Raw genomic sequence first — 58,268 nt, forward strand, 5'->3', positions numbered from 1 at the left:
AGTTGACTGTGTTGTTTAAAGTTGAAATGAGCTGATAGTTGAACTGATGAGATGATAATTGTGTTGTTTAAAGTTGAAATGAGTTGTTGTGTTGTTAAAATGTGTTTTTAAATAGTGTTGATGAGTTGTTGTGCTGATAAACTGTGTTGTTAAAGTTGTGAGTGGACTGTGTTGTTCAAGTTGAAAGTTGATTAAGATGATGAGTTTAAAATTGTGTTGATCGTGCTGTGATGATGAGTTGTTGATCACTAGGACTAGATGAGATGTTTTCGAAGTTGCTCATCCCATTGTGTGGATTGAGATAGTTATGGTGCTCTAAGAGCCCAATTTGTTGAAAAACCCTCCTTGGAAATTTGTCCCTTGGAGTGGGTGATGTGTTGTTCTCTTTTAAGACTTAATTGATCCCGTGTGTGGGCAAGGTCGAGGCACACATGTATAAAGCGACCACGGTATAGGGGTCAGGTTGAGCTATACCGATTACAAGTGACCAATTTGAGTAAAGTACAAAGTTGGGAAGTTAGTTCCTAATTGAGTATTGGAGGGTTGTAGTATTTGGAGGATAGTCAGTAGGCTAATCCCATAGATGACTTAGTTAAGCTAGCTAATGTCGTGGTAGGCCTAAACCCATCTATCCTATTGTTGAGATTTCTGTTGAAATTAACTTTTGTTCTTATCATAAATCGTTTTGACTCTGACAACGGACTCAAACACGACAAGTATACCGGTCGTTCAAGTAGTAAATTTAAATCGTATCCACAAGGACTAGTAGGTAAAATAAGCATTTAATGACTATTTGTGACTAAAGAATAATTCTAATTTTCATAGGTTGTCATGCAATTCAAATAAAGGTTATGACTATTGGAATTTCAAACCTATGATAAACTTTGTGTGTGTGGAAGGGATAAGAAATGGTATTGTGATTTTGTAAGATTGTGGGGTCAGATATTACCGAACTTCACACTGATGAATCTTTGTTCTCTTGTTACATTCATTGCCTAGTCAATCCATAATTTTACTCAAACCTAATCCCTTAGAGCAAGAGCCTAGGTGCAAATAATGAATATCAATTCCTTGAGTATCCAATACATACACCTGAATTACGGGTTAGGGTTTAAGACTACTAATGGGCCAAGCTCCATTCCTAGATACATTTCCCACTAGGTATTTGTTTCAGAGCTAGTTCAAAAGGCCATTTTCCAATACCTAATGGACTCTATATCAAGCAAAGGAGAATCAATCCAAAGCAAGCATTAAGAATAGAAACATACACAACAATGAATGAAACAACATATATATATCATTAATAACGTGAAGATTACATAAGAGTTTCGTTGGTTACATCTAACCCCACAAAATAATGGATAGAACCGCTCAAAACAATGAGGGTAAAACAAAAATAGAGATGGAAGAGAGATGGAAGAACCGAAGGAAAGACCCACACACGAACGGTCCCAAGCACCGGGAATCCCTTCCACAGCTCCTAGAAGTCGCCCAATGTGTGAATGAGGGAAAAATCCTCGAAGACTTGATCAAATACGACCTGGGTGAGTCAGGTTAGGGTTACCATGCCCGGCGCATTATGCTTTGCGCCTGACATAGGGCCTTCTAGAGAGTTTAGTTACTCTCTGTCTCAAGACACGCACAACGCAATTACTCTCAAGCCAGGCGTGATGTCTTCTAGAGATTTTAGGTTGCTCTCTGTCTCGATCATGCCCGGTGCATCTACTCTTGCGCCTGGCTCAATTCTGAATTGTAGAGAGTGTGGCTCTTTGTTTTGCTCCAGCTTGGCGCGGGTAGTCTTGCGCCCGGGGCAAGTCTCTTCTCCTACTACTTATCTCCTTTAATTTGCAATCCAATAGGTCTTCAACTTTCAACTCTTCACTCAATACCTGCACAAAAATGAGGAGTATCAGGGTATTGTTAGATGAGTTTTGGGTTAGCTATATCTGTACAAAAATTGAATCAAAAAGAGAACAATTATATTGCAAGAGTGCATGGGGTGAGTGGAATTGTTCAATAATTCCTATATAAAAATATTTATAAATGAGACTTAACACCTATCCTGACATAGTACTATACTTCCTTGCTTAAGTGGAAAAGTTTGAGAAACCGTTATCGTGTTGTGGATTTTTATCCAAATTTGATGTTTACCTAGCAAGCCCAAAAAGGTTCTGTATTGTCGGTTTGGTAGGACCTAGCCACTTAGACTGCTCACCCTGTGTTGTAAGAGATCTCCGAGTTGTAATGCGTGACGACGCATAAGTTGTTGATGAGTTGATTTTGTGTTGATGTAAGTTGTATATATGTTGTTGTGTTGTGAAGTTGTGGTTGAGTTGTGTGTTGTATGTTGAATTGTTGAGATGATAATAGTGTTGTTGTGTTGTAAGTAGCTTATATATATGTTGATTCTTTTCACTAGCTTACCCTTGCATGTTTTCATGTGGTGTGGATTACGATGATCATACTATGTATGGGAGCAAGACAATGATAAGCTGTTGTGAGCGGTTAGAGGCCACTTGGTGGTAGGAGCTGGAGTAGGTGATCTTTTTGTAGGCTACCTTGGAGTAACATTTTGTTGGCATTATATATATTTATTTGGCTTATTGAGCCTTTATGGTTGGATAGATATATATTTTTTCTTATTATACTATTTAGTATATATATATTCTAGTGGTCTGTAGTGTTATTCTGCAATGTGACGGCCATGACGGATCGTTACAAGATACGAGACTTCAAATTAGTGTTATATGCATAAGTAAAATAAAATCTAGAGATACATTGCATGACATGAATTACTACTATCTTGATATGTGTTTTGAATTACAAATTTCATATTGCTATATATGTTTACTTGTGTGTGCGTTATTCAACCTTAATTTGTTTCATATCAAGAACATGTAATGAAACATATCTTACTCCTTATTTTTATTTAATTGTTTATTAAGCTCTAAGAGACTATACTCTTTTAAGAACCTCCCCTTTTAAAATAAACTCTACTATATAATTAATTAAAATACCATTCATTATTCAAATAACCTAGAATTAATATTAAAATTATATTAGATCTATTTTTGTGAAATTTTACAAGCCACTCCAAAATGCTAATATAGAACATCTTTAATTTTAATTAGTCCTTTAATGTTTTTAATTATTTAAGCTTTTATATAAATTTTTAGAAATAAAACAAATTTGTTTCTTTTGTTGATTTTATTACCCTTAAATTTTCATTTTCTACTCAATTCTTTTATAAATTTAATCAATTAAGCTGTTTTAAATCTACTTTTACTCCAAACTCTTTAATGAAAACATCAAATTTATAAATAAAAAAACATTTTTCTCTTCAAACTTTATTATCATTCTTATTACACACTTAAAAATTTTATAAATTAAAGAATCGACTAATTTTTTAACTTTTGAGCGTTTCAAATTTGACATTAATTATTAATTATTTCTTAAATATTTAAAATGAAAGTACAATTTTAGAAGATTAGATAGAAAATATACGATAAAAATAAAATTGTTTCTAATTTTTAAAACAATTAATGGATCCTAATTAACTAAAAATACACTATATATTAAAATCGTATCTAATTTAAATTGAAGCCGGTAAAAACAATTTTATGTCGTCATCTAATAATAATTTATTAATTTCTATAATAATTATATTAAAAATCATATAAATTATATTTTTTGATTGATTTACTATATAAAAAATTTTACATTGTCATTACAAGACTAATCCCTTAAATATGAAGTATTCTTTTCAAAACCTTTAAACATAGAGTTAATTACTTATACACTGCCAGTGTAACTGTAAAATTTTTTTTACACTGACAATCAATTATATCTTTTAATTATGTCATGTCACTGTTAAAAGTAAATGTGTTTATAGTAACATGACACAATTAAAAGATATAATTGATTATCGATGTAAAAAAGACTTTACACTAATAATGTATAGATGATTAACCTCTTAAACATATACATACAATGATTTATAAATAAAATTAGTTACTTAAATTAGTCTTTAGAATAAAAACATGCTGTTTTTCATAAAATAAAATGAACCTAAGAGGAATAGGGGATAAATATTGGCACCACGTTAAATTCCTATCGATGTATCCTAGGACGGTGCAAAAAGGTTGAGTGTGATTTGGGTTCCGAAACATTGTATTGAACCACCACTATTAATGAATGCATGAACATGTGTCCATATTACATCATCACTCGTGTAGGGACATATACATGACTTCAAGACGAAATTTCTTTAAATAAAAGCAATTCCACTATTTATTTTGAAGTGAATACCATAGTTTTAAGATACTCCTTTCTCAATCGATAAACCTCGTATTAAAAGAAAAAAAATAAGTTATAAATAAATAAGTGTTAGATTAGTTTTTTAATATAGTATTAATTATTTTTTCTATTTATGTTTTTTATAATATTTTTAAAAAGTAATTATTGTGTTGTATTATTTTTAGATATTTAATCATTTTTATCTTATAATAAACGTTGTCTAAAATTATTTTACATAGATAAAAAATTAATAATAAATAAAAAGAATAATAATAGTTTTATAAAATTAATTTTAATATTAATTTTATTTATTAAAAATAAAATAATCACTTTCTAAAAAATATTATAAAAAATATAAATAAAAATAATTAATATTATATTAAAAAGTTAATATAATACTTATTTTATGAATTATTTTTTCTAAAATGCAACATTTATTATAGGACAATAGGAATACTTAATTTAAAGAATAATACTATATACAATAAAAATTATATAATTATTTGTGTAACATCACTTTTTGAGAGATACTTCCTCTAGACATATATATATATAAGAAAAGAAAACTAATTGTACAATCACTTTTGGAGAGAGATATTCCTTCTCTACCTATATATAAGAAAAAAAATTAATTTCACAATATTAAAAATTTAGTTAAATACATTTAATTTTGATAATTTTATATAAAATATATATTATATTTACTAAAAACATATATAATAATAACTTTTCACAATGAATTATTCATGTAATCAATAATTAAAATAATTCAATTTTCTCAAATTTTTTTCAACAACAAACACTTCAACTCTCTTGATTATAATTTTTTATTTTTATTTTTTTTCGAAATACATAACTGAAGAATCTCACTTGAACACAACTTTCACCGAAACATGTTGGGAAAGCGACAGAACCAGCTAGCCAGCCAGGAATGTTCGAAAGCCAAGTTCCCAACGTGTGCTTTGGTCGGTGTTTTCAACCGTTCAGTCAACCCCACTTAACGTCCATTACAAAACCGCTTCAATACCACGACCAACCGAATCTCCCCACGCCGTTACCGTTTCTCTCCCGTCAAATTCCACCACCCTTGACCCCGTCCATTTTCTTCCCCTATATATACTCCATTTGAACGCTCCTCCTTCTCAATTTGCGGTTTTTCAACCTACCCTTTTTCCACGTTACCTTCATTTTCCTTCAAAACCATAGTCCCACATAGAAAATCATAACATTTGCCAACTTTGCACACGAAATTCTCCAAGGTTTAGCTCGCCACGTGTCTTGATTCAAAGTCTTTTCTAATGGTAGGTGTTGAATTTGATTATTCATCTTGGAGGTAATGCTAAGTGCTAACTACACCAATGCTTTTCATTTTCCTCGTTAATTTGTGGTTTCTTCTGAAACCGTATTATTAATCAGTCTATGTATCTGTTTATCTGTATCCCTTTTGTGTCTTTGTTTGCGCTGAATAGATGTACGGAACTGATTCTTACTCCTTGGTGATTTGAGGGTGTTGCTTTTTGAAATAAGATATAGTATTTTGCATGTTGTAACGTCATACCTGCTGCTCAAAATTGCAAATTTTGGGTCTGAGTTAAAGTTTTGGACTTTGATTTGATTGAAGTTTTATACTTGAGTAAATGGTTTTGGTGGGGTGGATTATAGGACTTTTGAATTAGGACGGAGATTCTTTTTCTGGGTTCCGACTTCCGACCAAAATTTCTTCATTTTTTTGGCATGAAAGAGTTGCATATGCTGTTTGTTTCCATGAACTCAGCATCAGGGAGTGGGGCAACTGCACAATAACATCCACAGTAAATAATAAGGTTTAACTTTTGATTACACGGTTCATTGGCTGCCCTCGGTTTCAAAGCAAAGATTTGGGTCTGCAATGAGGAATTGCGAGTTACATGGTATTGTTATTGTTGTTGTTGCTGCTGCTGCTGTTACTATTGTTATTGTATGCTTTGTTTCTCTTGCTATTTGAAATTTGTTTTGTTTGTGATGTCTGTGTCTTTCTCCCTGTGTGTTTAGTAAATTAGTATATGAGCAGATTTCCTCTTGATGTGAAGAAAATTTATGAAGGAATGTTTTTCTTTGTGGTTGTTCATATTCAAATCACTTGAGAGGGGTTTTGGAATTGCATCCTTTAGAATAAATGCTGATGAAGTCCAATATTCTGTTGCTGTTTGTATCTTTTGAGTTACACCACTTGTATGCAGTTATGCACAATTTTTCCTATTTTATATAGATGATAATTTGTTGATGAGACTGAGAGCACTACCACACTACAACATTGGCGCTCGAAGAATCATTTTGATCACTTTCCCATCTAGTTTTGGCTCCAAATTCATGTTTGTTTTGTTTGATATCGGAAATACTTTTCCTCTTCAACCTGCTAAACCAGTTTCCAAATTTCTGTTATATTTTTTCCTGTGAGCCAAGAGAGTAGCGGTGAATTCAACCTACAAAATACCAAAATTATAGCCTTTTTTTTGTTAATCAGCTTATATTTTTTAGTGTATTGAACTTCATTTATTTCTTGTGTGTATGTGTGAGTTTGATGATTTATGTATGTTGTGTTTCTTTCAGCTTCTCCACTCGTTAGACTAGTAGATGATCGTTGATGTGAACAATCATTTATGTTATTGTGGTGTTATGTAAATATTGACAGACTGTTTCTCTGTTTTTCAAGGTTTATCTGCTATTATTGAAAGTGTTGGGATCCAAGTCCCAAGCAGAAGTTTTCCAAGGCAGCTGCTTTTAGCTGATGCCATCATCATAGTATGGACTTGAACCAGTTTTTAAGTTTCAGTGTGACTAATTCAGCAGGAATCCCTTGTACACCATCTTATCAGCCTATTTCGCCAATACCAAACCGGTTGCTTGGATCCTTGAAAGTTGACATAGGAAACTCACCTAATTCAGCCCTTTCTTCTCATTTTGATTCTGATACACTTTCTTCTGCATTAAGTGACAGCCAGGAACAGCACACCCCCGGGGAAATTCACTCAGGTATCAACTCTCATAACTCTTTGCTGGAAAGCAATCATTATTTGCACAGGCCGGTCTCTTCTGTAGACCATCTCCAAGACGATTTGCATCTATCTACTAGATGCTTTCTATCACAGGATGCAAGTTATGACCATGAAACAAGACATGCGTTGCTGGAATTAGAAACTGCTTTGATGGCACCTGATGGTGAAGATCAATTCACCACACCAAGCGCTTCTTTTGGTGTTACCAGCAGGCCGACAACCTCTGGCCAAAGAAATAGGTCCTGGAGCCATGAGGGCCAGTCAAGTGATGATGCACATATAGAGAAGCGTCACAAATCAATGGAGGAAGTATCTCTACAAGGACTCCCATCAATCAATTTGAAACAATTGCTGATTGTTTGTGCCAAAGCCTTGTCGGAAAACAACATGAAAGATTTTGATCATTTGATAGAAAAGGCTAGAAGTGTTGTGTCTATAAGTGGGGAACCAATCCAGCGCCTTGGTGCTTATTTGGTAGAAGGGCTAGTTGCAAGGAAGGAGGCATCAGGAAATAACATCTACCATGCCCTTAGGTGCAGAGAGCCTGAGGGAAAAGACTTACTCTCTTACATGCAGATACTGTATGAAATCTGTCCCTACTTAAAATTTGGTTACATGGCTGCCAATGGAGCTATTGCTGAAGCTTGTAGGAATGAGGACCGCATTCACATCATAGACTTTCAGATTGGTCAGGGAATTCAATGGATGACACTTCTTCAAGCTCTTGCAGCAAGACCTGGTGGACCTCCTCATATGCGGATCACAGGGATTGATGATCCTTTCTCTAAATATGTTCGTGGTGATGGATTGGAAGCTGTTGAGAAAAGCTTAGCTGCAATCTCTCAGAGATTTAACATCCCAGTTGAGTTCCATGGTGTGCCTGTATTAGCTCCAGATGTGACAAAGGACATGCTTGATGTTAGGCCTGGTGAGGCTTTGGCTGTGAACTTCCCTTTGCAACTCCATCACACGGCTGATGAGAGTGTTGATATGAGTAATCCAAGGGATGGACTTCTGAGATTGGTGAAATCACTGTCTCCCAAGGTAACTACATTGGTAGAGCAAGAGTCAAACACAAATACCACTCCTTTCTTCATCAGGTTTATAGAAACCTTGGATTACTACTTGGCAATATTTGAGTCCATTGATGTGTCTCTTCCTAGAAAGAGCAAGGAGAGGATTAATGTGGAGCAACATTGTCTGGCTCGGGATATTGTCAACATTATTGCTTGTGAAGGGAAGGAAAGGGTAGAGAGACATGAGCTGTTAGGAAAGTGGAAGTCTAGGTTGACAATGGCTGGTTTTTGTCAATATCCTTTGAGTTCTTATGTGAATTCTGTCATAAGAAGCCTGCTGAAGTGCTATTCAGAACATTATGATCTTGTAGAGAAGGATGGGGCCATGTTGTTGGGATGGAAGGAGAGAAAATTGATTTCAGCTTCAGCTTGGCATTGATTATGTGCAGACAGGAAATAATTTAGCGGTAGAAATATGTTGCTGACTGAGTTTTATGTTGATTTCCAGGGCCATGCGTCCTTATCATTGTTTTAGAGGCCACTGTTTTATAAATTTGTTTATGGAGTTTTATGTCATAGTGATGCAGATTACTGTATACCAATTCTTTTATAAATAAAAAATTTAGACATGTACAGTGTTTTGGTCTACAAATATTGTACTTGTACTTGAAACTTATACTTCGTCTCCAATATAAATTAAATGAATTCACAACAAGTTTATTGACAGCTTGCTACATTCTTATCTGAAATAATTTGTTGCATTACCTTTTTTTCTCGGTTGCATAATAGCTGATAATGTCTGGCAATTGGGTTAAATTTAAAAAGTATGGTCATTTTTCATGTTGGGGCATGGTTGGTTTTCCAAGTTGCTGTCTGGGCACTAGGATGGTTGTTGTATATACTGATTTTGCTTTTGAGATATGTCATTACCAATAGAATTAGTCATACGTAACTACAATTACACACTGATCATTTGATATATTTTACATTCAGAAATACAAAATAAGTACATGGAAGCAGCGGATCCTTGCCAAGATGTCACATGGTTATTACTCTGGAAGTAACCAATTTTGTGGTGGTGAAGAGGTTGGTTGACCATGGAAGTTCGGCCAATATCCTTGACATGGAAACAGAGGAGACTCTGTCGAATTTCCAGGTAAACAAAGGGAATCATAGATTAGAGAGGATATGCATAAGAGTGTTATGGATGTGGAGAAAGATATTAGATGACTATAGCAGTACATGTGAGTTCGTTCATAAGACTCAAATGAATAGAAAGATATTGAGTAGATGTTGTGAGGTGTCTCTCATTGTTTGGAACAACAAGGTTCATTTGATTGTAATTCATATGAGAGTGATAGATGCTCACTCACCTTATTTTATTTTTTTAACTCACTAGCTACCTCAAGGGATGATTCACTTTGATGATGGAGATGAATTGGAGACAATGGATAACATAGGTTTCTTCCTTCAACATATGCATCTCAAAGGTATAGTGAAATTCAGTTTGTGAGGTTGGCCAATGATGTCTTTGGTAATTACAGGATGGCGTGTGAAATTATTGTCTTTTAATTACAATAAAAAAGGTACTCTCTGACTCCATAAAAAAAATTTAAATAAGTTGGTAGTTATTATTTTTTACAATGTAATGATTATTTTATATATACATTCTTTTCTTATTTTATCTTTATATATTTTGATAAAAAAAAGTAGAATACAAATATAAGGATATAATTATCTTTGAAAAAAATGGAATTAAAAAGAAATTCTTCTTTATACATTGTTATGGATTTATATATTATTATAGATATTACAAACATACTTATTTAAAAATGAAAGTTGATCTAGAATACAATTATCGGAATAGATGTAAGTAAATCCATGTAAGACTAAAATATCATTTGTATTACGATATAGTGGTCTGAATCTAACTATAAGTCCCCATTTTACATTCACTATTTTATTTCACAAAATACATTATTTTTGTCTAACTTTATTTGAAACATATATTACAATTTATAATAGAATGTTAGCATTTATTTATTATTACGGTCAAATCTTAGCTTATATTTTTATTCTTTATTAGCGTTGTTTTAGTTAAAAATGTCTCAATTTCATCCTTATTTTTAAAAAAATTACAAATTTTGGTTCATGTCAATAGTTAATGCCTTTTCTTTCTCAATTTCTTTTTTCTCCCTTAAATTTCTAGGTAAATTTAGATTATAATTTTTTTGGTAATTTTTCTTTTCTATTGTATTTTTGTTATTTTTAAAGCATCTTCATTTTCAATGTTTCAATATTAATATGATTGTATGAATAGATTTTCTCCTTCATTTTATTTTTTGGTATTTTTTTCTTCTCCTTTCAATTTTGTTATTTTAAAAACATTTTCTTTTTTATTCTTTTAGAACTCAAAATTAGGTGGAGTGAGTAAGTCTTTTATTATCCAATTAGAAGATGAAATTGTTTCCCTTTGTATTTGATTACTCACGTGTTTTATACTGTGAACTTTAGTTTTATTTTCAATATTATTATGCTATTTTAAAAGTATACATTTTTAGAGTTTATGTTTGATATGTTATGTCGAGTTTGCTTTTACATATATATTCTAAGTTTTATTTTGTTATTTTAAAAATCATTTTTAATATGTTAAGATGAAATCTATAACAAGGTGCATGTCTACTAAATTCAATACTCAATACAAATGATATCTATAACTACATCTTTTGTCGAAATTCATTTATAATATCGTTTCACTACAAGAACACTAATTTTTCATATCTATTTTAAATTACAAATACACATTATGTTTCCAATAAAATTCAAGACTTTAATTATAACCTAACTTTTTCATTTTTTCAAACTTCGGATTCACTTCCTCTTCATCCTTTCAATTTCAACCAAGTCTTTTCTAAAAAATTTACCTTCATACTAATTTTGGTTGTAAGTGATTTTTTTGTCCCATAATTTATTTTTCTACTGAATTGTAAGTCAAATAGTAAAATGCTGAATTATTAGTTGATGTTCTGAACTGTTCATTTTCATAAACATTTGATTTCATAATCATGCATGGTGCATTGTTACTACAATTTTTTTTTACATAACCTATTGCTTTTATTTTTAGGAAAACATGTTGCTACAATTTGGATTTTCAAAAAGAAAACAATTTTGGGATACAAGTTCTTTTTATTAGTTGCATCTGTTTTGTTAAATATTTTTCGCTAAATAGTAATCTTTAAAAATAGGCAAAGGCTTAATTTAATAACATTTGTCGTATTCTCATCTTTCCCATTATTTTGTAGACAAACTTCTAAAAATTCATGCATAAGTGCATAAAATTTGGTGCTTGCACTTTTAAAATTTTGCATTCTTTAATTTAATACTCTAATGAAGTTCATATTATATGATATTTGATTAAATCAGTAAACACATTTGAATATATTCATATTAATTTATTTTAGTCGATAAAGATCTAAACTATTGTGTTAGGATATATAACTTACACTCATTGATAATTCATTGAATAATCATTTGCAAATGGATAACTCATGAAATTAAGTCATTTAGAACACAAAACTAATAAATTATCGTTTGAGTCATTTAGTAGTTACAAAAAATGAATCAAAATTGTAGTTAAAAAAATTATTAAATTTGATCTCCATTTTAATCGTTTTTATTTTACATGGGTTAATGTTTTTCTTTATATACAAAATTATGTACTATTTACTCCTTTACAAATAATTTTAAATTATTATTATTTTCTTTGAATTTAAATCTCTTTGTTCAATAATTTTATGAATAAATTTTTAAAAGAAAAAAATAATTAAAGATGCACCAATTGTGCATCACCCATTCATATGCACGAGTTACTTACTACTTAACAATGTAAAAAGTATTCTCTAACTCTGTAAAAAAGTATTTTTTTTTTAAATAAGTTAATAGTTACTATTTTTTAAAATGTAATTATTATTTTGTATATATATTTTCTTATTTTATCTTTAGATATTTTGGTTAAATATAATTGTCTTTGAAAAATGGAATACCAAAAGAATTTTTTTTTTATATATTGTTATATATATTACAAGCATACTTAACTATTTTATGATATTATTATATTATTAGATGATTTTGAATTATTATTATTATTATTATTATAATATTTGATGAGATTGTTTCTCTTATTTATGATGAGACTATAACTTTGAATTTGGTTTGATTGTTTTATCAAATTAAAAACTCTTTTAAAATTTTGAAACAAAAGAAATAATATAAGCTATAGAATAGAAATTTTAACAATAATCTTTTATAACAAATTAAAAATATTTTTTAATTATTGAAAATTAAAATTACTTTTAATTTTACATTTAAAGTTATGATAGGCATTATATAAAATTATTATTATTAAAAATTATTTATTAACAAATAAATATTAAAATATTTATGGAACATGAAAAAACAAATAAATAAAACCACACGCCCTTTTGATAGATTTATATATTTGTCTCTGTCATTAATTATTTGTCTTAGTTTAACATGATGTATTTGTGCTTAATTATACAAGTGTCATGTTAGATAGTCATTTTATTAAGTCCTTAGAGTATATCGTTCTAGGGATGGTAAAATGGGTCGTGGCCCGCGGGTCGGCCCGCGGGCCCGCCAAAAATTGACGGGCCAGGCCCATCATTTCAGCCCGTTAACCCGCCAAGCCCGCCCCTCCAAACTCGCCAACCCGGCGAGCCAAATAGCGGGCTGGCCCATCCCAACCCGTCAAGCTCGCATAGGTAATTTATTGATTTAGTGATTGGGCTAGTATAAATAATAGGCTTAATATAAAAAAAAAAATCAGGCCCAATAGAGCCCATTTGCAGCCACCAAAGAGCCAAAACCTAAACCAATTTCAGCCAACAGCCAAAACGTAAATGAATTCCATTCCAGCCGCAGCCACCGAAGAGCATACCAGTCCTCTTGGTACTTATGCTTATGGTAACAAGCAATGGTTCCTTTTTTTATAATTTTTTTTTCCATTTTTTTATTTAAACAAAATATATATTTTTTTCCATTTTTTTTTAAATATTTTTTGCGTATACGGGCTGGCCCGCCGGCTCGCCAACCCATCCTTAGGCGGGGCGGGCCAACATTTTCAGCCCGTTTTTCATTGGCGGGCCAGCTTGGCCCGGCCCGTTTTTGGCGGGTCATTAGCGAGGCGGGTCAAAACGGGGCGGGCTGGCCCGTTTTGCCACCCCTATATCGTTCTGGTACAACATGTCACTTCAAGCATGTAAATCGGGTTCGATCGGGAGAATTAACCTCTGGAACACTTATCATAGAAATTTTTTTCACTTTAATTCCTTAACTATTATTATAGTTTTATAATGTAGTACTAATATATTACTTCTTTTTTATTTAGAAGAAGAATCTACTTATTTCAACAGTAGGTGTAGTTATATTTACTTTACTTAATAATTTATACTCCAAATTAAATTTTAATAATTTAACCATTTAATTACAAATTTTTAATGCATAAATTAAGTTTAAAAAATTTTAAATTTATAAAACATATGATGTTTTGTTTTATAAATTTAAATTGACAGATAATTATAATAATATTTTATATGTTAATTTAAATAAATATATGTAAAGAACTATTATATGATTTTTAAAATTTTTTAAAATTTGTAGATTTGATTTGTTTATTAAGAATTTATAATTCAACGGTTAAATTAATAAAAAATTTAATGTAGAACATGAATTATTAAGTTAAGTAAGTCTAACTAGACTTACTCTTGTAGTAAGTAGGGACGAAAATCACCTATCCCCTATTCATGTCCCATTTCCTGTCCCATCAATCAACAAAAATCATGTCAATTATAAAACCACATCATTCTAATTTAAGTTAGAATAAAAAACTAACGGAGTTATTAACTTCGTCTGTTTTATTTTGATTCATATCGTTAGTCGCAGAAAGAAAAAACGATCCAAAAAGAAAAGGGTAGTAATTGCAGGCAAAATTGAACGATTATCGAGGTGGGTAGTAATTGCAGGCAGGAACAACAACATCTCTTCCTTCACTCTTACCACTAAACCTCTCGTTGTTTTTCTTGTTGAGATGTTTCATATTATCACTTTCCTTTTCTTGGTGCTTTAATTCATATTATTACTTTGATTATTTTTTTAATTTGTGATTTTCTTGAATTATGATTTCTTTTTTAGGTTTGAATATTATTTTTGTTTGTATACAAATGAGGGGCGCACATGGGTTCCACAATGTAATGGGTGATAAGAATTACAAAGCCTAAAAGTGTGGGATTTTCAATTTTCAGGTGTTAATGTTTGAATCTGTTTGCAGAAGAATGTAACAGAACATGAGAATCAGTTACATTTTTAACTTTGTTAGTTTTTTATTCTAACTTAAATTAGAATAATGTGACTATATAATTGACATGGCTTTTGTTGATTGGTGGGACAGGAAATGGGACACGAATAGGGGACAAGTGATTTTTGTCTAGTAAGTAGATCTCCTCTTTTATTTAAACTTAATATTATGTAGAAAATATTTTTTGTATTGCATCATTTCTAGCAAAAAAAAAATAATCATAAGGTTAATTTAGTTAAATTATTATTCTTTTTCATATATTTATTAGCTTTTCTTTATCTATATAAAATAATCTAAGATGACACTTGACGGAGATGTATATCCTAAAGATATTCATTAACATTTTTCTTAAGTGAGTATTCACACTCGATTATTCCAACATAATATTTAAATCAAAAGAAATCGGGTTAGTGAAATTCATGAGCATAAATGTTTCAAAAGAATAAAAATATTAATTAAATGAATATTCATCAAGATGATGTTAGGGTTATTTTTTTGTCATTGTTTGAGAGGGATATATTTATCAAGAAAAGGGTTATTATATTGTTGTATACATGTGAACTATTTCAAAAGAATGAAGTTTCACATTGTCTAGAACTAGTAAAGCATAAGTGCTTATATACTAAAATGTGTCCTACACTTTCAAGAGGTAGGTAATAGGTGGTGGGCTTGTATGCATGAAAATGGACCTTATAGGTCTGTTGTAGTGTAAATCCTTTAGTTTGCCCCCTTGCACCTACTTTTATTGGATTTGAAAATATTAAATTACTTTTATTTATTTTTATTTAAAATAAGGCTTATTTGATTTAGGACCAATTTTTCGGTTATGTCTTTGGTTATTGACTTGCTTATTAAACCTAATCTATTTTTTTTTAATTATCTATTACTTATTTTGTTGTTGTCCAAGTTTTCACAAAATAAAATATTTTATTTTAAATAGTCATGTTTTGATAAGAATTTTTAGATTTTTCTCATTATTTTTCACATGATTTTTGAGCAGCTCTCGAGCTCTCTTACCTATAAATAGAGGCCTTTGCCTCATTGGTTTCACACACCTTTCATTCTTGTGTTTTCTTTTCTCTCTTTGGGTTCTTTGTCAAGATTAGTTCCTAACTAGTTCTACTCGTCATTTCTTAACTGAGACGTCCCTATTGTATCATAGGAGCTTTCATATATATCGCAAATAAGTTCTTAAGGTCAATGGCATCACATGTCTCAGACAATTTTCTAACATTTTTTTACAATGTTTCAAGTAGTCCTATTAGTGATGTCCATCATATTTCCCAACAATCTTAAGGACATATTATGGCTAACACTAGTACTACAACTACTCCCGCTATTGTTTGGGTCTAACAATGGCCACCATCACATATGCCACAACCTTTCCAAATGTCTTCAATGTTGAGATCTTCGTTGACCAAAACTTTTGTCGAGAGCATATTTGTTCCATACTAGAAATGCACGAAGTTGCTTATTCTCTTACTACTCCAAAGCTAGACTCCATTGTCTCTTCTGACTCTACTTCTAAAATGGAAGATTGGTCCCAAGCCAATAAGTTTTGTCATTATATTATTGGAAATGCACTATCTAACAATTCGTTCAATGTGTACTACTCATATAAGGAATCTAAAGACATATGAGACTATATGACAATGAAGTACACCATTGAGAGATGCTATTAGTCGATGCTTCATTATTGGCAACTATTATTATTGGGAGATGTCTAAAGAGAAGGACATCAAAGGTGCAAAAAATGAATGCCACAAGCTGATCATTGAAAAATTGATAGAAACTTGGACCAGTTACAAACAATAACTAAAGGATAGACATAAACAAATGTCACTCATAAATCTAATCACCCATATCATAAAAGGATGCCAACCATAAGGAGTGTGCTACAATAAGGTAAGAAAAGGTATAATCAAAGACCTAATCAAAAGATTAAAAAATTCAAACCTAAGAATACAGTTTTAAAGTTTATGTTTGATATGTTATGTCAAGTTTGCTTTTACATATATGTTTTGAGTTTTATTTTGTTCTTTTAAAATTTATTTTTAATATGTTAAGATGAAATCTATAACAAGGTGTATGTCTACTAAATTCAATATTCAATGCAAATGATATTTATAACAACATCTTTTGTCAAATTTCATTCATAATACTGTTTCACTAGTAGAGCACTAATTTGAAGGTTAATATCTATTTTAAATTTCAAATACACATTTATGCTTTCAATAAAATTTATGAATTTAACTATAGCTTAACTTTTTTTTTTTTTTTCAAACTTTGGGTTTAAATGATCTTCATACTTTCAAATTCAACCAAGTCTTTTCTAAATTTTCTCCTTCATACTAATTTTGGTTGTAAGTGATTTTGTCCACTTTGGGTTTACTCTTTCATAGTTTTTTTTTTGTTATCACCCAAAAAAACCCTAACCAATGGGGTGTATGTATGTTTTATAAACCTTTATTTCTCCTCTTGTTCTATCGATGTGGGACTTTATTTGTATCTTAACAATCTTTTCCTCAAACAAAAACTTAACTTCCCATCAGTAGAATTTTTCATTATATTGATTTTTTGTTATTGTTGTTTGTTTGTATGGGTTAATTGTTGTTACTGAATCCAACTAGCGACTCTAATATAAAGTTAAAAGATTATGTTTTTTTATCATTATTTGAGAGGGATATATTTATCAAGAAGGGGTTTATTATATATTGTTTTTATCTATTATTTGCACAATGGTAAGATATTGTCCACTTTGAATTTATAACCTTATGATTTTACATTTGGAGAATGTATGTGATTTATAAATCTTTATTTATTCTCTTGTTCTATCGATGTAAGACTTTATTTGTATCTCAACATTGGAAAAAACAATATGTACCTGTAAATATTCACAAATAAAACCCATTATGAATTCTAAATGGATAACTTAATGAGTACCTACTTAATAATAGGGCAGGGATGAATGATAAGATATATGTATCTATGGGTACTCACATTTAAAAATATCAAAAATACTTTTAATTATATATAAAATAATATGATTTAATTGATTGTTACTGTAACATCTCAAATTTTCTACTAATATAATAATTTAATTATTATTTATTTTTATATTTATTAGAGTTATTTTCTTATAATTATTGTAATTAATAAAAGGTTTTTATAAAATATTTTAGAAGCTTTTAATAATTATGATTATTTTAATTAAATAATAAATATTTGTGAAATTTGTTTTGTATATATTTATTAGAGAGATATGTATTTTTATGATATTTTCTTGTAATAGGTATTTGGAGAAAAATATGTATTTTTATTATAATCGTTTATTGTATATATATTTTTATTTTAATTATAATAGTGTTGGAAGAAATATATTTATTTTATATATTATATATTTGTTAATTATTAATTATTGTATTTTGTTATAATTATTTGGGTTGGGAGAAATATGTTTATTTGATATATTATTTATGTATAAGTTTAAATATTTGAGGGAAAGAAAAAGAGAACTATGGTTAAAGTATTTTTACTAAAGGGTTAAGTACAGGTTAAGTTTTTAGAAAGGGAGTTATGTAGTTCTTTTATTTTTACGCTTATCATTTTTCATATTACGCATATGCTTTGAAGAACTGAAAAAAGAACCAGAGCTCGTAGGAGAACACTTAGAAGATCCACGTCCTTCATCAATCATTCATTGAGGTAAGGGGGAGTGAATGGTCTCGCTCTAGGTGTAAGATATATGTTGGGGAGTGAGATTAACCCCCAATCCCTTCTCTATTGCTTGTAAGATGTATGTTGCATTATGTGCTTTTTTGTCTTCTATATAATTTTTTGTTATTCTATTTTGATGTTATGTAGTTGTACGTATATGTCTTTAATTTTGTGATTGAACTTGTACTTGTCATGTTTTGATTGCTTGTGGGTTCCTGTAAAAATCCTAAATGGTTATTGTGAGAGTAGTTAATAAGGGTATGTAATTAGAGTATAAAATTGACATTGGATTTGAGTAATTGATAATATAATAAAGTAGCATTAAGCTTTAATAATGATTTTACTGATTGGTTTGGAGTTTTGGGGTTTTGAGTTCGTATTATGCGACTTTCGCATAGTCCGTAGGTCTTCTAAGAACTGATATTGTGATAGGCATCAAATGGGCCATGTCGAGCACCATTTGATGTTGTCCCTTTGAGTTTTGGCACTAGATGTGACCTCAGTCACACCAGGTGCAAGTCTGATAGAGAGGTTGTGGTCCTCTCTACGCTGGGCGCAATAATCACCATACTAGGCACTGTACTATTAGAATAAGGTTTTATGATATTCATAAGAATCGTAACCCTAGATGTTAGCATTTAAATGTCGTTGGAATCCCTTAAAAATGAGGTCTAGAACTCAAGTTATGATCAAGTTAGTAAGTAAAGGTCAAGTTGTTAAATTTAGGCTAAAACATTGCGCTTTTGTATTTTTTTTAAAATAGTATATGGCATAATTAGCTCAAGTCAACATAGAAGTTGGAGATAATTATCTTAACTTTATAATAAAATTAAGATTAACTTAATATCATATATATAGCTCTAGATAAGGCATATGGATCACACAATGTCTTAGAAGATTAAGTAGTAGAAATGTAGTTTGTGAATGAGAATGATGAATAATTATGCCTTTAATTGTTTGATCTTCTGAATTGTTTGAGTTACTTATATCAATGTTTAGGAAGGATAAATTATAATAGAAAACAATTGTTAGTAAGTTATGATATAAGTTGATTGTTAATGACTTGAAGTGTTTTGATGATAAAGATGTTTAAGAACTTAATATGTGATGTTGATAATTAAGGTTGTTAGACTAGTTAAGCTATTGGTTTGAAAACTTAGTGACTATGGTCAAGGTGTTAACATTTGATTAGACGATCTCATAATAATTCTATTTTGAGGTGTATCGAATGATGTTATGTAATTGTTGTGTTTGAACTATAAACATGTGTAATCACTGTACTACCTAATGTTAATAATTGGTTGTGGTGTGTGAGTATGCTATTGATACATATATTGTGAGCTATGTATGAATTGATTTGTGTTTTGACATTGATATAATTGATGTATATAGATCATGTGAGGGTCAAATGATGATAAGTCTAAGTGAGGCTTAGTTAGGATTTGATATGATAAGACGTGTGATATGTGAATTAATGAAATCATGTGAAATGTTATGCATAGATTTTGTTTAACATGCATCATATGCATAAAAGTATTTTTAAGGGTACGATATGAAATACACCGTCAGAAAAGGTCCCTTGTGTAAAAGCTTGTGAATCAACCCTTAGGGATAGCTTGGTTTAGAAGTCTCAATCTCACTCATTGTGTGCATGAGATATATCTTGTGTGACTTAGCTATCCTAACCAAATCTTGGTAGTATGCCCTCCTAGTGAGAGTGCATAGAAGGTGTGACCCGACATGTACTCTAAGGTTACTCTGCATGTACTATTATCGACAATGCACAAGTGTAATGTGTGATGTTTTTACTGATGCCACATGCATAATAATATATAGTCCGTGTCCATTGCATATGCATATCAATATTATGTTTTATTTAATTATTATGTCATAAAAGAGTAGAATGAGTTATTGTTACCAATTTGTTCATGTTGTGTAAATATGTATATCTGGTTTGTGCTTAGTTGTTCGATTGCATCTTACGCCGTGAGCCAGAGTGAGATGTTTTCTCACTCTCCTTACTTGTGTTTATCACTATTGTATGTTGTTGCAGGTGATTTACATGATGAGGTTGAACATGTTGACGATGAAACCTAGTCTTTAAAGTTGGATTTATACTCTGATAAGATGTAATATTGAGATTTAATTTTGTTAAAATGTGATGATGAAACCTAGTCTTTTGTTTGTTAAAATGTGATACTCTCTATATTAAATATTTAGAATTAATTTTTATAAAAATTTTCCTATAATTTTATTTATTCACATATTATAGTATATGAAATAGAGAATGTCACATTTACTATGAATATGAATATCATAATTAATTATATTTAGTACAAATACATTTTACAAAATTTATTTTTAATATAAATATATGTTTTAATATTATTTATTTTTAATTTTATTTTGTTTCTTATCTTTTTATTTAAAACCTTTTATTTAAAAAAACATAAATACCATAAATACTCACAAATATATAAAAAAAAAATCATAAATACCCAATAAATAAAAACATACATTAAATAAGACAAATGCCAGATAGCTACTATCCACACACATTTGCCAAACTTCTTTAGGACCAAGGGGGGACCATGCCCACGTATATACAAACACTTTCTCTCCATTTTTTTTTTAAAATGTAAATGGTGTTTTTAGGCTGAAAATATTTATGCGTATAATCTCTCTGTTCTTACTACTGCTTTTATCAATGGTGTTTAGATTGAAATTATTTAATTTTATAAGCATATTTCAATTCTTTGAAAATATAACTTAAGCCTAGACAAAAACTGCCACCATTCGACACGAAAGATTACTTTATTTATAGCGCAATAAAAAAAGTTGCAATTATTTATTGAATTAATCACCTATATTATGAGTGTAAATTTCTTTTATACCGGTAATTAATTATATCTTTTAATTGTGTCATGTTACTATAAACATATTTACTTTTAACAGTGACATGATATAATTAAAAAATATAATTAATTACCAGTATAAAAAAACTTTACACTGACAATGTATAGGTGACTAACTCTTATTTCTTACAAACGAAAAACACAAACAAAGAGGAAAGCCTACACCCTCGGGAACAAAGACATGGATTCATCTGCCCTTATAAGAGGGTCTAAACCAATAGGCATAATCTCTATAACAATTAGCATTCATTTTGGACATAAAATTCGTACATTGATTTCCTTTCTTGCATGCTTATGACAAAACACAGGTTCATCTCACACCAGATTTAATAGCATTTAAAGAAAGTTGCAATTAACAAACTTTTTTTTATTTATTATTATTATTATTATAGTTGCTTCTAATAAGATTTCTATAATAATTTTAAATACTATTTATATTATTTATTTCTCAATTATTTTAGGTATAAAATTTTAATATTTTTGAGTACTCTAATTTGTATTAATAACTATGTATCTTGCATATTTTTCACACAAATGTTTTATAGAAAAATTTATATTTTTTTATTCGGTTTAATAACTATGTATCTTGCATAATTTATAAAATTCATCATAACAAAAAATCTTAATTACCCCTTTTTTCCTTATGAATTAAAATAAATTTCTAGAACAGGAAGGATCATTGTTCCACATGAGTGTTTCTAGTTATTTTAGCAATTTTTCTTCAATGAAAATGTTTATAGGAATTTTTATTAACATCTTATTTATTTATTTATTTTGACAACGTCTTATCTATTTTAACATATCATTTTTGTTATTTCCAAAATTAAATTTCAATAACTTTTTAAAACATAATTGATAGTTAAAAATAATATTATATCACAGTATAATTTTTATAGTATAATTTAAATTATTAAAATATTCATTTATTATAAATTTGAATTACAATATAATTTATATATTAAAAATATTTATTATTATAATTTATTTACATGAAATAAAAATATATCTTATGTATTGTCTAAATTAAAATACTAGTTATTAATAAAATAGAATTTTTTTTAATATTATAAAATAACTAATTAAAATTTTAATATTTGAATGGTATTATTAAATATTAAAAATTATTCACAAAAATAATATTAAGATCATTACACTTAATTTATACATTATAATTTTAATTAATTGTTGGCCCCTCTAAATTTTATAGTCAAGCTCCTATATCCACATCTACCCATGCCATTATTAAAGGAAACACACTTTTAATTACATCATATGTTTGCTAAATGATTTTTTCAAACGTGTGGCCAAGAGTAAAACTTCTGAGGTGAAACTCATCCACTATAAATAGGCACGTTTGAATTATGCATCAAAATGACATGGTACATTATATGTTGTGAATGAGACGAATTAAAGAGGAAAATAAACTAAGAAAATGACAACCATTGTCATGTTGATCACAAGTTTCACTATCATTTTTCATAGGTGATAAGAAAATCTTTAAGAAAAGGGTTAACATGAGCTGTTTGAACTGAAGGAGGGTAACCTCGTACCTAAAGAGAGAAAAAGAAAATCCTATGATTCATATAAATTATATTTAATGTCAAATAGATATTGCTCCACCAAGGTAAATTTGTCTTGAAGAAAGGATATATATTTACCGTCAATTTAATTTTACTTATATTTTATCTTATCTTTTTTTTTTTTAAAAAAAAATTATATTGATCGATATACCGTTACATACTTGTTTTAGAGACAAATTTACTTTAAAGTAATATAAATTAAAATTTTTACTTAAAAAAAAACTAATAAGTAATGATAGTATTTAATTAAAAATTGACTTCTTTAATTTATTAATTAAAAAGATAATATAATATATATAACAAAGATTATGATCTGTTCACTCTATAATATCAAATTAGTAAAATGACATATTTGATAATATTTTATATAATGTAAATTTAGCTAATTTGATAATTATATTTGATGATATTACATTTATGATCATATATATTAAATTTCAAGTGATTTAAACTCTTTTAGAGATGATATTTATTAATTAATTTTATATTTATATGTATTTTGAATATCATTTTATATATTAAAATGAAGTGATATGAGATAAACTAATAAATAGACTTAAAATTATATACAATTATGTATATTTGATCTAATTAATAATATCATCATAAATAATAATTGAAATAATTAAATTTAAATTTTATAAAAAAAAATATTCACAATATGATTTCATTAATTTGCCAACATAGAGTCCACATATATATCCTCACTCATGTAACAAATATGTGTGTACGTTTCCAAATCGTGTGGCCTGGAGTTCTGATGTGAGACACCTCATCCACTGCTATCACATGAGATAGTGGTCTACATCAAAACTGATAAGTTTGGATCAAATTTTCATGCTACGTTATATAGATCACAAGGGTCACTATCGGTTTGTAAAAGTGATAAGAAAAATAGCTGTGGAAAGAGTCAATTTGAGAAGTTTCAAGGAGGAGGTTAACCATGGCTCGTACCTAAAGTCAGAAAAAGAAAATATTCTTTTGCTATATATGCAAGAGAAATGAAAAACCAAATAAATGAAAAACCCATTTATAAATAAAAGAAATAAGATGGTTAAAACATGTTTCCTTGTTAGAAGTAATTTGTGTACGAGCAAAAATCAATAGCTAACCATCAATCTTTCTTACATATATTAATAGGTAAAACACTAACACATATCCCAAAATATTTAGAACACTTATAATAAAACAAAATTAGCCAGTGCATGTTACGTAAGGTCAAATCATTAGGACAATATCCACGTGAGGACCCCAGAGTGAGCAGGGTTGGTTGTGTAAAAATTCACCACTAGCTCCTGTGATCATAACAAGTAGTTATCAACATCTTTGATGGTTTTATTTACTTGTTAATGATAATTTTGTTTTTTAAAAACTAATGATCACCTCATAAAATACATTACTTTACTACGTGTAAAACAAAAAATATTACTTCCCTGTTATATTTATCTTTCTCAACAAAAAAAATAAAGGTGCCTCATGTATTTTTATCTTTCATTATTCACACCACTGATTTTAGTCCCTTTCCTACGTGTTTCTTCTATCACTACACAATTTGTTGTCTTTTTTTTTTCTTCCATGAATAGAAATCCGAATTTCCCTGAACATCTCAAATCTATTGAGGAAAAACATTAGTCTAAACCCTATAAATTAATTGAGAGCAAAGCTTGACAACAGCATCCAATTTATCTTATACTATAGAAAGCCAATGTCTAAAGTAGCATCAGTTCCCGTCTTCGCCCAGGATGCCAAACCCAACTCTAACATCACTCGACACACTGCAACTTTTCATCCTTCCATTTGGGGAGATTATTTCCTTTCATATGTTCCTACTTTTTCGGTAAGTGCATACCATTACCTTACAACTCAACTAACATTCATTTACACATAATATCCATACATATCTCGTATTGTAAGATGATATCATAATTTATATTATATTTATCATTTATTTAAGCATAGAGTTAAATAATGTTAGACATAAGAGAGTTTATTGAAAAAAAATGAAATCTTACATTAACTAGAAATAAAACTAAAATAAAGTATATAATTATGGACAACCACGCTTATCTTACAATTTAATTTTGTAAGTTTGAGTTAGACTTAATCTCTCATTCTAAGAAATAATAAAATAAGAAAGTTAAATAAAATAATTCTATGTAATTTTATATTCAACAGTGATTTGTACCTCTCCCATGCTTCACATAATGGCTCATCTGCACCTTGAGCAAAAGTAGCAATAGCAGTTCTAGCTTTAGTGTTCTTGGACGTGGGAAAGAACCTGGCTAAGAATTTAGTCTCCACATCCCTCTAAGTAGTTAGGCTTTGGTTTGGCTGAGAATGAAGTCAAGCCTTAGCCTTCCCATTCAGAGAGAATGGAAACAACCTCATGAACAATGCCTCTTCATCAGCCCCTGAAACTCCAACTGAACCACACAACTCATAGAAAGTGTAGAGATGAGTATGTGGGTCTTCATGATCCAGGCCAAAAAATTGATGAGAGCTAATAAGCTGTAGGAGTGCAGGCTTCATTTCTGCTAGTCTGTCATTCATTGTGGGCCTCACAATGCTAGAGAATTCCCTCGGGCTAGTGTAGGTGAAAGCATCACCTATAGTGCGCCTCCGGTTTGGATTTTCATTGTGAGCACCACCTTCACCTCCACCTTCCATAATGAACTCAGGAATAGTAGAGACAAAAACTTCAAGAATCTGAGTGGTTGGTTGGCCAACTCCTGTTGCTATTATTCCTCCTTCTCCTCCTATTGCTATTATTCCTCCTTGTCGTGCGTTCAATCTCAGGATCGTTCAACAACGGCTCAGAAGAAGTAGTACCTCTGGTTCGAATGGTACCTTGCATGCAAGAGAAAATAAAAGACTAGAGTGCACAAGTCAGCTCAAAGAATTCATTAGCTAAATTTGAAACTAACAATAACAGTAAAGGAACAAGTCACAAATAGCTATAAATACTACATTGCCTTACTAATCCCCGGCAACGGTGCCAAAAACTTGTTGAAATTTCCGTTGAAACTACTTTTATTATCATTGTAAATCATTTTAATTATATCAACGGAATCAAACACGGCAAGTATACCAGCCGTTCAAGTAGTAAATTATATCGTATCCACAAGGACTAATAGGTAAAATAAGCATTTATTGACTATTCGTGACTAAAGAATAATTCCAATTTCATAATTTGTCATGCATAGTTGAATTAAAGATTATGACTATTGGAATGTTAAACTATAAAAGTATTTGTTTTGTGTGTGGAGAAGGGTAGAAATGGTATTATGGTTTTGTGAGATTGTGGGGTCAGATATCACCAAACTACACACTGATGAATCTTTAATCTCTTGTTACATTCATTGATTAGTCAACCCATAAGTTTACTCAAACCTAATCCCTTAGAGCAAGAGCCTAGGTGCAAGTAGTAAATATCAATTCCTTGAGTATCCAATACCTACACCCGCATTACAGGTTAGGGTTTAAGACTACTAATGGGCCAAACTTCATTCCTAGATACATTTCCCACTAGACATTTGTTTCAGAGCTAGTTTCAATGGTTATTTTCCAATACCCAATGGAACCTATATCAAGCAAAGGAGGATCAATCCAAAGCAAGTATTAAGAATAGAAACATACGCAACAATGAATGAAACAACACATATATATATCATTAAAAACGTAAAGATTACATAAGTATTTCGTTGGTTACATCTAACCCCACAAAATAATGGGTAAAACCGCTCAAAACAATGAGGGTGAAACAAAAATAGAGATGGAAGAGAGAATGAAGAACCGAAGGAAAGACCCACACACGAATGGTCCCAAGCTCCGGGAATCCCTTCCTCAGCTCCTAGAATGCGTCCAATGTGTGAATGAGGTGAAAGACCTCGAAGATTTGCTGAAATACGAGCTTGGGGAGTCAGATTAGGGTTACACGCCTGGCGCATTAGTCTTTGCACCCGGCGCAGGGCCTTCCAGAGAGTTTAGTTACTGTCTGCCTCAAGAGACGCCCAGCAAAATTAGTTTTAAGCTGGCGCTATGTCTTCCAGAGAGTTTGAGTTGCTCTCTGTTTCGATCACGCCCAGCGCGGGTAGTCTTGCGCCCGGCGCAGTTACTCTTCTCTTGCTCATTAGCTCCTTTAATTTCCAATTCAATGGGTCTTCAACTTTCAACTCTTCCCTCGATACCTGCACGAAAAATGAGGTGTATCAAAGTATTGTTAGATGAAATTGGGTTAACTATATCTGCACAAAAATTGAATCAAAAAGAGGACAATTATCTTGCAATGGTGCATAAGATGAGTGAAATTGTTCAATAACTCTTGTCCAAAAAGAAGTATAATTTAGACTTAACACATATCATTTTTGTTATTTCCAAAATTAAATTTCAATAACTTTTTAAAACATAATTGATAGTTAAAAATAATATTATATCACAGTATAATTTTTTATAGTATAATTTAAATTATTAAAATATTCATTTATTATAAATTTGAATTACAATATAATTTATATATTAAAAATATTTATTATTATAATTTAGTTACATGAAATAAAAATATATCTTATGTATTGTCTAAATTAAAATACTAGTTATTAATAAAATAGAAAAAATATTTTAATATTATAAAATAACTAATTAAAATTTTAATATTTGAATGGTATTATTAAATATTAAAAATTATTCACAAAAATAATATTAAAATCATTACACTTAATTTATACGTTATAATTTTAATTAATTGTTGGCCCCTCTAAATTTTATTGTCAAGCTCCTATATCCACATCTACCCATGCCATTATTAAAGGAAACACATTTTAATTACATCATATGTTTGCTAAATGATTTTTTCAAACGTGTGGCCAAGAGTAAAACTTCTGAGGTGAAACTCATCCACTATAAATAGGCACGTTTGAATTATGCATCAAAATGACATGCTACATTATATGTTGTGAATGAGACGAATTAAAGAGGAAAATAAACTAAGAAAATGACAACCATTGTAAATTACAATATGATTTCATTAATTTGCCAACATAGACCCTACATATCCTCACTTATGTAACAAATATGTGTGTGCGTTTCCAAATCGTGTGGCCTGGAGTTCTGATGTGAGACACCTCATCCACTGCTATCACATGAGATAGTGGTCTACATCAAAACTGATAAGTTTGGATCAAATTTTCATGCTACGTTATATAGATCACAAGGGTCACTATCGGTTTGTAAAAGTGATAAGAAAAATAGCTGTGGAAAGAGTCAATTTGAGAAGTTTCAAGGAGGTGGTTAACCATGGCTCGTACCTAAAGTCAGAAAAAGAAAATATTCTTTTGCTATATATGCAAGAGAAATGAAAAACCAAATAAATGAAAAACCCATTTATAAATAAAAGAAATAAGATGGTTAAAACATGTTTCCTTGTTAGAAGTAATTTGTGTACGAGCAAAAATTAATAGCTAACCATCAATCTTTCTTACATATATTAATAGGTAAAACACTAACACATATCCCAAAATATTTAGAACACTTATAATAAAACAAAATTAGCCAGTGCATGTTACGTAAGGTCAAATCATTAGGACAATATCCACGTGAGGACCCCAGAGTGAGCAGGGTTGGTTGTGTAAAAATTCACCACTAGCTCCTGTGATCATAACAAGTAGTTATCAACATCTTTGATGGTTTTATTTACTTGTTAATGATAATTTTGTTTTTTAAAAACTAATGATCACCTCATAAAATACATTACTTTACTACGTGTAAAACAAAAAATATTACTTCCCTGTTATATTTATCTTTCTCAACAAAAAAAAATAAAGGTGCCTCATGTATTTTTATCTTTCATTATTCACACCACTGATTTTAGTCCCTTTCCTACGTGTTTCTTCTATCACTACACAATTTGTTTCTTCTATTGAGGAAAAACATTAGTCTAAACCCTATAAATTAATTGAGAGCAAAGCTTGACAACAGCATCCAATTTATCTTATACTATAGAAAGCCAATGTCTAAAGTAGCATCAGTTCCCGTCTTCGCCCAGGATGCCAAACCCAACTCTAACATCACTCGACACACTGCAACTTTTCATCCTTCCATTTGGGGAGATTATTTCCTTTCATATGTTCCTACTTTTTCGGTAAGTGCATACCATTACCTTACAACTCAACTAACATTCATTTACACATAATATCCATACATATCTCGTATTGTAAGATGATATCATAATTTATATTATATTCATCATTTATTTAGGCATAAAGTCAAATAGTATTAGACATAAGAGAGTTTATCGAAAAAAAATTCAAGTCTTACATTAATTAGAGAAAAATTAAGATAAAGTATATAATTATGGACAGCCACCCTTATTTTACAATCTAATTTTATAAGTTTGAGTTGTTGAGCTTACTCTTTCATTCTAAGAAATAATAAAATAGAAAAGTTAAATAAAATAAGTTTATATAAATTTATTTAATTATTTTTATCTTCTTATTTTGTTTTCTTAAGAAAAAATTTGGATTCATTTACTTTTTTTATAGTAAAAAAGAGAATATTTATAACATATATAAAGACGATAATCTGATTTGATATATATTATTCAAATCTAAAACATTAAAGTTTGATGACCAAACACATTAATAGAAATTTTTCTTTTGAAAGAAAAGGGAAAGCCTCGAAAGAACACTATAGAACCCCGAGGAAATACATCAATAGTTACACAAACCAAATTGACATTAGAAACAAAGGTCTACTATACAAAACAAAGAGTTTTTAGCAACATTTGTAAAATGTTACTTAATTATGTATAAATATTACTAATTTGTTTTGGCAACATATTATCAAATGTGTTGTATATAGTTTATGTTGCTAAAGATTTTTAATAATATTTTTACATAATCAGACAATATTTTTCAAATATTACCAAAGTAGTATTTTTGTAAGATTTTAACGATCGATGTTACTAAGTTTTTGTTAACTTTATAAATGATAATTAATTTTAATTTAAACATTACTATCAATTATTATATTTTTATGTCTCCTAAACTCCTAGGAGTTTTTTTAAGAGAAGATTAAAGATATTCTTAATTAGTCAATACTAATTATATATCAAATATCAAAGTTCATTTATCTTAAGTATAACTATATGATTATATATATACTTTATGAGTTATTCATTTATTCGATGTGAGACTTTAATTATGGATAACAATTAGAAATGAGAGAAATATACTTTTTTTACTTGATGTGAGACTTTAATTTTAGAAGCAATTATAGTAATATTTTTCAAAAAAAATGTTGTAAAATAACCTATGTAACATTTTTTTTACTCAATATGAGACTAATTTTGAAAGCAATTCGAAAGAAAAATATTAAAATAAAAAATTTTACTTTATCTATGACATTTTCAAAATTTTTTTTGTAAAATAACCTATTTATTGAATATATGGTAACATTTTAACAAATATAAGAAAAAAAAATGTTGCTAAAAAATTAAAATGTAGTAATGGCCAGAACATAGTCGGAAACTCTCATATAACAATCTTCAACTTGATTAGACTAGGAAAATTGACTTATAGTGGTGAATATGATTTGTCACAAAAAATTGAAAATTTGTAAAGTAAACATATATTTTACATTTATTTACGACTTTTTGGCCATTCTAAATTCAAAGAAAATAAAAATACTAAAAATAAAAATTTTAAAAACTTATTTATCAAAATAAATAATTTGTGCCAACGTGTGACAGTGGATAAAAGAAAACATCTCTAGGAGTGACGTTTTATGAATATAAATTTTTTTGAATAGAAAACGTTCAAGGGGAAGGTGTTTTCCGTTAAATTTTTTTTTGAACAAAAAGTGCTTAGGGTAGACATTTTCTATTAAAAAAAATTACCCTAAGAATGCTTATAATTTAATTTAATATTTAGTTTTAAAAATTATATTTATTTTTTGTATTATTAAATTTTAAGTTTATAAATTTAAATATGAATTTTATTCTATCACTAGTACAAAAGACCCCTTTTACGTCGGGTATTTTAAGTCTTTTACGTTGGAAAAGCATCAGACGTCAATACGGGAGACGTAAAATTTACGTCGGGGGTCAAAAACCGACGTAAATTTACGTCGGACATGCCAAGGTCCGACGTAAAAAAGTCATGAAAATAAAAAATAAAAAAAAACGAGTGCAAGCAGAACGGCCCGTTCTCCTTGGAGAACGTCCTGTTCTGCTTGGAGAACGGTCTGTTCTCCATGGAGAAAGGACCGTTCTGCTAGCAGAACAGGCCGTTCTCCAAGCAGAATGACCCGTTCTGCTTGATAGACCCAGGCAGTGGTCACTTCCTTCTGCAGCTTCACAAACACGAAATGCAACACAAACATTATTACGAAAAATACATCCCAGAAAACACAAACATCGGTTAAGGAGTGGTCACTACCTCATAGAAAAACAGATGGATGTATGGTTAAGTCATTTCCATCAACACGCGAAGAAGAAACAACGCAACTCCGAAGAAGAAAAACAGAAAAACGTGAAGATGAGGAAGACAACCACGATTTGAGGAGGAGGCGGAGGGATGAGGAAGAATCCACAACGCGCGGGAGAACGTGAAGATGAAGAAGAATGCCATGATTTGAAATCTGTAGTGCGCGCTCTTCATTTAAGGAGTTATTTACGTCGGACGAAGATGGGTCCGACGTAAATGAGATAATTTACGTCGGCTGCTTTAGCTGTCCGACGTAAATTATCTCATTTACGTCAGACCCATCGATGTCCGACGTAAATTTCCTCCTCTTATTTATGGAACTGCCACCGCGTTTTTACAACGTCGGGTGTGCTAGTTTCCGACGTAAATGAAGAGACGTAGTAGCTCCTTTTTCCACTAGTGTATGTATATATTTAAGATAATATTTATAATTTTATTTAATTTTAGTATTTAATATATTATGAATGTGGTAAATTTCTTATTGAATCAGATAAAATGGAACCGATTTGTATACATTTTGTAATATCTCATCAATTTTTCTTACTTTACTTAGATGTATGATAATGTATCATCATTTCTCAACATAGTAACTCATTTGAAAATGTAAAAACTAAGAAGTAATAATCTCTTCTAAATTTTGCATCCGCATATTGATGTATCCATTTGCATGTTTATAAACTTATTTTATTTGCAACTAGAGTGAAACTTCTTTAATATAATTTTTGTGATTCTAGACATAATCATATCAGGTAATAGAAACAGTAGATTAACTTGATTGTTAGTAGATTAACTAGTTTTTCAAAATCAATCATAATACATTAAATACTTAAATAAAATAAAATTATAAATATTATCTTAAATCTACACATATAATAAAATTAATATTTAAATTTATAAATTTAAAATATAATAATACAAAAAGTAAATATAATTTTTAAATTAAATTACAATTTAAACATTCTATTCATCCATTCACCCATTATTTAAGTTATATAACAACTCAACTTTATAAATTTTATATACAAGAAAGGTTTCAAATTTCGGCCCCATCATGGATTGGGGTCGCAATATTGCATACCACAATTGCGGTGTGATCGAAAATGACTACTTTTTCCACAACCACAACCCGCGCAACCACAGAAATCGCAAAAACGTGGGGTTCTTTGGGTTTTAAACTTTTATTAAAAATAAAAATAACTTGTTTTTATCCATCATCATCACATCTATAAGGAGACAAAATTATAATTAAAAAAATCAAGAAAGAATACATAAAATGAGAACAAAAATAAACAGTGCCTAACTGAGACCCTTAGCATAACTGTCGAGTATAACGTGCGTCTATAGTAAGATGATGCTTCCTTTTTAACTTAGTGACTGATGCTAAAGTTTCTATTTCCTGACTTGATTTATTGAATAGGTCAAAGTCATTAAAATGTTTCATATATTAGACTTTTCTTAACCATGCAGGAAGGTGACATCAACATGAAACAACTTCAACTATTAAGAGAGGACGTGAGGAAGATGATTGTTTCTCCTATTGATATCAATATTAATTTATCTTTTAAATTAAACATTATCAATGCAGTCCAACGCTTGGGTGTTTCTTACCATTTTGAACACGAAATTGATGAAGCATTGCATCAAATTTACAACATTTCAACGAAGGACAATAATATAACAATTGTCGATGATGATCTTCATTTTCTAGCTTTACTTTTTCGATTGCTGAGACAGCAAGGTTATCGCATTTCATCAGGTATGCTATGATAAGCATTGCACCAAATTTTCATTTCAACGAGCAATAATATATCATAACTCACCAATGACCATGATGATCTTAAAGTCCTCATTCGTTTTTGCACTTTCGGATACATAGGTGTTAGGGACATTACATTAGGTATAACTCAGTCGTAATCAAGTTGGTTTGAAACATAACATTAGGTAAGGTATATATTTACATTTTTTAAATAAAAAACTTTCAAAAAGAAAAAAAAAATGAAGATTTATGATATTTGGAATGATTATGGCTAACTAGAACTTGTAGTGATATGGAGCATGCCGTCGACCATGACAGACCACTGGTATGCTGAGAAAGATCGTGATGAAATTTTCCTTGGTTTTCTCTTGTTTTAGAATAAAAGATGAGAATCACACACTGAATATCTAATAGAATGAATGATCTCTCAAATTATTGAATCGTGAAATTATTTCGGGTTAGGTTGGCTGAATTTTCTCGATTTTGAAAATTTTCGTACATTCCTAGCTAAAATATCATAAATAATATAGTTTAGCTAAAATATCCAACTCTTAATAAGTTGACCTTAATTGATCATAATGTAAATTTCTTCCATTCTTGTGCCTCACTTATAAAAAAAAAATTCAAGTATTTAAAGATTTGTAGTGGAAATTACATTTTCAACACTCATTCAAAAAAACTAATTTTTCTGTTGATTGTCTCTCCAAATTGGGTTCTTTTTGTCAATTAAATTTTATTTGTTGGATTCATGTCCGTCTTTAGTGATGCCTTTGTTATGGTGGATGTTGTAGTCTATTTATTATCTGATGCAAAATACATCCTAAATGTACGAATCAATTGTTCAAATTTAATTAAATGTGCATTGAACTAATTGTATGATAGAATCAGCTATAATCATTAATTGTATATATTTAATACATACCATGGAATTTAACACATGTTATTTGTTAACTGAATAGACGTCTTTCGCAAATTCAAGGACCAATCTGGAAACTTCAATGAAAGGTTAGCCAATGTTATACAAGGAATGTTGAGCTTGTATGAAGCTGCCCAACTAAGATTACAAGGAGAAGAGATACTCGAAGAAGCACATAACTTCACTCTCATTCAGTTAAATAAGTCAGTAACCAGCCTATTAAGTCCTTTTCTTGCAGCACAAGTGCACCATAGCTTAGGACAATCACTTCGCAAGGGAATGCCTAGGTTGGAGGCAAAATATTATATTTCTTTCTACCAAGAAGATCCCTCCCACGATGAAAAGTTGTTAACATTTGCAAAACTAGATTTTAATATGTTGCAGGAGCTACATCAAGAAGAAGTCAGTAGTATGACCAAGTAACATGCATCTTCCTCAAAACTATGATATTTCATTAAATGATTAAAGTGGAATAAATAAATCGAAATCCAAGACCCCTTTCAAAAATTAATTTTAGATTTTGTGTTCAGGTGGTGGATTCAAGATTTGAATGTTTCAACAAATATGCCTTTTGCACGGGATAGGATTGTAGAAAGTTGCTTTTGGATTTTAGGGGTCTACTTTGAGCCACAACATTCTCTTGCTAGAAGGATAATGATTAAAGTAATTGCTATATCATCCATCATTGACGATATGTATGATGCTTATGGAACCATTGATGAGCTAGAGCTTTTCACCAATGCAATAGAGAGGTTAGTCACATCAACATGACATATATTTTCATTCTAGTTCTTCAAATAAAAATAAAGTCAACCTTCTAATGACTAGCAGGTGGGATATTTGCGCTTTGGTTGATCTCCCAGAATACATGAAATTATGTTATGCGTCCCTTTTGGAAGTTTTTGAAGAAATAGAGCAAGAGTTGAGAAAACAAGGGAAAGCACACTTCGTCAAATATGCTAAGAAAGAAGTATGATTTACCATTAGACTTTTCTTGTCACTATATTTTGCCTCTCAAAATGATAAGTACATTTTATTTTCTAATTAATTAATGTGGCTAATTTTGAATTGTTTGAAAGACTTTAGAAAATGATTTTTTTTGCTATGTACAATCAATGGTGCACAAAAATAGATTCACTTTTTCAAGTGGTCTCACCAATCTTGTATGTGGACCAAAATTCATACAAAATTCAAATTCACACTAGTTTCGAATGGTACAGTTTCTTAAACGTGGAATCGCTAATTTTCATATAAATACTGAGACTAACAATAGATGAGACGTGGTTCAATTTGAGCTAGAGAATGAAAATCAAGCAATTCACATTTTGTTAATTACAACAATCTCATCTTTTAGATCATGGTAAATTACATCCTCTAATAAAATATTTTTGCTAGTTAGAAAAATTAAATAAAAGAAATGTATTCTTTGCCCATTAAAAGTTGTTATTGATTATGACTTGAATTTAAAGCCTTTAACTCAAACCCTAATTTTCATCTATTCCTAAAATACAATCATTTGAGATACCCTTGTGTTAAAAAATCTTCTTAAAACAATCAAAATTATGGAACATAACTCTTAGTGTCATATTTGTATTTTAACTCTAGGTGAAAAGACTAGTCCAAGCATACATAACTGAGGCAAGATGGTTTCATTACAATCATAAACCGACAGTAGAAGAGTACATGAAAGTTGCAACTATGTCATGTGGGTTTTCTATGCTCACAACCGTATCTTTCCTTGGTATGGAAGATACAACAGAGGAGGTCCTCAAATGGGCAACCAGTGACCCAAAAATAGTTGTAGCTGCTTCAACTCTTTGTAGGCTCATGGATGACATTGTTGGAAGTGAGGTACAAACATGACACCAATTGTTATTACTATTTTTTTAATGCATTAATTATGTCATATTTGGTGAATTTTATTTGTCGAAAAAAGAAGATAATATTGCTCGTATCCAAATACTAGAGCCACTGGGTTTAAAATATGAAGCACATGGAGCCATTTGGTTTTAAAATATGGATGAAACATTTGATTTGCCATTTGGTAAAACAGTCACTCATTCAAAAAAATTTAAGTCTCGGAAAAAAAAAAAGACAAATAATAATTTTGCTAACTATTAAATAAAAAAATAAAATTGTCATTAGGATTCATTTTAATTTTCTTCTATTGTATTTATGTAGTTTGAGCAAAAAAGAGGACACGTTGTCTCATGCCTAGAATGTTATATGAAGCAACACAATGCATCAAGACAAGATGCCATTGAAGAACTACTTAAGGAGGTTGAGAGAGCTTGGAAGGACATTAATGAGGAATGCCTTAATCCAACTCAAGTACCAATGACTTTTCTTATCCGTGTTGTCAACCTTGCGCGGATGATGGATGTGCTTTACAAAGAAGAAGATAGTTATACAAATGCGGGGGGAATAATGAAAGATTACATCAAAGCTTTACTGGTTAATAAGATATAAGCTACTCTTTATTATATTTTGGGTCAAAAATACTTTTTATTATTATATTAGGAAAAAATATTTTGTATTGTATATTTATTTATTTAATTATTTTGAGAAAAACAGAACGGGTCAGAAAGAGAAACGGATTGGTTGATTTGGCCCAATTGATTATTTTAAGAAAGAGATCTAACTCTATCTACATCATTTTTTGTTTTAAAGGATCAGGAGAGAAAGTCAATATATTAATAATTAATAACATGGATTACTATATTAATATTTTAGTTAAAACTAATAAATAAACACTAATTAAAAATCTCATTAGCATTTACTCATTTTATTTAACATAATTCTTAATTATAATTTTCTGACGCACTTTAACCAAAAATTAAGTAAGTGCATTAACAAATTATATACACAGACATTAACAATCTATTTCTTAATTTTATACATAATTATTAATTGAAATAAAATATTGTGAATCAAGTAGTTCAATAATATTAAAATAATAATAATAATAAATTATTATTATTAATAATTAATTAATTAATTGGTAAAAAAGAAACCTAATCGTTTTTAAGATTTATAAAAGGGAAAACTAAACATTAGTCTAAAAATAAAATAAATTGGAACATTACTTTTGGATTTTTTTAGCTTAATTTGATATATATATATATATATATATATATATATATATCGAGGAGGAATCCATTTATTCTAGCAGTAAGTCTATCTAGACTTACTCTGTTCAATAACTCATGTTCTACATCAAATTTTAATGATCTAATCGTTGAAATTAAAGTTCTTAATACATAGATTAAATCCAGAAATTTTTTAAAAATTTGAAAATCACTTGATATTCATTTCATTAATTCAAATTGACGGATAATCATAAAATTATTTTATACATTATTTGAATTCATGAAATGAAGTATCAAATCCTTTTCAAATTTTTTAAAAATTTATAAATTTGATTTATGCATTAAGAACTTTAAATTCAACGGTTAGATCGTTAAAATTTGATGTAGAACATGAGTTATTGAGCGGAATATATAAAACCTTTTTTTATATATATATATAAGGTTCAAATGACACCGGTATAATTTTTACTAAGTATTACACTATTCAATTTTATATTTATTGTGAATTTTTTTAATCCAACCGTTAGATTAAAAATTTATATCACTTTATATGTTTATATCAAATTTTGTTAAAATTGAACAACATGAAAATAATCAAAATGTTCATATTTTATTATATTTTGAAATGTATATATTACGTTAATTTTGTTTTATAAAACTGAAGTATCAAATCAATATTTTGAATTAATATAAAATTTTGTATATATAATTTAAGAGTAAAGAACTTTCAATCTAACGGTTGAATTTATAAAATTTAAATTTAATATAAAATTATTAAGTGGTGAAATATTTAGTAAAAGTTACACCGGTGTTTGAACCCTCACATCTCTCTCTCTCTCTCTCTCTCTCTCTATATATATATATATATATATATATATATATATATATATATATATATATATATATATATATATATATATATATATATATATATATATATATATATATATATATATATATCAACTAGTGGAGGTTTAAGATTTACATTGAATATAATATATATATATATATCAACTAGTGGAGGTTTAAGATTTACATTGAATATAATTAAAATCTATAAAGATGAGGTTCGTTCAAGTGTATTTGTATAAATTTAAATAGTGCAATGGTAAAACTAAATAAGGAAACCTAAAAAAATTTCAAACTAGTGAAGGTTTAAGATTTACATTGAATGTAATTAAACTCTATAACGATGATGTTAGTTCAAGTGTACTTTGTATAAATATAAGTATATAAATATATAGATATTAAATAGTGCAATGGTAAAATAAGAGACATTTTAATATAATAAGAGAATTAACATAATAAAACCCTATGTTGTATTTTTTTTTTAGACACCAAAACCCTGTTTTTAACAATATCTTGAAGTATATTACTAAAAAAATAAAAATAAAATAAGTCGTATAATATAAACATTGTAATATGAAGAAAACATCCAAAAATAAGAAAAATAAATAAATTTTTATAAAAAAAAGATATATAATTTTAATATATATTATTAAACAATATTAATAAATTTAATTATGCATCATATTTAATAAATGAATATAATGCATAAAATAAAACCAATTAAAATTTTTATTTTTAAAAGATTACTTTATTAAGTGATCAATTATAGCGTCAGTTTGAAAACATTTCATAAGAATTTATCTAAAAATATAATGAAAAATAAATATATATTACAAAACATAATTTATATTAATAATTTCAATAATATAAATATATAAATATTAAATGAATAATAACATATATTAATATAATTTAAAACTAAAAAATATTAATATAATTTACTTATATTTTATAAAAAAAAATATTTCTTATCATATTTACTATTATTACTTAAATTGAAAATAAAATGTTTGATGAATATATCAGTATTAATGATGATTGAAAAACATTGTCTGATTTAATTATATAAACAATTCATTATCTTTCTAATGTAATTTATGTTCCTTTGAGTAAGTTTTTTTTTTCCTACATTTTATAGTGACACACACCTTATAATGATACATTACTTGTCACTAAAAAAATACTTTTACATATATTATAGATACAACATATATTTGTATATTTTTAAAAAGTGTAGATATAATATATCATGACACACAATATATGTTGTTAATAAAATTTGCTAAAATTATGTATAAATATATGTCAAATAGATTTATGTCTATATAAATTATATTATCTATAATGACACTTTTTATATGTTATTGTGTGTGAATTTTTTATATAATATATTGTTAAAAATAGGGTTTTAATTTTCAAAATATTATTATATAAATTTCTCAATTTTTTTATATTATAATAATTATTATCATTGATTATCACATTAATATTTTTTTTATAACTTGTTAAAACAGTTCAACTAAAAAAATGTAAGACTATGTTAACAAACCACACTAACAATTACTTATGTACTTTATCAGAAATTTTAGTTATAATGTAACCCCTTAATTTTTATAAAATTATATTAATATTACGTAGTATTTATTTTAATGTTTTAATGTGTTTATTAGAAGAATTTTTAATATTATTTAGCTATTTGATATTGTGACACCCTCTACCCCATTATTAATATACAACAAACGTAACAATAAAATTTTTCTTTTCTTCTTTTTGGGTAAATAAAATCTTTCATAGTTTAATAACATCTTTCATGTATAAAATAATTGTTTCAAATATTATAAGGTAGAAGATTCACATTCGTAACTCATAAATCATAACTCCAGTGTAGAAATTATAAAAGAAAAGAGGTTAAGACTTTCAATACAATTTAGTGGAAAACAAGAAATCATATATATACAAATAAAGGAAATATAAATTAACTCCAGTAAAGGTGACAGTGCCTCGTAGTTAGGAATTAATTTATAACTTTAAAATCATATAATAAAATAGTATAACAAAGATGTACATTTTGATCTTTCCTCAAGAACGTTCAAAATTACATAAGAAGAGAAAATTAAAGCTTTTAAAATAATAACATCCCAAAAACAAGTCTAGCTATGCCCGATGTCACATCCTATCAGAGCATGCCCCACTGAAGCCTTAAGCCTCATCACCAACATCCCCATGATGCTGATTATCTGCAACATAATTTAAAACATATACAAAAACAACAAGGGAATGAGAAACATCTCACTCAGTTTCAGATGCAGAAATAAAGGTTAGATAGCACACACACACACAACAAATACAAGTCATATGTAAATAATACACATAAATAATCAAATATCATATATATACTCATTTATCATGCTATGATGTCACGAACTCAACTCATAAATACATGCATGTGGCGCCATAAGGAAGTTTCACATATCATCACTGGTGACCCTAAGGCACACCTGCACAACTGTCGGTGACCCTAAGGTACACCTGGTTAGCATATCATCAACTGTCGGTGACCCTAAAGTACACCTGGTTAGCATATCATCAACTGTCGGTGACCCTAAGGTACACCTTGTTAGCATCAACTGTCGGTGACCCTAAGGTACACCTTGTTAGCATCGTTGGTATGCGGCCTCAGCGGCACACCTGGAGTAATATATGCTTATGATGCATGTCATACATTCATTATTTCATGAACTCAACATTTAACTTATTACAAGATTTCATCAAGTATATCATGTCATTATTTGTCATAGTCTCATAATCATATCATGTCTCAATAGTCCATTCATATGTCTCATGTCATTTGTCCATATTTCACAAGGTCATGTCATAAATACTCCTCTTAAGGTCCGCGTAGGTATTCACAGAGATCCAGAGAGCATTCTTTTTCATATTAAAACCCATTTATTATTAACATTAATTTCATATTCATTTATTACTTTCAACAAAGAACAAGGTAAAATAAATAGAAAATCGGACAGAACAACGACACCTTCAACAAAGAACAAAGTAGAATAAATAAAAAATCGGACAGAACAACGGCACCTTTAACAAAGAACAAAGTAGAATAAATAGAAAATTGGACAGAACAACGACACCTTCAACAAAAATAAAGTAGAGTAAATAGAAAATTAAACAGAACAACGGCAAAGGATTGGGGGCCAATCCGACAAACAACTATCTAACAATTATCCCTGTGACACCCTCTACCCCAACATACATATACAATAATTATAAACAAATAAAAATTTTCATCAATAAAAATCAAATTTCCAACCACGTAAAGGTAAAGAGTTCACATTCATAAACTTAATCCAAATAACATGTCAGTAAAATTACAAAGAAATAAAACTGAATTTTCCAAAATAATTTAATAAGAACATTTTAAACTAATTTTATCTATGTCCCGATGTCACATGTCCTATCAGAGCAAAACCCAGCATAGAAGCCTAAGCTTCATCACCAACATCCTCAGCCTCACGCTGATGATCACCTGGATAACAGTCAAAACAGAATAACACGAGAAAAGGGAGTGAGAAACATCTCACTCTGGCTCACAGTGTAGAAATATACGCCGAATAGCCAAACACAAACAAAATAAGTATAACATAGATAAATTAATAATAACATCACACTCATCCAAGACATAAACCATCACTTTATCATATAACATTAAGAATGCATATGCATGGACACGGACTACATATTATCAGGCATGTGGCGCCAGTAAAACATCACATGGCATATTGCCGCTAGCAATACACGAAGAGTAGTCTAAGAGTACATGCCGGGTCACACCCTCTGCGCACTCTCACTAGAAGGATATACTACCAGAGTCTCGTCGGGATAGCTAAGTCGCGCAAGATACATCCCATGCACACAATGGGCGAGATTAGAACTTCCAAACCGAGCTATCCCCAAGGACTAATCCCCAAAGCTTTTACACTAGGGGGCCTTCTCTAGCGGTGTATTCCATATCGTACCCTTAAAACACTTATGCAAATGATGCATGTCATTCAAGACTCTATGCATTCTCATATCCCATTATCATTTCTCATTCCCATATCACATTATCATGTCTCATTATCACTTTTCACATCATCTCATCATATTCACATAGTCATCACTTTTCACATCATCTCATCATATTCACATGATCATCATTTTTCACATCATCTCATCATATTCACATAGTGTCTACAGAGCACTCAAAATCATATCAAAATTGATCTATTTTCAAAAATAAACACATATTTATACATCTCATTCAACAAGGAATACATCAGAACAATCAGAAAGCAAAACAGAAAATATTCATATTTTGCCTGTTTCTCATAGGGTTCCCACAGGAACCCACAGGCACTCTAATTCATATCAAAACTTGTTTATTTTCAAGATTATATACATATTTACACTCAACAAATATCAAGAAACACAACAGAAAACTCAGAAGGTAAAACAGAAAACATTTAAAATTTGCCTCTTACAATTATCAATGCATTCCCTTAGGGTTTCCCATAAGAACCCATAGAAATCTCAATTCATACGATTAATTACATATAAGAAAACAATAGGCAAAACAGATACAATTGGGAAAAACCCCTCATACATAAGCATACAAAAAATGCAACAAACACAGGATTGGGGGCCAATCCCACTACCCAGCATACAATCTCACACCCAGAGCGAGGTTTCTCACTCCCCCCTTACCTCGATAAGCAGGAGCCGAATCTTGTTGGTCGCCCCCTCTAGGTTCCCCTTCGTCTTCAGAGAGAAAGGAGGAAGAAGATTAGAAAATGAAAAAATGAGTTTGAGAGTGCAAAACGCTTTATTTATAGGCATCAGGTCGCGGCCAGAACGGCCCGTTCCGAATCCCGAACGGCCCATTCTGGGCACACGGAATAGGTACAAAAGCCTCTCCCAGAACGGCTCGTTCCAAAACCAGAACGGCCCGTTCTGGGGTTTCTGGAACGGCCCGTTTCAATGTGGAACGACTCGTTCTGAGTCAAACTTTGTTCTTTTAAAATCACATCCGGAACGGCCCGTTCCTAAAGTGGAACGGCCCGTTCTGGAATAAAATTTTACCCACGAATGCTTGATTTGGAACGGCCCGTTCCAGAGCTATGAAAATCCAAATTACTGATTAATAAATAAATAAATAAATAACGTATATATATATATAAATAAAATATCAATACAATTTAAAACATGATTTTCTTCAAATAATATTTATAACAAAAATATCATAATTAATAATATTATACAAAATAATTTTCATAAATGATTATTATTAAAAATCTTTAAAAATTCAATCAAACTCATTTAATTAATCAAAATAATTATAAGGAAATAATCTTCATAAATACAAAAATAAATAATAATAATTTGTAGTATTAGTAGAAAAATGTGGGATGTTACAATTCTCCCCTCCTTTTAAAAATTTCGTCCCCGAAATTACCTAAAGCAAATAAAAATGGATATGTCTCCTGCCTTAGACTTTTTAATGTTCCACTTTAGACTTTTGGAATACTACACACAAGTTCACAACTTCCTCTACTCCTCTCTTCACCTTAGACCACTACGCTTCCGCTACGCTACTCTCATACATCCTCCTAAGGTCCTAAACCATCTAATAGCTCCTAAGTGAAATACTAAGAGTACTCTTATTGCCTTCTTCTAAGATCATCTTCCTTAATTCGGGATTATTAGACACATAGATTCTATCCTGAAACCACAAAACACCATCAACTTCCACTCGAAAAGGGCTATCTATACCCTTACCAATCCTCTCCACTTGGTTCACTAAGGAATGATCTAACTCTTATTCTCCTCTAATCTCATCCATTAATTCACTAGTCACCTTCGACATACTCAATTCAATGCTTCTAAGGGTAAGCTCACAAATCAAGCTTAAATCTCTAAACTCTTCAATCAAATTTAACCTTTAAATCATCAAAACGGTAGATGAAAATCCTACTCAAGGCATCTGTCACCACATTGCCTTTACCTAGATAACAATTGAGATTAAAATCATAGTCCTTAAGGAATTCCAAATATCTCCTTTGGTCAAAAGATATTTAAGACTCTAACAATTGCTAAATACCTCAAGCTTAGAATCATATAGGTAGTGTCTCCAAATCTTAATGTAATATCATAACCACTAACTCATAAATAAGGTAGTTCCTCTCATGAATTTTCAATTGCCTAGAAACATAAGCTACTACCTTTCCTTCTCACATCAACAATGCATCCAAATTCATCTTATAAGTACTACTATATACCACAAAAGACTTACTAAAATCCAATAATATTAACACTAGTCAATCTTGCCTTAAGAGTTGGAACTACTCTCATACTTACTATCCCACATAAAGACAATGCTCCTCCTAGTGAACGTAGTTAAGGACAATGTTATCTTAGAAATTCCTTCAATAAATCTCCAATAATAATAAGCTAACCTCATAAAACTCTTATCCTCACTAACTGGTTTAGATATCTCCCCACTTAAACACAACTTCTACCTGAGACAGATCCATGTTTACCTCAACTGGAATTTACAGGAACTAGAAAACGTATCTCATACAAATAAAAATAATAATAAAAAAAAATAAGATAAAATAAAATAGTAATACTTAGATAACATAACATACAACCATCTTGGATATATTTCCACCCTCAACTACAATATGATCATATCACACCCTAAGATCAATCTCACTAACCACATGACATTCACCAATTGATCCCTAAGTTCATCTATCCACATATCAACATACATGCATATTAAATCATATTAGAATACCTACATTAAACCTTCATATATACCATCCATAAGTATGTACATGAACAACCTTTACCACATAGCATCATACAGCCTTAAACAACCTCTCAATCCATATGAAAACACCTCAAAACATCTTAACAAAATCAATTTTTTTATCCTTGCATTGCCTAACGATTCAAAAATATCATGATACCATACATATCCCTTCAACAACGATCAAAGAAAATGATACCTAGAGAGTTATACTCATCCAAATGATCTCAAACCTATCTCAAAAGAAAGCTAAGAGAATAAGCTACAACTCCTACGAAGACATAAGATTCTAAAAAGATCATCTTCTTAGCTAAAAATTTCAAAAACCGCAGCCAATATATTCAGCGCTTGCGGCTAGACCTTTGATCACCAAAGTAGCTATAAATGAAGTTCTAGACCTCCGTTTTACCTCATTCCAGTTCCATTGGAAAGATAACGTCCAAGGCTACAACTTTTGTGAAGACCATAAAATCTAAATCTGTCAATATAGTACTCATACTGGCACAACAAAACTGCAGAGAAAATATCCTCTACACCAAACAACAATAGTATATCAATATATCTAAGCCCACAAAATACCTCAACCCTTCCAAACTCACACCTCAACTTCATATTCAAGCTTTCCACTACAATCCTAAACCAAAACAGCTCACATATTCAGTATAAAAGGCTTAGAAAATAAAATTCACATGCTACCTAAACCATAAAATGTCAACATGCAACCATCAAACTCTAGAAATCATCAACACTTCAATCACTCCTTAAGAATACCAAAACTCCAATTCTCAACATACATCATCCTTAGATTCAATCGCTACAACTATAGCTTTCAAAAATTCCACCAATCGTAAACTCTTAATACACTAAAAAATATCAATGTCTTACCCAAAGCTAAGGCCTCAATAGTTCCTACAATATTAGCACAATATCTCGTCTACCACTACTCGCACATATGCTTGCAACACAAGCGATATCACTCAACCACTACTTCTTACGTAAGCAAGAAGTATCAAACAAATAAGCAATCATAAAAATGAAGAAGAGCGATCATAATGGTATTAGCTAACACTATCATGACTATCATTCTTCTAATTACAAAATAACTTAACAATATCAAACTCAACAATATCAACACAAGAAGAACATCATCATAGTACACAACAAACAAGACATAGTCAGAGTACACAACAGAATCATGATAAGTACATAACTCACGGCCGATTGGATCAACCAGGCTCTGATACCACTTAATGTGACACCCTCTACCCCAACATACATATACAATAATTATAAACAAATAAAAATTTTCATCAATAAAAATCAAATTTCCAACCACGTAAGGGTAAAGAGTTCACATTCATAAACTTAATCCAAATAACATGCCAGTAAAATTACAAAGAAATAAAACTGAATTTTCCAAAATAATTTAATAAGAACATTTTAAACTAATTTTATCTATGTCCCGATGTCACATGTCCTATCAGAGAAAAACCCAACATAGAAGCCTAAGCTTCATCACCAACATCCTCAGCCTCACGCTGATGATCACCTGTATAACAGTCAAAACAGAACAACACGAGAAAAGGGAGTGAGAAACATCTCACTCTAGCTCATAGTGTAGAAATATACGCCGAATAGCCAAACACAAACAAAATAAGTATAACATAGATAAATTAATAATAACATCACACTCATCCAAGACATAAACCATCACTTTATCATATAACATTAAGAATGCATATGCATGGACACGGACTACATATTATCATGCATGTGGCGCCAGTAAAACATCACATGGCATATTGCCGCTAGCAATACACGAAGAGTAGTCTAGGAGTACATGCCGGTCACACCCTCTGCGCACTCTCACTAGAAGGATATACTACCAGAGTCTCGTCGGGATAGCTAAGCCGCGCAAGATACATCTCATGCACACAATGGGCGAGACTGGGACTTCCAAACCGAGCTATCCCCAAGGACTAATCCCCAAAGCTTTTACACTAGGGGGCCTTCTCTGGCGGTGTATTCCATATCGTACCCTTAAAACACTTATGCAAATGATGCATGTCATTCAAGACTCTATGCATTCTCATATCCCATATCACATTATCATGTCTCATTATCACTTTTCACATCATCTCATCATATTCACATAGTCATCACTTTTCACATCATCTCATCATATTCACATGATCATCATTTTTCACATCATCTCATCATATTCACATAGTGTCTACAGAGCACTCAAAATCATATCAAAATTGATCTATTTTCAAAAATAAACACATATTTATACATCTCATTCAACAAGGAATACATCAGAACAATCAGAAAGCAAAACAGAAAATATTCATATTTTGCCTGTTTCTCATAGGGTTCCCACAGGAACCCACAGAGCACTCTAATTCATATCAAAACTTGTTTATTTTCAAGATTATATACATATTTACACTCAACAAATATCAAGAAACACAACAGAAAACTCAGAAGGTAAAACAAAAAACATTTAAAATTTGCCTCTTACAATTATCAATGCATTCCCTTAGGGTTTCCCATAAGAACCCATAGAAATCTCAATTCATACGATTAATTACATATAAGAAAACAATAGGCAAAACAGATACAATTGGGAAAAACCCCTCATACATAAGCATACAAAAAATGCAACAAACACAGGATTGGGGGCCAATCCCACTACCCAGCATACAATCTCACACCCAGAGCGAGGTTTCTCACTGCCCCCTTACCTCGATAAGCAGGAGCCGAATCTTGTTGGTCGCCCCCTCTAGGTTCCCCTTCGTCTTCAGAGAGAAAGGAGGAAGAAGATTAGAAAATGAAAAAATGAGTTTGAGAGTGCAAAACGCTTTATTTATAGGCATCAGGTCGCGGCCAGAACGGCCCGTTCCGAATCCGGAACGGCCCGTTCTGGGCACATGGAATAGGTACAAAAGCCTCTCCCAGAACGGCCCGTTCCACACGGAATAGGTTCCCCTTTGTTCTTTTAAAATCACATCCGGAACGGCCCGTTCCTAAAGTGGAACGGCCCGTTCTAGGTTAAAATTTTACCCACGAATGCTTGATTTGGAACGGCCCGTTCCCAAAGTGGAACGGCCCGTTCCAGAGCTATGAAAATCCAAATTACTGATTAATAAATAAATAAATGAATAACGTATATATATATCAAAATAAAATATCAATACAATTTAAAACATGATTTTCTTCAAATAATAATTATAACAAAAATATCATAATTAATAATATTATACAAAATAATTTTCATAAATGATTATTATTAAAAATCTTTAAAAATTCAATCAAACTCATTTAATTAATCAAAATAATTATAAGGAAATAATCTTCATAAATACAAAAATAAATAATAATAATTTGTAGTATTAGTAGAAAAATGTGGGATGTTACAATCCCCACACACCTGAGCGAGGTTCTCACTCCCCCCCTTACCTGGATAAGCGGAGTTGGAACTTAGGCAGAGCCTCCTCCTCTGGATTCCCTCTTCCTTTCTCTCTCTCTTTCTTTCTCTTTCTTTCTCTCTCTCTCTCTCTCTCTTCTCTTTCTCTCTGTAAAATTTCACTTTCTTCCTCTGTATAAAAATTTTCACCCCTCCTGCCCCTATTTATAGGCAATCTGATGCACCCGGAACGACCCGTACTGATTTCGGAACGGCCCGTTCCGGATCCTTCAAATCTGGGCAAAATTTGCAACTGGAACGGCCCATTCCAAAATCAAAACGGCCCGTTCCTAAAAAAACCAGAACGTAGAACGGCCCGTTCTGAAACCAGAACGACCCGTTCTCAATCTCAGCAGAACGACCTGTTCTCCTTCCAGAACGGTCCGTTCTCCATACCGGAACAGCCCGTTCTAAGGCCGTTCTGGGACTACAAAAACCTCACATTTTCAACATTTGGAACGGCCCGTTCCACTTTTGGGACGGCCCGTTCCGGAACCCAAAATACCCCTATAACTTTATTAAAATTACGAAAATGCCATTAAAATAATAATACAAAAAATTGGGTGTTACAGATATGAGTTTTATTTTTTATTTTTTTATAAAACATATTATTTTTACTAAAAAAAAGAAATATATTTTATATTATTTATCTATTTTATGTGACCTCTATTTTAATATAAAACGTGATTTTTAAATAATATTTGAATTATTTGCTATAAGACTATTTTTATGAAAATATGTTTTGTCAAGAATTATATTTATGTTATTTTTTTTAAGGAGGAAATTATTTTAATTATTTTATGAGAAGGGAAGGAGGGACGTAGTGGTATTTTGCTAAATATTATTATTATTATTATTATTATTATCATTTATTTTTATTATTTTTAAGAAAGGAGGTTGTCAGGAGTTATTTTCACGCTTCTCACTTTCTCCTTCTTTTCTACATGTGTGCTCTGAAGACTCAAGAGAAGCATGAGGGGGAGATCACTGGAGAACTGTACGTCCTTTATCTTCTACTCATCAAGGTAAGGGGGGAGTGAGAAACCTCACTTGGGGGTGTGGGAATAAATGTTGGGTAGCAAGATTGACCCCCAATCCCTTGCTTGATGTATGCTTATAGGAACAGACACTTTATGAAAGTTTTCTATTTTGCTTTTATGAGTAATTTTTTGTGTTATCCGATGAGTACTGAGCATGAATGTATGTTTAAGTTTGAGTTTGGATATATTTTGATATGGACTAGAGTGCCTTATGGGTTCCTACGAGAAATCCTATGAGAAACGGGCAAATTTTGAATATTTTTTTATTTTGGCTTTTGAGTTTTCTGTTGTGTTTCTTGATGTTTGTTGAGTGTAAATATGTGTTTAATTTCAAAAATAGAAAAATTTTGATATGAATTAGAGTGCTTTATGGGTTCTTGTGGGAAACCCTATGAAGTGAAATTAAGGATATGATCTTTGGATGAATTTTGAGGCATTATATGTAAAATTGATGATGGATTCATGTTTTGGATAATATTTAAAGTGTTTTGACCAATTAAAATATTATATTAACTGGTTGGTTGTAGAAAATGCGTGAAATCATGAAGTTGAATCTATGGCCTTTATGTTTCGTATATTATGAATTGCGAATTGAATGGGTATGATGTTGGATAATTTCTTGGTATGGTTTATGTGTTATTTTGATGTATATGACTACGAGAAGTTCCTTATATGAGACTATGTGAATATGACGTGAAAATGTGAAAAGTGAATATATAATCTGTGATATGATATTATGAGATAATGTGACATGAGATATGATGAAATGTGATAAGTGAAATATCGAGTCAATAAAATAGTGAATGTGTGACATGAATCATGTGCATATATGACTCTAGGTGTGCCGCTTATGCCGCATGCCAGTGATGTATCAAGCTATTCTAGGTGTACCTTAGGTCAATAGTGATGAATGATCTATTCAAGGTGTGTCGCTTAGGCCGAATGCCAGTGATGTATTGAGTTATTTCAGATGTACCTTGGGTCACCAGTGATGTATTGAGCTATTCTAGGTGTGCCACTTAGGCTGCATGCCAGAGATGTATTGAGTTATTCTAAGTGTAACTTTGGTCACCAGTGATGTATTCATGAATGAACGTGCCCCTAGGTATGTTGTTGTAGTAGCATACTAGTGATGAGAAATGTGCAACTTCCGTATAGCGTCACATGCATGCATTTATGAGTCGAGTCCATGACATTATTGCATGATAAGTGAATGTATATGTATTCTAATGTATCTATAACTTGAGAGTTATGCTTGGTTATGTGTAACTTGTGTGGTATTTGTTATGATTGTGTGTGTGTTGCCTAATCATCAACATGAGGATATTGGTGACCAGGTTTAAGTCTCATTGTGGGGTGTGCTCTGATAGGACATGTGATATCGAGGCTTAGTTAGGATTAGCATTGGAGTTTCATTACTATGGTTGTCTTTTGGAAAGATTAATGTTTTATTTTGTCATCATTTCCGCATTGGACTACGATTTGCGAAATATGAATGTGAACTCTCTATCTATGTGTTTTGGAACCTTGTTTCGATTAAGAAAGTCGTATTTACTCAGGGATGTACTTTATATTTATTGTGTATTATGTATGTGTGGTATAGGGTGTCACATGACCTAAGAAGCTAACACTACTTAGCCAAAACTTACACTTAAAAAACTTAGCATATAGCTACTTATTCGTAAGGGTTTGCAACACTATCCTAAGATGCTCGGTATACTCTTCCCTAGTCTTAAAGTATATGAGGATGTCGTTTATGAAAACTACTACAAACCTATCAAAGTATGGGTGAAAGATCCAATTCATGTAATCTATGAATACTCTGAGTGCATTAGTCATATAGTACCAAAAGGCATAACTAAATACTCATAGTGTCCATAATGGGTCCTAAAAATAGTCTTTGTAGTATCCTCAGACTTCATCCAAATCAAGTGGTAACCTGATTTCAAGTCTATCTTGCTAAATACATAAGCCCTAACTAGTTGGTCCATAAGGTCATATATCATAGGTAGAGGATATCTATTATTAATTGTAACCTTGTTAATCTGGTGGTATACAATTAATCACACACTCCCATCCTTTTTCTTTACTAATAGAACATGCGCTCCCTAGGGTGATACACTTGGCCTAATGAATTATTTTTCTTGAAACTCTTTTATTTGTTTCTTAAGCTCAACTAATTCCTTAGAGGACATCCTATAGAGTGTTGTAGATTTTGGTGTTGTACCAAGTATTAAGTATATGACAAAATTAGTCTCTCTCTTAGGTGGTAAATTAGACATATCTACAGGGAAAACCTTAGGAAAATCTCTCACTAAGGGTATCTCTCTTAATTCATTCTTTTTCTCAAGCATTAAACAAGCAAGAATCATGTATACATTTTCATTTTCTTTAAAACAAGTTTTAATCTGGTTAACAATCATAAAATTATGCACTTTTACTTTTACCAAAAGAAATAGACTTTTCAAAGTAGTTTAAAAGGACATAATTGGAAGATAGCTAGTCCATTCCAAGAATAATGTCTAGTTAACTAAGAGGCAAGCAAATCAAATCAACCAGAAATTACTTTTTAGAAATAACAATGAGACAATTTAAACAAGTGCTAAAAGTAGTTATGGGACTATTAGTGGGAGTCTCCACAACCAAATCATATTTCTAGCAAGACACAAATAAATTAAGATTTTTGACACAAGCAAGAGAAATAAAAGAATGGGTTGCACCATAATCAAATAGTATGGAAAAAGGTTGCTTGTCTATGAAACATATAAATTGTATCAAGTTTTCAGACTAAGCAACTTTAACACCACTAAGAGAAAATACTCTTCTAATCGCCTTCGCACACTCAAATTGAGAACTAGTTCCAACTATGTGCGACTTTGACGGCTGTGTACATTGAGTATTGATATGGCCCTTGCCACTATAGTTGAAATAAATGATGTCCTTATAAGGACAATTGTAGTGCTCACGTCTGTGTTGTCCATATTTCTTATATCTACCAAAATGTGTAGAAATAGGAGCTCTTATGCTAGCAATTCTATTCATAAAAGAAGACCTAACAACATACTTGTTTCCACTTCCTCCAACTCTATTCCCTTGGAACTTTATAGGTGTAAAGAATGGTTCCCTATTACTCGAACCTCCAAACCTACCTCTTTTGATCAAACCCAAACTCTAGTAGTGTGTAGCACATGCCTAGTTATCACAATCATATATCCTACACTTATTCACCAATGTTAGATAGTGATAAATCTCTTAGTAGTTGATCTTTGTCTCCACCTAAGGATGAAGACCATTCACATTATTTGCAGTTGATTTATGGTGAACAACCCAATATTTTCATTTAAAAATGTTTGGGATTGTTGTATATGTTCAAGTTTCCCCACCCAAAGAACTAAAATGAGTCCTCAAAGAAGTTTGGGAATATATGTTGGGGATGAATCTCTATCTATAATAAAATATCTTCAATCATTACCTGGAGATTTATTTATGACTTGCACTACCAAAAAAACACATTTTAATGACCACCAATATCAATCGTAAAATGAGGGAAATTGGTCACTAAACAGCCTAGTAACCAAATTAGAGATTGAATAAAAGTAGTCGCAAAAATCCTAGTCGCTTAGCCCATTTGCGACCGATTTTCATGTTGTCATTGTATAACAACTGAAATCTTTGGTCACTAATAAAGGACGTATCCATCACTAAGATTTTGGTCACTTCAAGTGGTGGGAAGCAAAATAACAATGAATAATTTTAGTCGCAACATCTGTCTCTAAAATAAAAAAATAAAAAATAAAAAAAAAAACACTTTTGATGCTTCTACCAATTTTGGTTGCTATTTCAGTCACTATTTTAACTATATTTAATTTATTTATTTAAATATATTTTATAATAATAACTAAAAACAATAATAAAAATAAAAATATGAAATAATAATGATAAAGATCAAATAGAAATTAGGAATGAATCTCATGAAATTCAGAAAATAGAAATTAGGAATGATAATTATCTTTTTATATGCTTATTCATGAGATTCATTCCTAATTTCTATTTGATCTTTATCATTATTATTTCATATTTTTATTATTGTTTTTTTATTTATTATTTTATTATATTTATTGTCTAATTGTATAATTACTATGATTAAGGGACCTTATTATTATTGTAATTTATTTCTAATCATTATATAAATAAGGGGTTGAGGAATGACTTTTCTCGAGAATTTAAATCTTTAAGTATGATATTCAAGTATTTTAAATTTCTTATATTTCTCTTTTATATTTAAAAAACTATGCTTTTTTTTAACTTTTATTGTGAAAATAAAATATTAAAAATAAAGAATAAGAATATAAAAGCAAATAATGTAGTTCAATATTAATTATGATTATTATTATAAAATCTATAATAATAATAATAATAACATTTAAAATTTATAAAAGAAAAAACTAATAATTGGTCTAAAAAATTAAAATAGATTTTTGGATTTTTTTTTTAGTTTAATTGGATATTTTGTTAAAGATATATATAAATCAACTTTAGCAATATATAAATATATAAATATATATATATATATATATATATATATATATATATATATATATATATATATTTTAATCCGTGATATAATCTTGCAATATTTAAAAGTTGACAGTCAAATATTAATTCATGTTCATAAGGTGATTTTCGTGAACTAAACATTAAGGAGTACAAAGTTAATCTCAATAAATAAAAATAAACGTTACCATCATTATATTAAAAGGTTTGATTAATATTTCACTAAATATTAATTTAATGTAATTAAACTCTATTAAATAAGATCCTATTAGTGTAGTTTAAAATTGATTGTTATAGAACTTAACTTTCTGATGTAGTCAAATTATTTGTCCATTTATTTATAATTTAATTATTATCAATATTGAAAATATCTAATACTTTTTAACTGGTGTTTAACGCACCTCAAAAAAAAAAACAAAAAACTGGTGTTTAACGAAATAGATTATTTATTCATTGTTGGTATTGGTAATATTTGTGAGTAGGTAAATTTAAAATTTTACTTTTTAACTTTTAAAATATATTTTAAAAAATAATAGTTGACAATATCATAATAATTTATTTTAAATAATATTTAAAGATAGAATTTAGAATTTAAATTATTATATTAAATTTCCCAACTTATGTATATTATAATAATTAATAGCATTGATTACTACATTAATATTATTAACATATTCAACTAAAAATAAATGATTGCCACTAGAAGTTCTACTTTATTGTATATTTAATTGTCAAAATAAATAAAGGAATGTACAATATCATACCAAATTTGCATTTGTTTCCATACTTTATCATAATTCTTACTTCCATTTGTTTTCATACTTTGTCATAATTTTTAGTTATAACCCACACTCTGGTAGCGTGTAGAGAATGGCTCCCTCCTACTCGAACCTCCAAACCTACCTCCTTCGATCAAACCCACACTCTGATAGAGTGTAGCACATACCTACTTATCACAATCATATATCCTACACTTATTCATTAATGTTAGATAGTCATTTTGTTAAGTCCTTAGAGTATATCGTTCTGGTACAACATGTCACTTCAAGCATGTAAATCGGGTTTTGATAGGGAGAATTAACCTCTGGAACACTTTTCATAGAAAATTTTTTCACTTTAATTCCTTAACTATTATTATGTTAGTTTTATAATGTAGTATTAATATATTACCTCTTTTTTATTTAGAAGAAGAATCTACTTATTTTAACAGTAAGTGTAGTTATATTTACTTTACTTAATAATTCATATTCTAAATTAAATTTTAATAATTTAACTACTACAATTTTTTTTCACATAACCTATTGCTTTTATTTGTAGGAAAACATGTTGCTACAATTTGGATTTTCAAAAAGAAAACAATTTTGGGATACAAGTTCTTTTTATTAGTTGCATCTGTTTTGTTAAATATTTTTTGCTACATAGTAATCTTTAAAAATAGGCAAAGGCTTAATTTAATAACATTTGTCTTATTCTCATCTTTCCCATTATTTTTTAGACAAACTTCTAAACATTCATGCATAAGTGCATAAAATATGGTGCTTGCACTTTTAAAATTTTGCATTCTTTAATTTAATGCTCTAATGAAGTTCATATTATATGATATTTGATTAAATCAGTAAACACATTTGAATATATTCATATTAATTTATTTTAGTCGATAAAGATCTAAACTATTGTGTTAGGATATATAACTTACACTCATTGATAATTCATTGAATAATCATTTGCAAATGGATAACTCATGAAATTAAGTCATTTAGAACACAAAACTAATAAATTATCGTTTGAGTCATTAGTTACAAAAAATGAATCAAAATTGTAGTTAAAAAAATTATTAAATTTGATCTCCATTTTAATCATTTTTATTTTACATGGGTTAATGTTTTTCTATATACAAAATTATGTACTATTTACTCCTTTACAAATAATTTTAAATTATTATTATTTTCTTTGAATTTTAATCTCTTTGTTCAATAATTTTATGAATAAATTTTTAAAATAAAAAAATAATTAAACATGCACCAATTGTGCATCACCCATTCATATGCACGAGTTACTTACTACTTAACAATGAAAAAAGTATATATATTTTAAAATGTAATTATTATTTTGTATATATATTTTCTTATTTTATCTTTAGATATGTTGGTTAAATATAATTGTCTTTGAAAAAGTGAATACCAAAAAAAATAATTTTTTTAATATATTGTTATATATATTACAAGCATACTTAACTATTTTATGATATTATTATATTATTAGATGATTTTGAATTATTATTATTATTATTATATTTGATGAGATTGTTTCTCTTATTTATGATGAGACTATAACTTTGAATTTGGTTTGATTGTTTTATCAAATTAAAAACTCTTTTAAAATTTTGAAACAAAAGAAATAATATAAACTATAGAATAGAAATTTTAACAATAATCTTTTATAACATATTAAAAATATTTTTTAATTATTGAAAATTAAAATTACTTATAATTTTACATTTAAAGTTATGATAGGCATTATATAAAATTATTATTATTAAAAAAATTATTTATTAACAAATAAATATTAAAATATTTATGGAACATGAAAAAACAAATAAATAAAACCACACGCCCTTTTGATAGATTTATATATTTGTCTCTACGTCATTAATTATTTGTCTTAGTTTAACAAGATGTATTTGTGCTTAATTATACAAGTGTCATGTTAGATAGTCATTTTATTAAGTCCTTAGAGTATATCGTTCTGGTACAACATGTCACTTCAAGCATGTAAATCGGGTTTTGATCGGGAGAATTAACCTCTGGAACACTTTTCATAGAAAATTTTTTCACTTTAATTCCTTAACTATTATTATGTTAGTTTTATAATGTAGTATTAATATATTACCTCTTTTTTATTTAGAAGAAGAATCTACTTATTTTAACAGTAAGTGTAGTTATATTTACTTTACTTAATAATTCATATTCTAAATTAAATTTTAATAATTTAACTATTATAATTTTTTAATGCATAAATTAAGTTTGAAAAATTTTTAAATTTATAAAACATATGATATTTTGTTTTATAAATTTAAATTGACAGATAATTATAATAATATTTTATATGTTGATTTAAATAAATATATATGTAAAGAAATATTATATGATTTTCAAAATTTTTAAAATTTATAGATTTGATTTATTTATTAAGAATTTTAAATTCAACGGCTAAATTATTAAAAAATTTAATGTAGAGCATGAATTATTAAGTTAAATAAGTTCAACTAGACTTACTCTTGTAGTAAGTAGGGACGAAAATCACCTGTCCCCTATTCGTGTCTCATTTCTTGTCCCATCAATCAACAAAAGTCATGTCAATTATATAGTCACATCATTCTAATTTAAAATAAAAAAAATAACGGAGTTATTAACTCCGTCTGTTTTATTTTGATTCATATGCTTAGTCGCGGAAAGAAAAAACGATTCAAAAAGAAAAGGGTAGTAATTGCAGACAAAATTGAACGATTATCGAGGTGGGTAGTAACTGCAGGCAGGGGCAGCAACACCTCTTCCTTTACTCTTCACCACTAAACCTCTTGTTGTTTTTCTTGTTGAGATGTTTCATATTATTACTTTCCTTTTCTCGCTGCTTTAATTCATATTATTGTTTTGATTATTTTTTTAATTTGTGATTTTCTTGAATTATGATATTTTTTTTAGGTTTGAATATTATTTTTGTTTGTATACAAATGAGGGGTGCGCATGGGTTCCACAATGTAGAGGGTGATAAGAATTACAAAGTCTAAAAGTGTGGGATTTTCATTTTCCAGGTATTAATGTTTGAATCTGTTTGCAGAAGAATGTAACAGAACATGAGAATCGGTTACATTTTTTAACTCTGTTAGTTTTTTATTTTAACTTAAATTAGAATGATGTGGCTATATAATTGACATGGCTTTTGTTGATTGGTAGGACACGAAATGGGACACGAATAGGGGACAAGTGATTTTCGTCCAGTAAGTAGATCCCTTTTCTTTTATTTAAACTTAATATTATGTAGAAAATATTTTTTGTATTGCATCATTTCTAGCAAAAAAAAATTAATCATAAGGTTAATTTAGTTAAATTATTATTCTCTTTCATATATTTATTAGCTTTTCTTTTTCTATATAAAATAATCTAAGATGACATTTGACAGAGATGTATATCCTAAAGATATTGATTAACATTTTCATTAAGTGAGTATTCACACTCGATTATTTCAATATAATTTAAATCAAAAGAAATCAGGTTGGTGAAATTCATGAGCATAAATGTTTCAAAAGAATAGAAAGATAAAT

The 58,268-nt window shown here is 29.6% G+C and overlaps 2 protein-coding genes and 1 long non-coding RNA gene across 10 annotated transcripts; all 3 read left to right on the plus strand.

The window, feature by feature from the left end:
• The first annotated feature begins 5,423 nt into the window (after nt 1-5,423).
• On the plus strand, nt 5,424-9,023 carry LOC109791720 (scarecrow-like protein 21). 4 transcript variants are annotated; one of them, XM_029269955.2, is made up of 2 exons: nt 5,424-6,206; nt 6,989-9,023. In XM_029269955.2, exon 2 carries the CDS (start codon nt 7,080-7,082, stop codon nt 8,784-8,786), a length of 1,707 nt encoding a protein of 568 aa, XP_029125788.2. In that variant the 5' UTR covers nt 5,424-6,206; nt 6,989-7,079; the 3' UTR covers nt 8,787-9,023. The 4 variants fall into 4 exon arrangements, with proteins under 4 accessions (XP_029125788.2, XP_029125789.2, XP_082917959.1 ...); XM_029269956.2 differs by having other exon boundaries at nt 5,424-5,629; XM_083061833.1 differs by having other exon boundaries at nt 5,424-5,597; nt 5,959-9,023.
• Nucleotides 9,024-9,221: 198 nt separating this feature from the next.
• On the plus strand, nt 9,222-21,873 carry LOC145950612 (uncharacterized). Of its 2 annotated transcripts, XR_014428406.1 has the most exons (5): nt 9,222-9,503; nt 9,747-9,837; nt 14,814-14,852; nt 18,354-18,425; nt 20,491-21,873. It is a non-coding gene; the product is annotated as an uncharacterized LOC145950612 (long non-coding RNA). The 2 variants fall into 2 exon arrangements; XR_014428405.1 differs by having other exon boundaries at nt 14,814-21,873.
• Nucleotides 21,874-24,211: 2,338 nt separating this feature from the next.
• On the plus strand, nt 24,212-36,716 carry LOC109791721 (putative terpene synthase 2). 4 transcript variants are annotated; one of them, XM_020351052.3, is made up of 8 exons: nt 24,212-24,769; nt 28,930-29,068; nt 32,880-33,168; nt 34,128-34,503; nt 34,615-34,836; nt 34,913-35,054; nt 35,690-35,935; nt 36,266-36,716. In XM_020351052.3, the coding sequence occupies exons 1-8, from the start codon at nt 24,675-24,677 to the stop codon at nt 36,551-36,553; spliced, it is 1,797 nt and encodes a 598-aa protein (XP_020206641.2). In that variant the 5' UTR covers nt 24,212-24,674; the 3' UTR covers nt 36,554-36,716. The 4 variants fall into 4 exon arrangements, with proteins under 4 accessions (XP_020206641.2, XP_020206642.2, XP_082918185.1 ...); XM_020351053.3 differs by having other exon boundaries at nt 34,916-35,054; XM_083062059.1 differs by having other exon boundaries at nt 28,973-29,068.
• Nucleotides 36,717-58,268: the final 21,552 nt, after the last annotated feature.

The sequence above is a fragment of the Cajanus cajan genome, chromosome 8 (genome assembly GCF_000230855.2).
Source record: "Cajanus cajan strain Asha chromosome 8, NIPB_CcT2T_4, whole genome shotgun sequence".
In the NCBI taxonomy this organism is placed as follows: domain Eukaryota; kingdom Viridiplantae; phylum Streptophyta; class Magnoliopsida; order Fabales; family Fabaceae; genus Cajanus; species Cajanus cajan.

Excerpts from the sequence above, each read along its gene's own strand:
- LOC109791720 (XM_029269955.2), top strand. The coding sequence starts at position 7,080 with ATGGACTTGAACCAGTTTTTAAGTTTCAGTGTGACTAATTCAGCAGGA.
- LOC109791721 (XM_020351052.3), top strand. The coding sequence starts at position 24,675 with ATGCCAAACCCAACTCTAACATCACTCGACACACTGCAACTTTTCATC. Across the intron at positions 29,069-32,879 it reads CATATGTTCCTACTTTTTCG|GAAGGTGACATCAACATGAA; the intron begins GTAAGTGCATAC and ends TTAACCATGCAG. Across the intron at positions 35,936-36,265 it reads ATGACATTGTTGGAAGTGAG|TTTGAGCAAAAAAGAGGACA; the intron begins GTACAAACATGA and ends GTATTTATGTAG.